Genomic DNA, 72,089 nt, shown 5'->3' on the forward strand with positions numbered 1-72,089 from the left:
TATCAAATCTCCAATACTAACTATTAGTACGATACTATCCCATTGATTACTGTACACGCAATAACCCCTATCCTCAAGTGGCTTCCGAGCCTTGATAAGTGGTGGCCACGATGGAAAAAAGGCAAATATTATTTTTTATGTGCTGAGAGGGCTTTTTTTGTTTTTAATGATTTGAAAAAAAAATGTCTTCTTCCCATTTATTTTTGCAACGGCACGTACGTACACTGAAAGGAAATGATACCTTCTTTTTTTTTCTTTCACCTGTCATTTGTTAAAACACCTTTAAAATAAACCTCTTTTCGTTGTTGGATAATTTTTTTATCGCCAGCAGAATGAGAAACTATGCTGCTCGTGCAACAATTGTTTTTGTAAAACCGTAACTGATGATATAATACAGCAAGCAGAAGAAAGAATTATCCAAATGCAAAAGAAAGCTGATGACAGACTCTTTGCATTACAAACAGAACAGAAACAAAGAACTGAATCACTACTCCAGGTTTTAATGAATGGGAATCAAGCTATAGAGAGCGATACAACGTTTCCCCGGAGTGCGGTACTGAGTACAATAAATAATTTCACCTACTGTCCTGAAGAAAAGCGAACGTCTGAAACGTATTTCAGACGGTATGAACATCTGTACAATATCGACTGTGAAAATTGGGCTGACCAAAAGTAGTATGTTTGTTACTCAGCAAATTAGGTGTTACGGAGCACGACAAATTCGTCGACAATATCTTGCCATAAAAGACTAGCGATCTGACGCTTCCAGAAACCGTTAAACAACTAACTGAACTATTCAGCTCGAAGATGTCGTTGTTCTACAGACGGTGGAAATGCTTGAGCCTTACGAAAAAAGACGATGTGGACTACTTCACTTTCACCTCGATTGTCAACAAACTCTGTGACGATTTCAAATTGTCAGAATTGAATGGTGATGATTTAAAGTGTTTCTTATTCGTCCAAGGTTTATGTTCGACAAGAGACTCTGAGATCCATCAAAGAGGTTTGTCAAAACTGGAAAGTGAACCAGGCTTAACTGTACAAATGCTGCCGAAAGATTGCCAAAGGATCATTAGTATCAAGAAGGACTAAAAGAACATTTAAGAAGCTGGTATTGCACACATAAAGAAGATGCAGAGAAGAACTAAGGGATACTCTCCAAAAAAACAAAAAGGAAAATGGACGTTATCTTCCACTCAAGCAGGAAAGACAAGGTAACCAGAAGCCTTCAACCCCTTGTTTTCGCTGCAGAAACTTGCATTGGTAAAAGGAGTGCCCCTTTACCACCAAAGAATGTTTCAATTGCAAAGAACTTAGAGACAAAAGCTAACATTGCAAAATGCAGAGGAAAGTAAAACTCGGTTTCAACAGACGAGAATGAATAGGAAAGACGAAAATAACAGTCGATAATACGTCTTAGAATGTTAGACAAAGAAGTTAAATTGCAATTAGACTCACGGCCGGACTTATCGATAATCAATTTAAAGACGTGGATAAATTTAAATAGGCCGACTATACATAACACTGGCAAATCAGCAAAACAGTTACTGTGGAAAAAATGAATTTTGAAGGAGAACTAACTACAAATGTCACTTTTAATTTGTGCCCAAGAACACTGAAAATTTATTTGGGACCGACTGGTTTCAGGAATTTAATCTGTAGAATGTACCGATTAATCCTTTTTGACAAAAAGTAGAATCGTTTTCTACAGTAAAACAAGAACTTACATCTGATCTAAAAAGCTTGTTCCTGAAAATTTTAAAGCGGCCTGGGTAAATGTAGGAAATCAACAGCTAAATTTGAACTGAAACCAGATGCAGAACAAGTTTTAGGGAAAAAACGTAACATTCGCTTCGCTAGTGAAAATCAATGAGGAACTCGACAGACTAGTCAAGACCGGCATCTTATCAAATGTGGAATTCAGCCAAGGGGCAGCTCCTGCCGTGTACGTCAAAAAGAAATCGAAAGAAACCCGCGTTTGCGCTGATCTTTCTTCTGGGCTAAACACCGTCTGGAAATACTACCATTACTGTAAAATGTTTTTGACTCATAATGGGGTTATATATATAATTGCTGCCCACATCAGCAATATGTTGCACAAGGCCGAAAAGTGGGAACTCCGCAGGCTCCTCTAAAGAAGGGGCACTCCTGCAATTTTAAAAATTGCCTGAATAACCCCGTCGGAATTCCCCGGTCGGGCCACCTCAGGCAGCAAGCAATGAACTTGCCCCACCGGAAAGCCCGGTGGCAAGGCCTGGGAGGGTGGACCTGCTAGGTATTACCCAGGCGGAGTACCTCAGACCAACAGGTGCTGGGCCGGTTCCCGGCCCCTCACCTGTTGGGCTGAGTGTCAAGTGACGAAAATTTGACGTGTACTACCCTGTCTCCCTGCATCCGAAGTCGCTAGGAGACCTTCCCCATCAGACGCAGTAATGGGGGTATGAGATGAATTGATTCGCCAATCATTTTTATAAGCACTGGCTGTGCTAAACAACCAATGAAAACGTTTCAAAATATTTATAAAAATTGTCGAATTTTGGATTCAATCAGTTCGCCGTTAACTCGGCCACGGACCGCATTTGATTCTTGGCCGCGATCTTGGTTACTGATCTGAACTACGCCGCCATCTTTGTTCAACACAATGTCTAAAACTTAACAATTACCCACTGCCTAGTCCCAAGGAGATTTTCGCGAAACTGAACGAAGGTTGATATTCTCTAAGGTCGATCTCAGTGAGACTTATCTTCAGATTCCGGTTGAGGAAAATAGCTCAAATTTTCGTTAGAAGAAATTAAATACCTCGGATACGTAATTGACAAAGAGTGAAGGGGACCAGATCCTGACAGGTCAACTGCTTTAAAGAACATACTAACTCCCGTCACTAACTACAAGCTTTCTAGGACTAATCAACTATTACCAGTCATTTATTCCCAATAATCTTCGGGCCTCACTTAACAGATCTTTGAAGAAAGACAGTACTTGGGAATGGACATCTGAATGCCAGGAGGTATTCAACAAAATTAAAACTGCACTGACATCCGACCTATCTCTTACACATTACAATCCAGAATTAGATATCATAGTTGCCAGCGACGTAAGCTCTCATGGCATAGGCGCTTGCATATTAAACAGAATGTCGGATGGAACAAGAAACCAGTGGCTCATGCTTCACGCACTTTACCTTCAGAAAAACATTACTCTCAGATCGAGAAAGAAAGCCCTCGCAATAATATTCGCAGTAACTACGTACTATCATTATTTGCATGGAAAATTTTACAATTTGCAAACTGGCCATAAACCGCTCCTTACTATCTTCGGATCAGAGAAAGGACGACCTGTGTATACAGTAAAATATAGCTGGAATGCGGTACGCTCTTACTTAACCATAACTTTAAGTTAGAATACCTTCCCTCACAAAAAATTGGTCATGCTGACGGATAGTCGAGGTTAATTCCAAGTCAAAGCGAACCACTAGAAGACACTGTGATTGCTTCTTTAAAACGACAGCGAGATCAAGACTCTGATGCTTAACGTATTTAAAGAACGTGCAGTTATCCTACATTAAATAAAATGCTAAGCTCAAGAAGACGAATCCATTTGCTTCACAAGACAGAATATCATTTTCTCTTTGTGTAACAATGTACTATTATATGGCAAAAAGGTGGTGATACTCAATACTTTACAGAAACGAGATTTTCACACAGATTATCCAGGAAAGAATAGGATTAAAAGCTTACTGCGGAGTTATGTTTAATGGTCAAATATGGATTTAGACATCTCAAAGTTGGTGGATTCTTGCAAGGGTTGCTCTGTACCAGCTAAAGCACCACCAATCACGTACAAACGATGACCAAAGACAGACCAACCTTAGTCGCGAATACATGTGGGTTTCGCAGGACCAGTGGAAGATGTCTACAAATTGATTGTAGTAGATAGTTATTCAAAATGGCTAGAAACACTCAGGTGCAAGAGACCCACCACAGGAGTCCCTATCTTTTTTCTCCATTAACTTTTTGACCAATTTGACGTTGCGACAGTGTTTAAATAAAACACATCATTATACCTCCTTATCATCGAAGTTCTAATCGACAGGTAGAACCTTCCATAGACACTTTGAAAAGAGCATTACAAAGAGCTTCCGGAACACTTTCAGATAAGGCCTTACAACCGTTCTTACAGATTTTCAGGGTCACACCGAACCCGAATACCCCTGCAGAGTCCATGTTTGCGCGAAAAATACGACCAGTCATTGAAAAACTACTGCCAAAACAAGCAAATCTGGGTAGGACCACTACCGTTCACACAAAAAAGTATAACCCTGGAGAAAAAGTTTTATTACATCGTTCTGGGCTCAGTGAACAATTGACAAAAGAATTGTAAAGACAACCTACATCGTTCTAGGCCATGCCACAACTCACTAGAGACACCTAAATCAAATTAGATGTCGTCGTGACGGTGGCTAAGACACACCTCAAGTCGAGGAGAAGCTAGCGATACGTCATATGATATGTTCGATATCGAGCCTCCCCAAGACAACCTAGTACAGCGCCAGCCAGCAAGGAAGAGAAAGGTTACTGAACCCTTTACCATCGACCCAAAAATGAAGAAATATTAACGTTTTTCCCCTGAACAGTCGATCATTCAATCTGTAGTCGAATGCTCTACCACGAAACTATATCTCAGATCACAATAAATCGCTTTTAAGGGCAAATGATTTGCTGAAATTTTATTATCTCCTTTGCCATTGTAACATAAAATATTACCCTGTTAAATTATACTTTTTATCTATAAGAGAGAAAAGTTATCTTTAAAATGGGATGTTTTTCTGATTTAAGATACGTATTGTATGCATTTATGTAAAAAATATATCTGAAACACTCCCAGACATAATAAATAGCTTTTTGTGAAATTTACGAAATAAATGTTTGATATATATTTAATCAGACAGCATACATATACCAATACACATTTGTTACTAAATTTAAATTTTAGTTTCATTGTAATAGATGTGTTTTTAACAAACCCTCTTTTGACTTATTAAAGAGTAAGAAGAGCAGCGTAAACATTGAATATTGTGTTTTGGCTTACAATGTTGTTTATTGTTAGTTCTTAATATGTGTATTTGTTGTGTCGTGGAACAACAGTGAAAATAAGAACAATCAAGTCGAAGTTCGGTTAAGGAACAAGTGTATAAACAATAATGTACAAAGATAGGAAAGCGTGTATATCTGCTGGCACTCAGCTAGCAGTTTAAGTGCAGTCGCATCTCTCTCAGCCGTGTTGAAATTACTAGCGCTATTTATAGTGCTAATCGGTGAAAATTCCTCTGTTCAAGGAAGGCCGGTATAACACCCCCCTTTGAAAATATCCTGTCTGGGATTAATAACGTTTTTGTTTTGGGTTCACCTCAATCAATTCTGTTGATTTCCGTTTTCTGTTTGATCTTCTGTTCTCCGGAGCTGTCTCTGGTATGAGCACCTGAAAATTATCAAACAATGTGTCCATGATGTCTTCCTCGGTCGATCTGGTCACCTCACTGTTCGAGCATCTTTTCTGAATTTGGTTAGTGTGACGTTTGTGCACTAAGTTTGGTCCCTTAATCATGTAGACCACGTTGCCTATTTGTTTCTCAACAATGCTGGACTCCCAGAAAGTCTTAATATTTTTGTGAATCTTGTAGAAGACTCTTTCGCCATCTTTATACCGTTTTTTGTTATCGTTTTTTTTTAGGTTTGGCCTAGCCTGGTTTGGTAACACATTGTGAGAAATAGATCTAACCTTGCGTCCGAACATAACATCAGCAGGTGTCTTCGACATGTCGATGTCTGAATTAGAAGTTATTCTGTAGACTTGTAAAAAAATCTGTTGGATTAACTTATCCGTCAGCGACCCACTAGCTTTTTTTCATAGCTCTCTTGAATGTGTTAACGAATTTCTCTGCTTGTCCATTACTTCTTGAGTTGTATGGCGGAATGGTTATATGCTCGATTAGATGATCCTCGCAATTTTTTTTAATCGCTAGACGTAAATTGCGTCCCATTGTCTAACAAAGAGTCTACTACTTCAAACTTAGCGAATAGTTCATACAGGAAGTTGATAGTTACCTCGGATGTGGGATTCTTAAATTTAAATACTTCCGGCCATTAAGGGTGTCTACAACAATGAGATAGTAGGACCCATCTAGCGGTCCTGCAAAATCTAAATGAATCCTAGATCAATGTCGGTCCGGTTTTGCCCACGATCCGAATTGAGTCGGAGGAGCTATCATAGTTAATGCGCATCCTCTACACTCCATGATTTTTCCTTCTATATTCATATCCATGTTTGGCCAATAAACGAAAGTGCGCATAAGGTTTTTCATTCTTGCTATACCTGGATGTCACACATGGAATTTCTTGAGCATACTTTCCTGTAATGTCTCAGGAATTACGACCCTGTCGCTATATAACAGGACGTTATCGCAAATTGAATAAATTTCTTAATCCATTTCGTTATTGTTGATCCTTTCTTTCGAGCGTATAATAAATTCGTCCATCTCTGTCTTACTCTTAATCTCATCAAGCGTTACTGGAAGTTCTCTTATTGTGTCACATAACGTATTTTTACCACAACTTCCGTTTGAATGGCTGGTATTAATATATCCTACAATGGTTCTGTCTACTTACTTTATCTAGATAACCCGTCTGCATGACAAATTCTTTTAAATGGTACATACTCCATTTGAAAATTGGAATTCAGAGGTGTGCTACCTAATCTTTGGAGTCTATTCGCCGTATAATGTGGTAGTCCGTTTTTCGATCTGAAAATCGTTAATAATGGTCTGTGGTCACTTTGTAACAGAAATTGCCTACCGTGCAGGAAACGATGGAATTTCTTTGCCGTGAATATAATGATCAGCGCCTCTTTTTCAATTTGTGAGTAGTTCTTTTCGGCAAAATTAATCGGGATGAATGTGCTATTGTTTTTACGTTTCCATCATTCATTCATGGCATACTTATAAGGTTTTCTAGGGTATTGGGAAGAACTTATACTTAAGGCAACGCTTAAACAGTTTTGTAAGTACGGGGGAAAGTTCTGGTTGAAGGTTTTTCAACACTATAATTGTAATACCGTAGGACCAGTTGCTTTACTGAAATCAAGGTTCTTGATTAGCTTGGCGACCTCACGCTCATATACTTTGTATGTTGCATAACGTGTTGTATGTTATAGGAGGAAATACGGTGAGCTGATGGCCTTCGTCGCATAGGGTAGAATTAGCTGCAAAGTGCTTGGCAAATAGTTTGGCTTTGTCTGATGCTGACGAGATGACCTCGGGTCCATTGATGATAGTTGCGATAGAACGCACGCTTCTGTTCCGGATCCTGTTTTCTATTTGCCAAAACTGGTGGGAACCAAGCTGCTGATCAGCTACTTTGGATTTAACGGACTGAGCATATAACTCTCTTCTTTGTTACCTGATCTTTCAGCAATTACCTCGGCGTGTTCAAACTCCAAAAAAGATTTCAAAGGATGACTAAAGTTATATTAAATAGCCAACCCAAAACAACTTTAATTGTCGAGGGAACCCCAATGTATGATCATGTATAATAGTTTGTAATCATAAAAACGCAACCGATAAAAAGTTTTCAAAACTACTTTGATGTCTAGTAATACGCATATATAAAATTGCTGGAATTATTTATTATTTTGATGAGTTAATATCTCTATTCCTGGCGTGTTAGCCCGTCAGTTTATCATGTGCTTTGTCTGGAGATATAATTGAAAGCAGAGACATATCAAACGATCAAACACAAATCTACTTTTGTATGAAATGTTTTTGAACATAATATTTTATTATTTTCGTTTTTATCGAAGATCCATGAACACCAAAGTGGGCGTTCAACGTTAATATATTTATACATTAAACACATTAAATCATCGATATAAACTGACGTCTGTTTAGATTAGAAGAGAATTGTGTGACTATATGTATTTATCGAATATTTTTACAGATGATTAATTTTAATCTCTAAACGAGATATGTCAATCTCTTGCATAATTTGAGGCTGGAGCCTCAGTATTCATGCCAATTTACAGAATAACATTGCAATTACATTCAAGAGACGTCATAAAACAGAAATACTTTTCCGATTAATTCTCACTGGATTCATACTCCTTGTTTTATATTAAGAAACTAACTACACTTTTTTAACTCAAAACATGCTAATATTAAATACGCTTATAATGACACCTAGAAAAATACATTCGTCAACACCACAATTCATAAATCATGTCAGTATCATTCCAGTGAAAATTATTATACATCCCAACTAATGTTTATCTATCCTTGTAATAACTGGAGCGGAATCAAATATATGAATATAGACGGGCCATTTTGTTACACAGTGCTCTTCAAAATAATACATAAACAATACAGTAAACATACAAACTCAGTTGCTATATTTTAATCGATATAGCATCGAAAATTATATCCAAAATATTACAAAAAAATCATTATTGGCGGGAAGAGGGCAATGTCTGATTATATCATTTAATTTTTTCAAGAGATTAACACGGTTTTCATGTTACCATATAGTAATACATACAAAACATATACGTCAGCATTGAAATATATAATTTATGAATCGGTGCATATTATTATCCGGTTAACTGCTTCGCCTCATAACATATATCGTAAGCACCATAATTTGTCTATATATATATATATATATATATATATATATATATATATATATGTATATATATATTTAAATATATATATACATGTATATATGTATATACATGAATATATATGTGTATATATATATATATATAGTTTGTTTAGTATACAAGAATTATCGGTTACATATATGCATGCATGTTTCATTGTAATCCCAAGTAAGAATTGATATTACAAACATTATATGCATATATGTATATATATATATATATATAGTTAGCCAGTAGAGTTTAGTTTCCTAGAAGTACATCCAATGAAACAACATGTGTCTACCAAAGAGTGCTCAATGAGTGAACAGAGCAGGTATATTAAATTCGTGTGTGTGTGTGTGTGTATTTGGATTGAAAGACACCGGCCAGTACTCAATGGCCAGAAGGAATGTTTTTAATTTACTAACTGCGAGACAAATATACCAAATTCTCAAGGACCTTATGCCGTAAAAACCAAAAGATGGGATAGATAAACTTAAAAAGGGAATATATAAAAAAAGAAGAAGATGTTGATTATCTTCAAAGACCTCACTTATCCTCTCCCGGCTCATAACCCCTACCCATATTACATTCTAACTTTGTAAACGAAATAAGAAAATTGTTTTGTTTGAAATATAAGGTATCGACGATACTTCTTGGCCTGAAGACGTAATCCCCCAACGCGGTTGATTACAGAAACATGTATGCACATATGTAGCCATCTATGTTTGTATAAATAAATTTAATATATATATATATATATATATATAGATATAGGGTTGTTTGTGTGTATGCGATGATTTTCTCGACAAACAGATGGATACTTGCTAGCATTTATTCACAATTAGTATATATTCAGTTCAAGCCATGTTTATTAGCCTGTTTTATTTATGTCTAATTAAAAGCATATAAAACTTATCGTTAATTTCTGTACTAATATATAAAGTTATATTATAAGAAGCAATTCTTCATGTGCAGAACATTCCTCGATATCATTGGGGTAAAAACTTCTATGTGAGAAAGTTGATTATTCATCATTTTATTTAAAGGAAACCTTACAAAAACGTCAAAGTTGGCGACAGATAAACATTTCTAAGTGCATTATTTGAGACGGAACGATTTTAATTCGATTCCAGAAATAGAAGATTGGCATAAAGTATACAACGAACACAATTGTATGTTTTTTTCTTCTAAACAGATGATGCATTTAAAAAGTTTTTTTTTTAAATAATCAAGGAAAACGATACTCTTATTACAGACTACGCAAATAAACTAAATTATTATCAGCTTTCCGTAAAGGTTAGGAATTAATAATGGCCTCTGAAAACTTTAAAAAAAAAGTATATTACAGGTTAATTTCTATTTCATTCATGAGAAGTCTTCTATATATATATATAAAAGCGAAATGTATGTATGTATGTTTGTGTGTCTGCTAAACACTTTTGACCGACGGAACAAAGATTCACAAACTTGGAATCCTATTAAAGCCCCACCCTTCGGACGACAAATATCGAAAAATTAGCCTAAAAGGATCATCAGAAGTGCGTCAACTGATCAATTTTCTGCAGGTGGGGGCCAAAAAAAGTGGCATTTTAATGTTAAACATTACATATTTTAAATCGATTTATAACTACCCCCAAAAATACGGGCACCAACTCTTCTACATAAAGTATACAGGGGGCCATTTATTTTTGGGTCAACTTGTATTTAAAACCCGCTGAGTCATGTCACGTGATCTAGACGTCAGCAAGCTCTAATGGCAGTCTGAATTTAAAATTTAAAAATGTTGTTATCGGTAAAAAAAAATTTAACCCTCACACAAGCTAAACTATGAACTTCTACGCTATGACAACGTTATCAAAGTTATTAGCACATTAAAAATAGTTAGATACGATAGTTAAACGAAAAATAACAAGCCAAAAATGTGAAGTAAAAAAATACGCTTACAAAAAATATTAACGATCGAAGTTTTTACAAAAAAAAAACAGCAAGACGCCATTTTCTTTTTTAGTAACAGTCTTTAGAGTAAGGAAGACGAAGTGAGAGAGAGAGAGAGACAGACAGACACATACACAAACGCAAACAGAGAGAAAGAGAAAGAGACAAATAGAGAGAGAAGTCTAGACAGGAAACGAAATACGTAATTTAATAAACGCTAATGTGAAGTAAAACACAAAAAATAAAATACTGCTACTTCATCTCGTAACGCTCGCGTGATGACCTCATTTAGTGGCTATCTGTCAATCAAACCTCTCTCACTCGCTTTATAAGCCTTATTTTAACACTATAATCAATTCCTATTACTCTTGGCCTACACGGTTAAGTAGTTGGAGTTTGTTTCACCTCCGCGTCAAGGCTCTTGGGTTCAATCGAGCCTCACGACCAAAACTACTTTTTTTCTTTTACATCTTTAGACACACGGGCAACGGTTCTTTAGTTTTTTTACTTCGCTTATTCTTTAGTTTACTCCCCCCCTATCACACAACGGTTTTTTTTTCGCTGTTTTTTTTTGGGGGGGGGGGTTCCGATCTTTTTAACATCGTTTCAGGGTTATTATTTATCCCGCCATACACACAGCTACAAACACCCGGACAACGCCGGGTACCCCCCGCTAGTTAGATTTAAATTGGTAAACATTCTCTTTAGATCATTTTGAGTGGGTAAGCACACAACACAACTATAAGCAAACGCATGTGTTAACTAAATCGGCCACACATAGTGAATTAAAACTTTCAAATCTATTTATTTGATTACAGTATTATCATAATATACCTAAATATATATATTCAATTATATGCTTGAATTATTTAGATGAATATTTATAATTTCTATCATGTTAATTATTTTGTCTACTTGTTGACTGGGTATGTTGATTGCTATTCTAAGAACGTTTTGCCTGATTCAAATGTGGTCATGTTCAAGTATAATTGTTCAACTTGTAAATAGCAAGTGTATTCTTAGTATCGTTCCCACTGAGAATGAACGTCCAATCTCCAGAAAAGTCTCACGTAATAATGGATATTATTTCATCTCTTACGCGACAGTCTTAGCGATATTCTTCTGAAAGTTAGATGCTAAAGAAAACAATTGCGAATTATTTCAACCTAGATATAATTGACCGAACGAGAACATGTAAATACGTTACCGCATTAATCATGAAATAAATTAAACACGTAATAAATTTATTGAATGTTTTCGCCGATAGAATTTTGTATACAGATTAGAGATATAACAACATAATTCAGTTTATTACATTAGATGACAAATACTGCACGACAAAAACAACAACGTTGTTGCATTTATCAGATTTTAGCTACCCATCGGTAGGGTTTAAAAGATATTTAATTCCCACTTTTGTAAAAAAAAAAAAAAATATTAGCCGTTGCCTACCCTTACTAATGGTTTATAACCATCGTATACACACACATGTATATACATAAAAATACACATATGTGTGTGCGTGTGTGTATATGCGCATGTGTGTGTGTGCGCTCCTCGCTATCTGACAACAGTATCAAAAGCAATAACTCGAATTAGACAAAAACGTTTTATTCATGTAATGATATATATATATATATTTATATACACACACATATATATATATAAATGAGTACATATACACTGATACATATTAACTAACGCATAAAACTATATATACGCATATGTGTATGTGTATATGTAGGTATGCATATATATATATATATATACATATATGCATATATATATGTATATATATATATGTATATATATATATATATATATATATATATATGAGGGGAAATTTAATGGTGTTTTGATGGAACTCTTTACCAATAAAATGTCTCTAAAATCTACAATAAATTACGACCGAGAAAATAAATTGATGAAAATGTCGAAAATTTTCCCTGTGGAATTGATAGCAAAGATTCTTTAGCCAGACATTCAATTGATTTTTCCCAAATGGTAAAGAAAAGGGAAATTAAAAGAGCAGAAATTGGTATTCCCAGACATAAATGAATTCGTATATATATATATATATATATATATATATATATATATATATATATATATATATATATGTATATATATATATATATATATATATATATATATATTCGTACATATATATATAAATATACTTATTTTTAAAGTAATAAAATAAATAGTGAAAACTATACAGAGGTTAAATTTATAGGTACGGAATTCATAAGAAAATACGTATTGATTACATTTTCGAAGAGCATATATAGTTTATACACATAAATGTTAATAACAGTATACATGGCTACGTACTTTTATATAAACGTAGGGGTCGATACTTACATTAAAAACATCTAATGTAAACGAAGAGTGATAAGAAATAGTCTAATATACAAACATCTATATGATGATTGCAACGTCTTGTCAGACGAGTGCCACTCCTTCAGGCACTTTAAGTTCATTAGCCCAAAAATGACTTCCATCACCACAGGACCATTTTAATAGACAAATACCTGAGAGAGTATCTATACACAGATGATGTTACAGAGGCTTAGCTTTGTACGACACCTAAGTCTCTCTCTCGGTTCATAATGTTGAGATCCAGCAACAAGCAAGAGCAAGATAGCCTACAACAAGTCAAACTGCAGACCAGCTTAATGCGGGTGCTGATCTCGCGCTTTGTGTTTTTTTAATCAGAAGTTTGCTTCCCTAGAAAGGTTGCCTTCACCACAACTTACGGGAGACCCTCTCCACCCCAACACACATACCTACATACATACAAACACACACGATGCTAGTTGGCTGTTGACCCCAAAAAAGGGTTCATTCGCCCTTTCGAAGGTATTGTTTTTAATGCTTCAAGGATACTAGCCACCCTCCTCACCAAACAAGTCTGGTGAGGGAACCAGTTTAGTCGCCAGTGACCCTGACCATGAGGCAAGTAGTATCGGGTTACATGGTACCAGTAGCATATGGCATGACCTGACATAACATCTATATATGCAGATATATATGTGTATATATATATATATATATATATATATATATAATAAGGTCCGTTTATATATATATATATATGCTTGTGTGTGTGGTCGTGTTTGTGTGTGCATGCGCATTAAACACTAAAACTATCGTTCGATCATTATAATTATTTTTACATATAGCTGCTTTGTGTAAAGGGACCAGATATAAGTTTGATTTAATTAATTTTCTTATGATACAATGGAAGTACATAGTGACTGATAGTCATTCAACAAATTGAATACTCTGTTTTTTTTTGTTTGTTGTTTCGAACCGTAACGAAAGTAATTAGATTTCAATTGAAAACGATCCCCTACTTAGGGTGTCTTTTAGGGTAATTATTGTACATAAAAATTAACAAAATAAGTATTATATATCCACGTTGTAATTGTATCAATAGTCCTTACATACTGATTAAGCAGAATTTCCTAGGTTTCATTTTTAGCTTACGGATCCATCGATTCGAAACGTTACATTTGATATACTTTTTGGAATAGAAAAACCCCAATGAATTTTATCATAATTAGAATTACAATTAATTTAACCTAATCTTGTATTACTATGTCCTGATTTTATCCTAATAAGTCGACAAAAACATTACTTCCGATGAGAATACTTTACTCTACCCGTTGTGCCATTGTAAACTTCTTACGTATATAAAACATCATAAAATTATGCATCCACAAACATTAAATTATGTTTTGAATAGTTTTTTTTATATTTAAAGACGAAATCATATATGGGCGTACTGTGTAAGCCTTCTAAATACGTCCATAACGGGTTTCAGGTTAATAAATATGGTGGATATATTATAACCAAACATATCCAATTCGAATTTAAGGATCATTCCAAGTAAATATTTTTTACCAGGGTATCACAGGTTTTCAACAGCCAGAAGAAATACTAGGATATTATGTTAATAGTTTTAAGTTGACGATGAGGTAGTATGATTAATAATGGTGGAATTTCAGTAGATCTTCATTATTTAAGACAACGGTTCTACAGAACTTATTTGCACTAGATTGGCACTGCAACTACATTACAAATTGTAAATTACATTATTATTATGATGGGGTGTAGAAAAGCATGTAATTTACGATTTTGAATGTAGTGGTAGTGCCAAATATGTGTGTAGAACCAACTAAAGATTCGATGGAAGAGTCCAACAACACGTACCTACCAAAATCAGAAATTGGGCATACCACACAACAGACATAATTGCCAATACATTCGGGTCTTCAATTATTGGCCCCCTTATAAAAAGCCCGTCTTGTGCAGCGTGCTTTAGCATGAATTCTTTTAAAATCTTGAGTTGTGCTCGCTCATTATTTCAGTTAAAGATCTTGGAGACTGTTCATGTTCGCTTGAGAAGGCCTTCCCTCTGCAAGCAGAAAGAATGTCTCTTAGGTTTGAGCATGAATAGTCTCTAGGATCTTCGAGTAATATAACGTTATTGTGTTTTTTTTCACATACATAACGCAACATTATCTGTACATAATCTCGATCCCATTCGTGTCTTTCCTCTTTTCTCCCTTTACCTCGTTAATTTTATTTTGAACGTGGGTTTTATTTTAACACTTTCATCATGAATGTTCGTCTTCCCATCATGATTGCATTTATATAAATGTTGTACCCCTTAAAGGATCATGAAATATATATATATATATATATATATATATATATATATATATATATATATATTAAGGACCCAGAATGCCTACACGGGAAATAACCGGACAAGTAAAGTTGAAACATAACTGGCATGCAGGATACTATATACACAAATGTACGAAACTTTGGGCATATTTTATTGGTTTGAAAATAGAGGTTCTTAATTTTAACGAGAGGATAGTATTATAATCTTCTAAAAAGCCTACAAATTCTTATGTAGTTTTATCATGTGACCCCAAATTATAAGCACTTCAATATTCAATTTGACTACAAGCATATATATATATATATATATATATATATATATATATATATATATATATATGTATGTATGTATGTATGTATATATAATACGGTTTTAGGAAATGAAATGAGGTTCAAATCTCAACGACTGTTGATAATAATTTAACATCAAATACAAGTTCGTTGAAATGGCGTGATATTAATTGTTTTGTAAGCTTATGTAACATTTGCATTAAGGCCGAACGTTAGGAGAATAATCCAACATCCACAGCCAATTATTGGCATGTTTTAACAGTCATAAAATGTTTTAATCTCAGTCATTTATTTTGTAAGCTTTGCAACTTAATTTCCAAAACGTATGGCCTATATAGATGGCAGACTAAAGTTGCTGGTCTGGGTTCTAATGATAGTAAATTCAGCAGGAGGATATTGATTGAAAATATGGTTCACATGGTATCCCTCAAATCTTTGGTTTACATATACGAAGTACATTTCACAGTGTATAAGGATAATTTTAGACTGGAGATATTCATAATCGTACACTATTCCATATATATATATATATATATATATATATATATATATATATATATATGTATATATATATATATATGTATACTAGCAAAAGTACACGTCGTTGACTGGGTTCAAAACCAGCCTACAGAAAATGGACTCTTATATATGAAAGTGTGATAGGTTATGAAAAGGAAGGGTTGTAAAGAGATAGCTGTGAATCTGGGAGTATCAACACCAAAGAAAAATATGATGAAAGTAAAAATAAAATAGATAAACCCCATAATTTATTATACTATACCTGTTCATACAGAAACAATTATCACAATATTCTGTGGATCTATATTAAAAAGCTTGTTAAACTTTGTGACATATTTCCATTCTATGGAGGTCAGTTGCGAACGAACACCCCATAATTTTATTTTACCCTATTTCTTCAAACTGACACATAATCATCCAAGTATACTTACACAGGTAGATATGAATAGTCTTTATTAATGTGTATGTCTATTTTCATTCTATGGAGGCCAGGCGCGAATGAAAACCCCATAATTTTATTATACAATCCCTATTTAAGTTAAAACATACTTATCTAAGTATTCTTATGTACATCTATATCTAACGCACTTGAAAACGTTTTTTTTATTTATTTCCATACTTTGTGGACCAGACGCGAACGCAGAACCAACAATTTTAATGATCCACCGTTCTGCCAGATCAAACATACCCATTCCTATGTCTCGATACATCTTCTATAATTATATGTCATCAGTTTTTTAAAATATTCGTAACCAGACACACACATTCAGCTTTATATATATATATATATATATATATATATATATATATATATGTCGCAACATAGAACTAGTATTTTACTAAGTTAAAAAGTGAAATGTTGTAGACTAAAACAGTGTTCCCTTCGCAAACCAAATAGATTCTGGTGATAATATTTTTGCAACAATCATTGCAGCGTGACATACTTTCGTTTTTGTAATTGACTGTTGAATAGTGAATCTTTATACTTTTTTATCTGCAGACATAGTTCTCTTAAAATAGATGTGTTTTTCTAATTGCTGAAAGTGATGTTACACTATTTTCCAACATTTAGAAACATGTGTCCTTCATCTAGGCTTCTTCGTCATTTGTTATTTAGAATTTTTGTTTTACAGAGACTCATGCAAACACATTTAATGCAGTCTTTTTTGATATCACAACTTACTGACATTTTAATTAAATATAAAGGAGTGATATGGCTGCTTTATATACAGTGCATTTTTAATATAAGATATGTTTTACTCTGTTGCAGTAAATGTTCAGTTTAAACGTTGCGTCATTTATGCAGAAAAATATGTTACTCTAATCATTTAAAAAATGAAATTATTTAATTGTCTTTGTACATTAATAGTTACATTATAATGTTTATACGCATTCATATGTTATCCTTTAGTTTGATGAATCCCCATTCTGTAACCATAATCTTTAATAATAGTCTTTAAAAGACTAGGTCGAGAAAACCTGATTGAACACATGAAACGTTTATTCGCATCGATATTGGTTCTACATAACTTGCAAGTAAAATAATTACTGTTTAATCATAGTTGGCAATCTATATGATTGTACACGTCCACGCGTTGCGTTCTCCTAAACAGACGATCTCCTTCTCTCTATAACTGTTTTTTTTAATATGAGTAATTACAGTGTCCAGTAATTCTCACCTGGAAAATCTCACCTTGATTACATCATGTTGATTCGGCTGATCTTTTATTTTCTATTTTCATAATAGATTCATTTATATACTAACGGTTACTGGATCAATATTTACCAAAATCTAAGAGAAATGTAACACAAGAAGGAAAACATGAACAATGAGATGCATGTATATTCATTGTTAAAAATAAAATCCAGATGAACGTAAACATCAAAATAACATCTTTAAATACATGCATAAGTTATAGATGTTTTACACGTTATTCATGAGACAATACCCAATCACAAGCTTTGATTTCAAGCATTAAATGGCCTATACATTTTTCGTTCAAGTAAAAATTTGACTACCCAATCGTTAATCTAAGAATAAACTTATTTCGTGACAGCGAAATCATTTTCAGTAAAGAATGAGAGAAGGCAGATACGAAGTACGAAACTAGAAGACAAATTACTAGAAAATAAAAAAGAGGCATATACAAACCATCGCAGTATAAATGAAATATCTGTTAAATGAAATAGTGAAAAGACCACGAGAAACAAGCTGAACATTTCCGATAAGAAAATAAAAAGGATGACTAAATAACATTAAGCTAGACCTTAAGGATACAAATTGGTAAAAAAGGGAAATTAACTCAAACATGAAAGCACCTGCTCACGACGTAATAGACGAATTTGGCTTCAAGAAATGTTCGATCTTACATACGCAAGATGAGCACAAAATGTAGAATATATTTACAAGATACAAACATGCCAGAATGAATGAGCAATAATGAAGGAGAATAAGAATGGAACGACCCTAAGCAACGTTTGACCAATAATCTACTAGCAATCTATGTGAAAAAGATAATGCAGACAATGGCTTTGATAATTTCAGCTTCTTACAGAAAAAAGAGTGCGGGAAATCAGATTCAGGAATAGGAAACGTGCTACATAATGATGTTGTTATAATGAAAACATAACAAAGAGATGTACTTTTTTTTATTACATTTTCACCCCAAACAAGGCAAATTGCCACTTTGGTGTAGGGAGCTACTATCAGGGGCAACAACTACTGGGTTACTATGTATGGATTTGGGCAGCAAGGTGTCGGTTCACGTTACACTTGAACTTCTGCACGTCAGTACTGTTGGGGAAGCAAGGAGCTGGAATGGAATTCCAGAGTCTAGCGGTTCTGGGGAAGAAGCTATTGGAGTAAAAAGATCTTTTTACATCTAGGGATCTCTACAGTGTGGGGGTGGGATTTAGCAGCCAGTCGGGTTTGTCGAGGGTGCTCACGTTGTGGGGGTACAAGTGATTGCAGTTCGTCAGATCATTCATCATCAAAATACTTGTAGAAAAGGCAGAGGGGTGCAACATTTCGTCGATGGGACAGAGGCTGAAGCTTAGATGCCAGTTCAAGGCCTATCAGGTTTGCGACTCTCTTTTGAACCTTGTCAAGGAGCGAGAGACTAGTAGCAGATGCACCAGTCCAGATGTGACAGCAATACTCCATACATGGGCGAATGGTGGCCTTATAGAGGTACAACATACTTTCGGGTGTTAGTAGTTTTCTAGCATGGTAGTAAGAGCCCACCTTTCTTGCAGCCGCCCTTGCAATGCCTTCAATGTAATTGTTCCAACTCATGTTTCCTGTAAACGTTAGGCCAAGGAGTTTGAAAGATGTACTCTCAGATAAAGAGTCGTTGGGCATTGCTATAGGTGGTAGAGATGGTTTCTTGTAATTATTGAATGAAACTAGTTTAGTCTTGGCAGCATTGAACGCGACCAACCACTTTTGTCCCCATTCTACCACAGATTGGAGGTCCTCCTCTAGTGTTTCTGCCGATAAAGACTGTGCTATTGTAAAGGAGGTTTATTTATTTTTTAAGTCATTATTTTGCGGGATCTGTTCAATTCACTAATTTCTACCCTTCTACTACGCATGATTGTCTTAGTTTAGCAATAACTATTTGCCTGAGGCGTCCATGCTGAAGAAATGCCGACATGTTGCTCAAGCAATATCCTTTCTAGAATACAGTAAACACTGTGACATCTTTACATAGTGAAAGGGAAATAAATATACTCCATCACTTGGCCAAATTTATGTGAAAAATTGCTTCTGTACTTTGTGACTTTATGTTCCTACCCCGCTTGTTTCATTTATATTTTTAAACTAGGAAAATCATAATGTCGCCAGCTTTGAGTGTTCAACATAGTAAAAATCTTACAAATTCATTTAACTTATTTTCTTTATTTTTCTTAGTAAAACATCAAACTAAAATGGTATCATTATATATGTACCGCATTTCCTTTCGGATATTATGAACTGAGATAGTTGTATTTTCTATCTGTAGATGTAAATTTCCTCTGGGAAAATGTCAGCTTAAATGGTTGAATCTTTTTCCCCCTCACGAGATGTTCCTTGCGGTAAACTGAAATAGATATCTTTTATTTACGCATTTACTTTTTTGGGCTAAATTTCCTCTCAGATAATGTCAAATAGAATGGTTGCATTTGTTAAACAACCTCTCCTTATATTTAGCAGACAAATCACATGAATACTATAATATTATAACGGAAATTGACATATCTGTATAATATCCTTTAAGTCCGTCTGTTATTGTCAGCGTTCAGGTTGAGATCAAATATGAATATACGCAACGCTACAGTCCTATTTATATTGATATTGCATTCAATTTTTTATATTCTTTTGCATGTTATTACACTCGTACCGTTATTCACCTGTGAATGATAAATAAATCGCAATAAAACAGGAAAAAAACGTTTTTGATTCATAATATAATCAATCTTTTGACTATGCTATGCTTTGATTCGTGTCTATTTCCTTTAAATTCGTAGCTGTCGTTTATGCCCATCATTTTCCAGGTATTTGAAATCACTTTACTCATTATGTGCTGCAATATTTTCTTGGCTATATTTCAAACTAGACACGTTATTTCATTTTCTTACTCGTGAAAATTATTTTCGTTTCCTTTGCTTTTTTAAAATAACATTTATAGCGAATGCTGTTTATATATGTTATTTATAACATTTTCACCACAAGCAAGGCACATTGCCAATTTCGTGTAGGGGGCTATTATCAGGGGCAACAACTACTGGGGTACTTGTAGAGATATAGATTAAGACTGTTTTCCTGTTACAAGTAAAACCTGGCAAACCGTTATCTTATTTACTGACTTTATAGCTTACTTTTGCTTAAGCAGTTAGGCGACTGTATTGACGAAACGTAATAATTATAAAAACTATATTCGAAAATAGTCTTAAATATGGTCCATTTATATAAATAATTATTTATTATTATTATTATTATTATTATTATTATTATTTTTATTATTATTATTATTATTATTATTATTATTATTATTATTATTATTATTATTATTATTATTATTATTTATAGGGAACTGTGTAATATTTTTATCCGGATCAATGAATTCAGATCATATTTTTTATTAGATGCCATTTTTTTACTAGGCGTAGTGATATATTCGGTAAACAGTCTTTTTTCGCCACAAAGGCTTTCATTACGAATAGTGGTTTTATAGGAAACGTAATTAAATAGTAAGTCCACTTAAAGCAACAATTACTTTTGTAGACAGTGACGCGTTTGCCATTTTTACTTTTCTGGGAGCGGGGAAGAAATACATTTTGTTTATGTTTACCAAGCTTTCTTTAATAGTATTTTCTGAGCAGCCAGTATCGTAAAAGTAGTTTGTAAAAGGCGGTCTGTAGTGGCGGATAAAGTTTCCTATGCCTTTTGACGAGTTACTTTGTATCGGATTTTAGATTTGCATACTTTTAAAAAATGACCAAGTGTTCCACATTTATGACTAGGAGTATTTCTGGCAGGGCATGCAACTCGATTTTTTGCAACTACCCTCGTAGATTGAAATTACGATGTCAATGCCCACATTACAAATTTGTGGATTGGCGACAGCAAAAATCAAGCACCGTTCCTTTTCGAAAACCTAACTGAAAACCGCAAACCCATACCAGTGAAAAGCAGGCGGTTTCCTAATAATAATACAACCTTAAATTTGCGCATAGATAAAACACGTACAGACGTTTCCTCTGTCTCGTTAAGCCGTACGAGCATTCGAGGGACGAGATATTGACAAATCAGTAATTACCTGAATAGAGCAGAATATTACTCTGGGTGTTGAACCGGATGCGTCAGGTTGATATTGTTGCTTCTTTGAGACAAGGTAATCGTCCTGTAGCCTTTATTTCAAGGACCTTTTCACAGCACCCCGCAATTGAAACGGAAGCCTACGCCATAGTCGAGGCATTCAGAAAATGGCGGCACTACTTGATCGGTCGCTGCTTTAATCTTATAACTGACCAAAAATCTTTTATGTTTTAACTCTAAGAATATAAGCAGAATAAAAAATGAGAAAATATCGAGGCGGACAATTGAACTATAATGTTTCTTTTTCGAGGTCAGCTACCGAAGCGGCAGAGAAATCTTAACAGCTGATACACTGTCAAGTGTATGCTGTACGGCATCAAGCGAGGACGAACTACGAACGCTACATAACAATCTCTGTCACCCAGGCGTTACTCGAATTATTCAACTCTGAGGTGTAGAAAATCGTCTTTCTCGGTGAAGGGGGTAAAAAGAATTACACATTGTTAGAGACTGGATCAAGAGAGAGAGAGAGGGAGGTGTGTAAATAAGATTGAGACACCTTGGCCAGAACTCAGGATCAGCTGAGCGGATTGCGTGAGTCACGTGATTAGGTTAGGTGAATCTTGGAGATTTGGTTTAGACTTGAAAGAGGGCGGACGGCTTCAACGTTGTCTCCTCCCCTTCACTGGGGGACGCTAAGGGGGTAGAAACGAGACAAGAGTACTACGCAAGCCAGAGATTCACTTTCAATCTTCCGCGAGAATCTGGAGAGTGAAATGAAAACTATAAAACAAATTCATCGTGTTGGAGTGAACGAACCTTCGCCCAAAACAGGTACCGTATCCCCTCCAAGACAAGAAATGTTTCCAGATGGACTAACATCCGAGACGAGCAGGTATGTTGAAAAATACATGTACATCACACACCCACACTGGCATATGAACATATCATTTAATAGACTGGATCACTAGACGATCACACGATATTAACCCTGACCAGACGACCACACACGATCTCGCTTATTAGAGATAACAGCGCAATATCAGAAGGTTGCGTGTGGAACATATAGAGAAAAAATTTTTTTAAAGATTTTTGTTGTTGCTTGTTAGGATTTCTTTTTCTTCGATGAAAAAAGTTATAACTGTTGATCATAGTGTTGTGTAAATCCAGTTAAATGTATTAATGGTGTACTTTGTTTTGAAAATGTTTTATGATGTTGAACAAATATTGTAAATTGTCTTAAATGTATGTGTTATTGTATTTCACATCAGGAACTCAAAGTTTTAATTATATACATTTAAATCAAAAGAAACAAGTAATGGGAAAATAAATAAAAATGAAACAAATTAAGACGAATGTTTGGCTTAGAAATCAGTTAGAGTTTTAAGGAAGTGACAAGATAAATTACGTAAGCGGGTATTTTGAGAGTTTTGAGATGTGATAAGCTGAAAGAAAGAATTTTTTTGACAATTGGTTTTTGATTTGTTTTATGATGCCCATAACATTTTTCGCAAATATAGTAACTTATTAGGTAGATGATAAGTACTAGAGGTGCCCATGATTAGAAAAATACAGATGGTAACCTGCGATATCATGTGTTTTTAAAGCATGACGCAGTTAATGGTTTCGAGCAGAGGATAAGTCTCGGCACAATAAATAAAAAAAAACAGGCGTTGGAAGGATAAGATAATCCTTATGAAAAAGGGCTATGTGAGTCCAAAGGCTAATCACATATAGCATAATGAAGTGAGAGTAAGGTAAAATATAACGTAAGTACGTAGAAAGATAAAACATTGTATTTTTTAGAGACGCATGAATGTTGTATATCTCTGATGAATAAAAAAGAAAAACCATAAAAATCGGGCCATTAGATAGAATTTAGTGCGCAAATAGGTATTTTCGCGCAAAGAAGTTAGTTAGTTAAGGATGATATTTTCTAACTCTTCATCAAGCTCCAAGGGTCCAAGCAAGGAAATCCGAGCGAAAAAGTGGATGAAAAGTATATCTTAAACTTTGGAAGCCAACCTCAAAAATAAAGGAGCTTTGAGAATGTCCCCAAAAGATAATGTAGTTAAAAAAAAACAAAGCTCTAATTAATAGAAGTACCATACGGAAGAAAGGATCAAAGACACATTTGGACCAATAGTCGTCGATTTCATAAAGAGGTAAAATGAGAACTCAGTTTACGGCATAAGGGTTGCTGGATGGAGCAGCTGGCGTGAGTTATGGAGGTACTGCCATACACCCAAATGGAATATGCCAGGGAGATCAGATAAAGACTCTGGTTAAAAAATAAAATTATGAAGTCAGTTGGAGAAGGGCTTACTTAAGAAAAAAAAGTTTCGTTTTTTGTTTTATGGTGTCTGATCTTTCTAAGCAAAGTGGTTATATAGTTATAGAAAAACATGTACTAGAATTTAAAAATGCGTACATTTTTTTCAAAAATAAAGGTGGTAGGGATGTTACAAGAACAGCAGCCTGTTCGTGTAAGTGAGTAAATATAAAATAGGATAGTGAAGCATTCGAACTTGCGAAGATAGATTTGCAATTGAGAATTCCAATCATAAAGTAAAATAAATACAGAATGTTATTTAATATAAGGAATGTAGAATTGCCATTGTTTAGCTCACACAAAATATTTAGATATCTGTTTATTGGAAAATGAATGTAATGATGAATTGTTCTTCTGTTATAAAAATAAAAATTAAAATAAGGAATTTAAAAACGGACAATGGAAAATGTTATTTGTAAATGACAGTAGATGATTGTCGGCATTGTTATCACTTGTCTTAAAGGTACAGCGCTATAAAATCTTCACAAAATCCTTCGGGACTTTTTCACACGATGCGCTTTGTGTACCCATAGTTATTAATTACAAAATCCCGATGGCAACGATTTTGAAGCATTTTCCCACATGCAAAAATAGCGCGATTTATGTAAGATGTATCTTTTTCACGGCATTCATAAGGAATGCGACGTTAAATGTGAAAAATATAAATTATTTAAAGTGAAAACGTACAATTTATCAAATTCTCTTTAATAAACGTAAATCAGATATTAAAACTTAAGATATATTAAAACAGTTCGGCTTTAATTCCGAAACAACTTATAAATACCGAAATATTTTTTTCGGTATAATGCAAGTGTGAAATTTACTTTTTTATTCAAATCTATACATTTTTAAAAATGAGAATATGTCTGGTGACATTGCGTAAACTTGATGTTCAACCAATATTTTATCTACAGACTTGAAATATAATGCATACGGTATTTAGATATGTGGAAAACTTCGTAATTTATTTCCATCCATGAATAAGTGCTGCTTAGTGGTCAAAACTAAAAAAAATATTAGTATTTGGAGATCAACGGATTTTTATCCCTGCTAAATGTTTCCCGAATGCGCATGCGTGAAAGGTTAACATTACAGAGTCTTTATTATTAAAGTAAGTTTAAGACCACTGGTTAGAGATCATGTCATGATTTAGTAATAATTATCGTAAGCGATTTATTGTCTTTTGGCTTTTTTTTCGATGTCAGCTCAATTATTTTTGTCTACTTACAAGATGTGAACTATTTAGACAAAAACAGCATTATACTCACAAGCACATGTATTAGTTTCGTTCCGTTTTTTACTGCATATTTTTTAAAAAATATATCGTTATATTTAATACCGGTCAACGCTGATAATAAACGTAACTTTATAACGGATATATGTGCTAGAATTGATTTAATGTATTTAATCAATTAATATATATGCTAGTATTTAATAAACGTGGCCAGAATTGATTTCAACTGGTGTGCTATTTTGTATGTGTGTAATATTAACTTGTGGAAGAGATTTTTTAAAGAGTTGAAAATAATAATTAATAGTGTAACTAAAAGTGTAATAACTAAACAATAACCGAAATACGCATTTGAATCAATCACAAGGTTATTTAGAACGCTGAATCAGAACACAGAATAAGACTTGCGTTTTAATAGAAAAAAAATGTAATTTTGACATCACTCGGGAAAATGTAGAACTGATTGACAATCTTCTTTCTTATTCTCAACATCAGATTACTATGTTATTCTCTTTCATTTTGTATAATTATGTATGTTTTTACATAGGCGTCCCCACTTATCAAGACCGAAGGTCCACTCAAGGATAAGGGTTAAAGAGTGTACAGTAGTCAAAAGGACAATATAGTAATCGATAGTAATGGAAGTTCGGTAAATTTGTTAACTAAAGTGTAAGGGCTTATCAGAAATTTGTTCACGTTGGACTTGAAGACAACCATATTATAGAGAGACGGAAAGCAGAAAAACGAAAGACTATTCCACAGGCGTGCGGTTCTAAGAAAAAAAGTTTGATCATGGAATTTACGTTTAGGTTTAGGCACATTTAAAGAGTGGGGGAAATTATTGATAGTGTTTTCAGTTAGACGAGTGTTTCTTGTGAAAGTTTGACGAAGGGGGACCATATATTGAAGCTCAGTCGAACACTTTCCATGAAAATAACGATAAAGCAGAGACAAACTTGCAACATTTCTTCTGCGAGGAAGAGGTTGTACTGAAGAGAAAACGAAATCTCCCACGAGGCCAAGAAGTCTATTTTGAACCATATCACGGCAGCAACAGTCCTTTCTAACAGCTCCTGACCAGATGTGGCAACAGTATTCCATCCTTAGACGTACCTGGCTTTATATAGATAAAGAATTGCATCAGCAGTGAGATATCTACTGGGTCGATAGAAGTATCCGACCATTTTTCCCAGCGGCTTTGGCAACATATTTGATGTACGTATTCACTTTAAGATCAGGAGTAAAGGTCAAGCCCAGAAGCTTGTCAAAACTTGAGGCCTCCCCAAGACGAGATCCATTCATTTTAATTGATGACAGATGGGGATCAGAACGTTGATGATGTAAATATAGAAGCTTGGTTTTAGATGCATTTAAAGTAACCAGCCACTCCTTTCCCCATTGTACAACGTGATCAAGATCAGACGAGAGAGAATCGGAGAGAACTTGGTCGTTTACTGTCTTAGATTTGCTACCATAGGTGGTAGTGTTATCAGCAAAAATGTCTACGAATGATGTAAGGATGTGATTTGGAAGATCATTAATGTAGATCAGGAAAAGAGTTGGGTCCAGGTTGGACCCCTGAGGGACTCCAGCATTAATATTGTGAGCTTCTGATGTTTGCCCATCAACTACTACTCTTATGAATCTATCAGAGAAGAAGTATTTATCAATTGAGAAGACATTTCCCGCTATACCATAGCTGAAGACTTTGGGAAGTAAACCTTCATGCAATACCCTATCAAAGGTCTTTGATATGTCAAGAGCAATTGCCCTAGAAAGGTTACCTATGTCGAGAGATTTTCAAATCCTATGAGATATAACTGTAAGCACATCTGCTGCAGATCTAGCAGAACGGAAACGATAGTGTGTGTCACTAAGAAGCTTATTTTTGATGAAAATGTTGATTACTTCTCTATTTAACACAGCTTCCAGCAACTTATTCATGACGCACAGGAGACTTATCTGCCTGTACTGAGAGGGTGATGAGCGATCACCTGAATTCTTTAATACAAGGCATACTAATGAGATTTTCCAGGGTGATGGGAAGAAATTCTCCTTAATACAACGTTTAAGCAGTTTTGTAAGTATGGGCGCTACTTCAGGTTTTGAGTACTATAATTGGAATACTATCAGGGCCGGTTGGTTTACTGGAGTCAAGTTTTTTGATTGGCTTGGCAACATCACGTACAGATATTTGCATATCACATAGCGTGTTTTCTGATACAGGAGGAAATATTGGGGGTTGACGGCTTTGGTCGTAAAGGCCTGAATTAGCTGCAAACTTCTTCGCAAAGAGTTTGGCTTTGTTTGATGCTGACGAGATTAACTCAGGTCCATTGATGATAGTTGGGATAGAGCACACGCTTCTGTTCAGGATTCTGTTTGCTGTTTGCCAAATCTCGTGGGAACCAAGCTGCTGCTCAGATACTTTGGACGTGACGGACTGAGCATATAACTCTCTTGCGTTCTTTATTACTTTCTTACAATGGTTGCTGGCAGTCTTGAAAGCGGCTTCAGTTTCCATACATCTATTATGTTGGAAGCATTGGAAAATTGTTTTCTGTACGCAATAGCAGTAGCACACTTTGGAGAAAAACATGGCTGGCTGTTAGGTTTTTGCTGGAACTTTTTCGAGGGTATGAAACGGTATATACCTACAATTAACCATTCCGTCAGTCTGATACTATAGAGGAAACATCCTTTTTAAACATGGAACGCAGAGGTAGATCCGATACAAATGTACGGAAGCTATCCCAGTCAGCCATAATGTATCCATATACTGTACGATGAAGGACTTATTACATTTCATTTTTATCTTAATTGATACAACAGAGTGGTCGGAAGATCCAAGAGGAGACAGAACGGAAACTGAACATAGTTCAGGGTAAGTTGTGAGAAAAAGGTGTAGGAGACTTGCATACTGGCCGTCATTGTCTGGCACACGGGTTGGTTCGTGAACAATCTGAGTGAGGCCATAAGCAATGGAGAAATCGTGACAGAACCTTACCTCATCCTCGGTCTTGTTTGAGTGGGTCAACTATTCCACATTGTGAACATTGAAGTTTCCACATACGTAAATTTTAGCTTAAGGATAAGCTGATAGAACTTGGTCAATTTTCTCAGATATGCTTTTAAAGATAGTACATCCGCTGTTATGTGGACGATAGAGTAAATATAAATGCAGTAGTGTGAGCTAGCGCAACTCGGAAGCACATATAGGGTAAGTTAGGATCTTCTCTGGAGATGTTACTACCACATGGAAAGCCATCTTTAATATAGGCAGACATTCCATGCCCATAGCGATCTTGGGGGTCAGATTTGGAAGTTAAGTTAGAGTATCCCTTAATTACGAACTCATTTAGGGAAATAGTCTGTCCAATGCCAGTTTCGGTTAAAAATAAAGATCTTGTTTAGTCTCCTGTAATTGGGCTTCAACATCTGGAAGGTTAAAACGTAGACCCCTGATGTTGGAGAAGGAGACGTGGTAGTGGGGGTCTACGTTGTAAGTTGAAGATCCGGTTTTAATCGTGTATTATTTCTTGAAACTTGCCATGATGGAATTTTGGAGTTTGTGTACTAGGTCGTGAGACTTCTTAGAGCAGGGCAGAGAGGGGAAACTAAGAGAGAAAAAGAAACGAAGATTTTTTTTGTAGAACATGATAAGGTAAAGCCGTAACAATTACCCACTAATATGGCATCGAGAAGCCCCACCAGAAGCTACTGCATGGTCCAGAATCCATTTACCAAATGGCAATACAGCAGTCCCAGTATTTTGCACCTGCTGATAGGATGTCCAACTAATAAATAAACTAAAGCAAAAAAGTTTCATTGAAAATCGTGACTGTTTATTGCCAACGCAGACTTCGTTATATTATTTCATAACTGTTAGTAATTTATTGTGAAATATGATTTTATAAAAAGCTGGTTTACTCAAGGTATAGAGTATATCATGTTAAAATATAACGGTTTAAAATTAAGTTGTTGCATAAGTTCCGGCCGTTTAATAAAACCATTTTTTCTAAAATATGTTTTAATATTTGGGAAAGTGCCATATATAATTGGAAAACAGATATTCTGTTCTAAAAGATAATGGTCGTCGTTTTTTGGTTATAAATTTTTTGTCTATTTTCAGAATGGTCAAATGGATTGTCATGTAGATAAAAACACATTTTTGACACCTCCTTCCTTTCAACATTAGTTGAGGACAGAAACCCAGAGAAATTACCAACGAACTGTGTGCCTTTTATAAAAAAAAATCACTGTAGTTTAGGGAACTGTTCTAGATTGGTTTACCAGATTCAAACACGGAAATTGTGACCTCGATGACACTCCTTGTTTCGAAAGACAAATCGGGATATACGAATACCAACGTAAGGTTTGTTTGAAGAAAGATGGCTTCCAGACATGTAGAAAATTGGGTGAAATGATGAAGTGCGCTTTTGCGACAATCGTCAGTCGATCTGATTCACAGAAAAAGTAGAAGATGGGTCCATCAGGAGCTTACTATGGCTGTCAAAATTCCTTGATTTTCTTTTAAAAAAACCGTCGGAAACATATGCAACATCCTTATACAAATATGTTTTCTGTATAGATGATTCTCGGCATTGTTATTACCTGCCTGAAAACACACAAGGCTATCAAATACTGACAAACTCCTACGGGACTGTTGTACACTGTAAGCTCTGTGTACGCAGATTTATTCATTACAAAATCCCGCTGCAACTGTGTATATGTTTGTCTCCCTTGCGAAATTATATTGATGCATATGATATCTTTTCTAAAGATTTATGAGAAAGATGCAAAATATTAGGAATATGCCAAGTTATTTAGAGTGAAAAGTACTACGTGTCAAATTCACTGATGAAACTTATATTAGAGAGGGAAAATTCTGTTTTATTCTGAAACTACATACAAATACCGAAATATCATTTCAATTTAATGCAATTGTCAAAGATTTTCCTGTGTTATATATTGAATAAAATTGGCCAGGGTTGATCTTAACAAGGGCGCTATTATATATATATATATATATATATATATATATATATATATATATATATATATATATATATATATATATATGGGGGGGGTGTAAATATATGTGTGTGCGTGTGTTTTTGAGGAAGAAATTATTTTATTTGTTGTGTGTACGAAAATATAGAACCATTTTCCAGGCTGATCGGCGTTGCCCGGCCGTAAACTATGCATATATATTATAGTTTAATTAGTAAAGGAACTGAAGCCTTTGCATGCGATATTATGTTATTTTCTAAACCATTCCCTTCTTATGAGTAAAAAAAGAAAATACTCGTGCTGAAATCGAAAAGAAAACCTAAAAATAGTGCGTCAAATACGATAACCATTAGATCAGCATGATATGATCTTCAAAAGGGGTTTTCAAACCACTTGTTCTTAACAAAAGTAATCTGTAATGGAAACTATTCACGCATGCGAATTCGTGAAACAGTTAACTAACAGCTCAACATCCGATGACCACTAAATACTAGTTTTTCAGTTTTGTCTTTTTGCTAGACATTTCCTCTAGATAAATAGGTATTAAAACTGTTTCCACATCTCTCACACTTTTCTATACCACATTCTATTTCAGGTTTAAGATTGATTAATTAAGAGTGATACATGTAAATAGAATAAACGCAAAAAAGTTTTTAATTTCAGTGAACGTGTAAATAAGATAACAGAAATTGTATATCACATAGTGAGTTACTAAAAAAATTAATTAAAATACTGATCAGAATTTTATACGACAATTTCAGAAAGCAGGAAAAATAAAAGGTATACCTTAAACAACGTACAATATAGCGGACCCATCCGAATCATATAATAAAGAAAATAACGTGGTAGGTACTTTCGTTTTATATCTAGTTAATACCCCTACTTTCCTAAAATAATGAGGGGTATCTCTTAATAAGTGTAATTATATTTTCTAATGAGTTATTTATTTATAATGTATATATATATATATATATATATATATATATATATATATTATACATAGCTAACTCATTAGAAAAAATATGTATAAGTTCTAAATATTATGAATATGTTTCAATGAGTTAGCTATTTTATAATACACACACATATATATATATATATATATATATATATATATATATATATATATATATATGTATATATATATATATATATATAAGTGTAAGTATTTTAAACTCTGGGAGCATTATCAACATTTAATTGACTAAATGTATCCTTAGTGGACGTTATTACTATTTAGCTTAAAAATCCATAGGTACTTTCACTTCATAAAAATATCGTGATTAAATTAACATTTTTATTCCATCATACCATGATTGAATTTAATAAGTAAACATTTCCTGATATTCTCTAAAAGACATTATTTTTGTTTGACCTTCAAACGTTAATTATCATAGCATGACTATATGTTTAAATATTACCTCTTACTTAGAATTGTTTATCGTTGTCAACATTATTTTCTATATAGAATAAAATCTAAATTTAATTAATTATTTGACTGATATTTAATAAGATCAATTTTTCAACATTTTTATCTAAGAAATATATTCCTATAGTTTTATCACCTAATGAACTTCATTTACTTACTTAATAATAGTAAATATATCAGGATTAATATTAATATTAGTTATAACAACAGTTTTTACACGTATTCTCTATTATACCTATGTTAGCGTTAGGATATGTTGTACTAAAATTGTTATAAGTTTTTTGGACTATTTTAGATGTCTACGTACACGATATATACATAAACAGCCTAACGTGATAATCCAAAATTAACACCAATTACTACACAATAAAATCCAATAATAATGATATCTGATAATTAAGACCTTTTCATAAACATTATAGATGTTAATGGTTTCTTTAATAAATAATCAATAAACCAAATAAACGACTTAATTCATTATTCATTACTACTTCTCATTATCCCTACTTTTCAGTGCAGAATGTTAAACTAAGAGATGATTTCTGAGTTTTCCCTGTGGATTTATTCAGATAGAATTGACTAAGGAGAGAGAGAGGCAAATATTATCTTAGCCTAATGTTTACGCTCTAACTTCATTTTCAACGAATATGACTGACGCTTCCAACGAGGAATAGATTGAAAATATTAGTTTTCCTACCTCGGAGACGGAAAGGCATGCATCAGAATTTCTCTGTTTTGTGTACAGTGTTTGACCTCGACCCGCTGTCTCATCTTAACGCTATCTGTGTTTGGAAACAATTTTGTTTACAGATTAAGGTAATCATTTCTGTAGTATGTATGACCATTGTAAAAATTCACACTGTTTTGCTTAATGTCAATTTATGCAGTATTTGTTACATGTAAAGATATGCATCTACCTTGTTGCATAGAAAAAAATCTCCTAATTACTATGAAAATTAATATTCTCAGAATCTACAAAGATAGGTACAATGATTTGTTTTTCTCTTATTAGGGCGTAACGACTTTTCGAGTGCCGTTTCATATGCAATTTCTTTTATTTATCCTATACAATATCAATCCAATTGGAATGATTTCATGCAGAAAAAAAAATTTCCCTATACGAATAACAGTATATATAGAGAGAAAATTCAATCCCAAACGACATGAAAGAGCTCAATACGCAATATAGAGTAGAGCTTATTATAAAAAAAAGAAAATTAAAACTGTAAGTTGAACTTTACCATCAAAACGTATTGTTCGAGTGAATACTCCAAAAACAATTTACAAAGTCCTTATTCCGCGGAGTTTCAAATAATTGTATTCTTTTTATTCTTCTCGCCAGAGGACATAAAGAAATCAGCAAATTATATCTGTACCAATGCTAGAATTTACTAGTTAAGACATTAAGTGAAACCGCAGTTTATTGTAGTTATACATTGCCAAATAAACAAGTGAAAATTGTTGAATATGTAACAAACTATATATAAAAACAAACCGCGTATAATATTTCAGCTTGGAAGAAACTCCTCTCAAGTTGATTCAAAATGCAAAATTGTACTTTAGTGAGAATGTATTCCAAAATAAGTCCAGCGTGACGATGCATATAATCCGATTATCAAGTTAAACAAACAGCTGAAAAAAGAAAATTGTTTTTTTTTCAGGCAGTGCAGTAGCCGAAATAGAAGTCTGCCACCTTTCAAATGGGGCATAATAGTAAGAAAAGAGAACTTCATCATCAGTCAATTAGGAAAAGACAATGTGACATAATGACTTTGTAAATTGTTTTTTGGAGTATTCAGTCGAACTATAAATTTTGATTGTAAATTTCAACTTACAGTTTTAATTTTCTTTCTCTTATATATGCATATATATATGTGTATATATATATATGATTATTACTATATCTGTGTTTTAATAACTACAGACAATATATATATATATATATATATATATATATATATATATATATAGGATTTAGTGACGATCATATACGTATAATGATAAGTATACTAGGCATACTAAAATAAATAAACAGTTGATATAGGCAAATGGGGTCGAATTAAATGTAAACACAGCTGCATTACTAACTTAGGTATAAAAGTTAAAAGATGAAATATGTATCTATAAAACGTTTAACATTTTTTTTTTACTTTACAATATGGTTGAATGCCGCAGAGGAATTGCACACGTTCTATATATATACGTTTCAGGATGGTCAAAACGTACGAGTTTTAAAGAATAGCTCGCGTTACGTTCAAATTAATTATGTATCACTCTATTTACTTATTCCATTCAGGTTGATTTAGACACACGCTTGCTTTGTTGTGTATAGAATACATCTCCCTAAGAAGAAGCATTATAAATTGGAATAAAAATAAAATTGCCTCAGGCTAAAATAATTTAGTTTACACTTACTGAGCGCAAAAAAGAAAAAAATGTAATATTAGAATAAATACTACATGTTCAATAATTTATTTGTTAAAAATATAACATGAAACAAAGTCATCAGAAGAATGCGGAATTAGGAATATGGAACATCTTCTACCTAACACAATCTTACACTTAGCAAGAATCATTTTACTTACGACAATAGCACAGTTACGTTACTCATATTTAAAATAGTGTCAGTATGACACTAAGAATCCATCTATAATAGAAATATCACCTGTATTTTTTAATGCATTTGTGTATATAAATTCTGAATATATATATATATATATATATATATATATATATATATATATATATATATATATATATATAGCTTTGTGCGTTAAAGGAAAAGAGTGCGCACAATTCTATAAGAGGAGAATAATCTGAACATAATAAAGCTCAACAAGTATTATTGAAGCTTATATATGAAATCAATAGGAGTGGGAAATGAAATCACAGAACTATATATTGGTGGATATAGATTGGTTCATTTATTCAATAAGGGAATACAACCGATTCGTTGGTAGAAAAAAGGTACTCTTCATGTCAAGGCATTTCGAAACCTAATCCTTCTCATCAGAATAGTAGAGAAGATGTTAGGTAACATAGTGGGGATGCGGCGTCTAGCGTTGGATTCATTAGGAACGAAATAGATCAAATAAAATTATAGATAATGTTGGGGGGTTTCGAATTCTAAATAAAAGAAGGAACGCATTATATATAATGTAATCCAGAAAGGTGTATAGAGTATTTATCATAGTCTTAAATATATGCAGTATATGTTTTAGTGTTAACGTTGGGGTATAGCGTGGGTGGGTGAGTGGTAATTCTATTTTAATGGCGTGTAAGGCGTCTATTATCTATGGAGGTGCATTGTTTTTTACATATGCAGCCGAAACAACCACATGAATTAGTGTATAATTTTGTGATGGATATTATGGTGATGATTTAAGGCGAAAAGGATGGGTTGGGTGGGTAGTTTTAAGGCTATAATACTGGATTTCAGAGTATAATATATGCTAAGTAAGATGTGGCAATATTTCTATGTTTTCTTTGTTATAAGTCAAAGGTAGAGAGATAGGGTAACAAACTCTGTGGAGGTGTCTATTAGTACAAAATAGATTTGTGGATGTGGATGATTGGCGTGGTGGGATAATAGGGGGAAATTTACTATTAACCATAATATTAATAATAACAATAGTAATAATGACGATGATACATGACAATAAACTTGATGATGAGAGGAACGATAATAATAGCAAATCCGTCAACAACAACAACAACAATAATAATAATAATAATAATAATAATAATAATAATAATAATAATAATAATAATAACTAAAAGGTGAATAAAATTCAAGGGTACAGATAAAGGCAAGGTCCAAAAAGACACATGAAATATATTTTAGGGATAGAGGGTGAAGGGTGAAGTAAACAGAACAAGAACAAGAACGAAGAAACGATAAAAAATAAAAATAAAAAATAAAATATAAAAAAAATTAAAAAAAAAAAAAGATAAAAAAAATGTTTGGTTTCGTTAAATGGAGGCAGAGTTGGATACCCAGGGTGTATGCAATACGAGAATGAGGTATAAGTAATTAGAATAGGGTATATACACACATACATATACAAAACGCATATACATACATGTATATATATATACACACACACATACACACATATATATATATATATATATATATATATATATATATATATATATATATATATATATATATATATATACCTACCCATACACATATATATTATCCTAGGGTTTTTAATATTTATAGGAGAATGTCTGCAATAGTCCACAATAAAGTCACGAATTGCCCGACTGCAATATATATATATATATATATATATATATATATATATATATATATATGTGTGTGTGTGTGTGTGTGTGTGTGTGTGTGTGTGTGAATCGGGATCGATTAATATATGGATTGAAATGGATTTATATAAAACCGTTTCAGCAAAGTGAATTACTTTATGTTGGCAAACATATTTGGCCAATATAAAATTTTGCTCAGATTTAACTTTGTGAAAGAAATTTAATCTCGTGTAAGAAACAATAAAACGCATGGCACATTTACAAATTAAATATAATCACATGTGTATCATATACCAGAAAATATATCATTAGAGTCAATTTCTTTTTTCGAAATGAAGGAGCCCCCGTAAAGATTTAAATCGAGATTCTGACACAAAATTTTGCACCTGCGCGTTGAGGTCATTTCACACAATTTAAAATGACTGCTAACATTAACGAAATTCCACACCTATTATCAAGTTTAATCGTTTCTTAATAGTTTATTCAATTGCATTCATTGCTTATTTCGCAAAGATACTTACAATGAAGCGCGCTATAAAATGACTAAGTTTGAATAAATAAATGTAACAATTAAGACGAATAATTGAACAATTTCAAGCCTATTATAAGGAAAGCGTAAAACGTGTTTAATGAATGAAAAACGGATAGAAACACGATATAAAACACATAGTTTTTTCTTATTTCTTTAATTGATCTTCTTACATTTGATTTAAGGTGTAAGGAGAAAGTTTTCAGCGGCGTAGTATATTTTCAGCTTTATTTTCCTCACTGACTGGTTTTCATGCATGGCAATATGATTGTCATATTTTTTATTTTGTTTCGCTATATGCTATTGGCACCTTCCTGCCAGTTTTTTGGTGGGCCTTGATGCCTTCTCTCAGATTAATGATGAATTGAAAGTATGTGCTTAGTTTTTGAAACCATCAGTGCAGGATCAATGCGTTCCTTCTAAGCAATTTTGTTTTTCAACAAAGCATTTATTTCCTCGATGTATTGTCTTTACAACGACATAAACTCAATATACTAATTTGTATTATAATTCTTAAAACTATTAGATGGGGGCTAACATTTGCTACATATTACAAACAGTACATTGTAACTGTGCAATGCAAAGGCGTTCATCTCTTTAAAGTATTATAGATATATTCTTACCTGAATAGTTACAGGGCGTTGTAATAACAAATAGTCATTTATATATTTATACATTTAACTAGTGGCTAGGTCTTATGTTGTGTCGCTTCGATGATCGAATGAGAACTGGTATGTGACACTGATTATGCTGTAAGCATTCTACTAACATTTTCAGTAGTCTGTTGTCGTTGCGTAATGAGGAGACACAATTTTCTTACATGTATGTGCGCCATATTGAATACAAAGGATCTTAAAGAGTAAACTCTTAATTCTGATAATAAAAGGTCTAAAGAGAATTTTAAATTTCACTCCTAAGACAACGAATAAATGAATATTTACACACATGAACATCTACATGTTACAATCGGAAGGTAAACTTTGTTAACAATCCCATAAATCTTCCGGATAGAGTATTGGCCTCTCCTACAATTACTACCCAAGTCAACAACCAACATATTTATAGCAACTTTTCTTTACCTAATTCTTATAATAGTATTCGTACAATTAACACTCAACAAACACAAACGTAAGCCCATATATTGGTTCAACCTCAACGCTAATTACACTCGCAGTTCAAACCATATCTATACATTTTACGGGGATAACATTACCAGCAATAACGGTACGATACTCTCTCATTAAGTAAGAACATATATCCTGAGCGTCTTTATTAAATGGTCAATCATAAAAAATCTAAACTCTATCAATCTGGCGCTATGTATATCTGAGGGTGTAAGCATAATCACCTTTTCTCAAAATTATAACATTATTAATTCTAAAAACGAATTAATCTGGAGTAGAAAACATAAAAAATATATAAGTAGAGCCAATTTGAAATTACATTACCCCTCCCTTCATTTACCCCACTGTTTATTCATTGCTGATGATGTTTATAATACACTAACAAGTAATTTTCTCACCCGCCTATAAACATCTTTCCTTCTTTATTGTTCATTCTTTAAATACATTAATCCACCTTTTCTTGCTGCTCCGAAAGTTATTTTTTTGATGCCTTTAAAATAGAAATTTACCATTTAGCCCAAACCTCTTTTATATACTCCTAAAGCATCCATTCCTAGCTTTTTCAACGCCTTTTAATCTTAGCAATAAAGAACTCTCGTTTTCGTGTCTTTACACTATTTGCCTCACATGCATTACATAATTCTCAATTACGCCTACATTTTATAAGGTTCTACTTTTCGACCACAATATGCTATGAAAATTATATTCCTTTATAATGGTGTCCCCTATATTTCATTTACCTCCTGCCCACTTTTATATACCTTAATCCTTAATTTTGCTTTTCCAATTATTTTCACCCTCACCATACTTTAATTTGAATTACCATCTATGCTTCTATAGCCTCATTTGTAATTATTTCCGATTTAAGACTTTCCTCATCTTCATTTGGATTTCCCTCTTCCTTATAACCAGACCAAGAATATCATATTAATTTAACCCCTTTTTTTAACTAGACACACACAAGTCTGAATGTCATACAATTTTTGCCCCCGACAAAAGGAGGGTGTACCTGTAAATTCAAGCTTGCGCGTTCTTCCGTTCGTCTGCACTTTTCTCAATAATAACGCCTTGGAATTTTTGAAATTTTGCACAAACATTAAACATTATATGAGTAAAAAAGTAATAGAACGGATTTTCCGGGAAAAATCCAGTTGCTTCCCTAGGCGTGCCTTTCGGGTTAAAATTGCTAGAATGGACACTTTCGCGCTTATTAAAAAAATTGATGCATTGAATTTTTATAAAACTTTCTGAAAAGTTGTAACTAAATGATTTCTATATAATTTTATTTGCCTATACTTCGCGATAACCCTTGTGTGTGCTTCAGGGCTCTTTATGGCTACTTTTCGGGACTATTTTACCATATCTGTCCAACATTTTCTGTGTATGTCTATTAACCAGTTTTGCGTGGGGCTGAATTCAATTTTGAATATGTTAAGACCTTGGGGACTTTTAGGGTTAATTGGTGGGATACAAATGATGGAGTTACTCATTTCTTTTTTTTTTTTTGCATGGTGCAGAACTTAAATTTACGTTTTTTATGGCACTGTGTGTTCATTTTTCCAGAATTTGACGTCCATCGGGGACGTTTGAGTTAAATGAGGGGATCAAATGCTGAACGTAGTCATCTTTTTATTCACTATGCACTTTTTTCCAATATATATATATGTATATATATATGTATATATATATGTATATGTATATATATAGATATAGATATATAGAGAGAGGTATATATATATATAATTTTCACAAAAAGAAGACAACAAAATTAGATTGATAGCAACAAGTAGTTTTTTGTATATCTACCTAATATCGCATCTCCATTTTAAAAATAGGGATGCGAAAATAGGTAGATATTAAATGTCTTTAATAAACAGAAACCGGAAAAACCCTGTAGGAAAAAATGTAGGTAAATCTTTTATCGCATATTTTTCCTTAAAAGGCAGATGGATTCAATATTGTTAATTAAAAAAGGGCTTTTTCCATACGTCGGATGAGGGTTTATTCTTGTGAATATTCTCAAACGATATAAGGTTTGAAATTGTCTGAATGGTCGCGAAACATTTGTAACACACAATGAAAATACACTATTATTAATCCAACTGTTGTTGTCTTGTTTTTGTGAAAATAATATATGAATATTCGGTCATAAAAACTGGTAATTTTGAAGCTTACAAATGAAGTCACTTTATACTGAATAAAAATGTAATGTATATGAACCATTAACAAATTCTCAATTATATTAACATAATAAAATTCGAAATATTATAAATAATATATATATATATATATGTATATATATATATATTAATTACACATCATTCTGATTGGATTTATTATTAGCCTATTTTTTATGTCTTAACCCCACCACTTAAACAATATTCATTTCCAATAAGTAACTGGACATCTATTTTACTATTCTTCATCCATCTTAACTCACTTCCCCTTACTCAAATTCTCTGCCCCACTCATTCAATTTATAAACATTTACTAACTTCGACTTTATCTATCTTCCTCCTCCATCTGACGTCATATACTTTTTTCCAAGCATTTGCAATTTTATGAATTAAACTTTCCATGGAATGACTGATCGCCAATGCAATTCACTGCCATGTCTAACTCCTTCATTCCCTTTTCTATTTGAATACTATATTTCATAAATAAGACCCGATGTGGTTTCCTTCGCTTAGCATTTAATTTCTTAGGAATGGACCTTCTCCCAATCTTCAATCCAATTCTCGTTTACAAAGACATTTCATTTTTCTTTGGATATTTTTCAAAGAGATTCCAAAGATCATACTGAACTCTTCTTGGATTTAACAATCGCCTCACTACAAACCTTTTATTCTCACTGGATATCTGCAATCAAAATTATTGGATAATTCTGAATATTTCTTTTCATTTTCCTGTCAATTTTATTTTCTTTCAAAAACTATTTTTCTACCATTTTCAAAAATTGCGCTAACCAGAAGAAATTAGTTTTTATCTGTATATTCCTTTTGCTTATTTTTTTTTCCACGGAAGAGAACAATCTATCTTAGAAAGTCATAAAAGAAGGAATTTTATCACGTATTCCTCATTTTGAATAAAATATTGTTAATTTAATTCTACAATACTGTGGCGTCTTTTACTTTGTATATATATATATATATATATATATATATATATATATATATATATATATATATATATATATATATAGTAAGTTATAAAATATATATGGCGATTAAGCTACACTGAATATTCCGCGTTTCATCGACTCTATGGCTCTTCTTGCTTTAGCTCTACCTATGTATTGGTCACTTTTGAAGTAAATATTTAAGGTTTACGCATAAATTTATACTTTCGTATATTAATTTTATGTGAGTAAATGAAGTAGTTATATATATATATATATATATATATATATATATACAGAGAGAGAGACACTCACACACACATATATATATACATATAAAATATATATATATACATATAAATTTAGTTTTTAAAATTAAATTCTGAAAATCAAAATATAGACACATATATTCGAGTTAAGAATTTATTGCTTGACAAAAGGAATATATAGAAGGGGTTATATTAATTTCCTTAATCCATGGATTTTCAATAATGGCTCCTATCATCAGAAGAAATGAAATGCGGTTAGCAAAATGTTCAGCTATGATAATCCACTACTTTGCTTTTCAGCAAAAATATTGAAAATAGTTTTTTGGCTGGTGAATGATAGGTATATGAAAATAATTATTGGAAAATGGAAGTTCATACAACCTGTGCAGTCCATTATTGGAAGGAGTATAATGTCATCCGGGGTTTTATTTCCAAGTAGGCAGAATAGTGGTTCAGGGGAGAAAGCAGTACTCCCATATAACAAAGATGTGGTTGCTCCTTATTGATATTCCGAAAGGTATACGGGGCGGCCATATTCGTATATTCGTTGGTGTGTTGCATGCGTTTTGGTATATTTATTCCAGATTATTTTTGGTGTTGGCACATTATATAATTTCATATTTCATCGGATTTTAATCTGTGTCTTATCTCCCTATATATATATATATATATATATATATATATATATATATATATATATATATATGGAACTTTGACTCTTTGTGTGAGTCCGTTCCTTATTAATAGGAGAAACGTTTGCACCTATTTTTTTTAAATTATTCACGAAGGTACTTTATATCCCTGGCAGTGTTCTTACATGAGTATTGTATAAGAACGTCTCCGATACGTATCGATAATCGATAATCGAAACAATCATTCAATATATCGTAACTTCGAGTCTCCCTGCTTGTGTATGTGTATATATATATATATATATATATATATATATATATATATATATATATACGAGTTGCCTTCAATACATTTTCAGACGTTTTGTGCTGATATTGAAGACTTTCTGTTATGCCGCTTATGAGATGACTGACCAATTTTATGAATTAAAAGTTAAATAGTCAGCTACAGAAGAAATTGGAATACACCTACCGAATTTCCAAAAAGCCTTCTGGGCGTGAAATCATTTCAAAGTACTCAATTCAATACCGTTTTTCACTTTGAAAAAATACAAGAGAAACAAATGGAATCCTGCAGACTGCATTTGGACTATCTTTCCTTAATCAGAACTCAGTTTCTTTGAGTTGCATTAGAGATTGAAGGGAGGCCGACATTTTGTGAGAGAATACGGGAGGCGTGAAATTGTAAGGAAGTAATAACACCAGACTTTATTCACCAAATAATTAATTGCATGGATAAGGAACATAGTATGTCTATAAACACAATATATGCTCAAGGTAATGTCAGTGGGAAAACTGTAAAGACTATTTTTCCAGAGGAACTGAAGATGCAACAGATTTGTACGAAGGAACCACTCTACAAGTCCATCCTTGTCATAGAATATTTGACTAAGATGGGCAGTTCCTCACCCTTACTATATTCCAGACCTTGCTCCCTGCCACTTTGATTATTCTTTAATTCAAAGAAAAACTTTTGAGGCTGTTCTTTTAACACAATTGAGGAGATAAAAGAGGCTATCATGAGTGTCATTGCTTACATTAGACGACTTCCATGTGGCATTGTTTGAATTGTACGAAAAGTGCATTGAAAGTTTCGAGGCTTACTACAGTTGTATGTGCAGATTATTATGTATGCGTATATTATCAATAAAAGTATCCGCACGAAAAAATAGGGAAAATTATGCAAGTCACCTCGTAGGTCTATACGATAATTATGTGATTAATATGCCACCTAAAAAGATTTGTACTAGGGGTATGACTACTGCTAGTGTTATTGATATCTTAACTACAAATTAAAATACTAGAAATTAAAATAATTCTGCTGCTTCCCTCAGCGCAAAAGGAGTAATGATACTGAACATCCTACAAAGTAACCAGCACGGCGAGTATTTTTTCTTACAGTTAGGTAGACTGACTATTTTGAATTACGAGTAACATAATTTTCTCGCCATCACATAATCTGCTCATCCCGGCTCAATGCATCGGAGTTACTTTTATTATCTAAAAATAACAGCTGTGGAATATGCCATAAGGCTTTTTACAGGTTTAACAACGAAAGGCATTAAAAAGAGCTTTAGATATCGTAGAATAAAAAATACGCCAGGTCTTTGTAACCTTGCCAATGTCTACCAAATCCGGATGATTATTTTCCAATTGCTGTCATTATGGTTTTCTATCATCATACCTTTAGATTGCTAGCCCCCTTTTGTTAGATTCTTAGCAAACTCCTATCTGGAGCCCTACACAAGCATGCCTTCTGTGGTGGTTCTTTTCAGTTAATTTTTATAAACCGTGGATTAAGTTGCTCAACTGATCCTGAAAACCTTCCACATATCCGACATTTTACAGCAGCAACAGTTCTTATCTTGTTCTGGTATTGACGCATAGATATTCTAATTATTTTAGTCAGATACGCAAATTTACTATATTATCCAATTGCTGCATTTACAAATAGAACACTTTTTTTCGCCCGGACAACGCCGGGTAGCCGTGATTGTTTTTAATAATAATAATAATAATAATAATAATAATAATAATAATAATAATAAAGATCTGGGTGCCATGATTGGAATGTGCTTCCTCGGTAACCGGCATGGGGGACCCGGTCGTCATCCTGCGAATGTTGGCCCACTTTCTAATAACAGAAACGCAAATAACAGGAGCACTGAACAGGTAAGCATAACTTCTAATTTAAGGGGCCAAAATGATACCGATCAAGCACAGCACGGCTAAGATAACCATAAAAATGGCAGGATTTGAAGGAAAGAATGGGCAACGAAAGAGAATAGCGTTCTAGTGGAGTGCTATTATAAATGCTATTTTAAAATATTGACATGGAAGTTATCGTAAACAAATGAAAGCGCCATGGGACTTGTCACGTGATGACCACACGATCGAATAAATAATTGCTGACCGAGCAAGAATAATACTCAAGAGAAGTTTATTTTCAAAACTTGAACTAACAGAAATATAGCAAAAAAATAAAGCAGGTAATTGAGCATGAAGCAGTCCCAACTGAAACCACACGTGTAGAAAGTTCTATCTCCACAAGTCGAAACACAACAGAAGGAGGAACTACGAAAACTGGACCCTACAAATAAGGAACTCGAAAACAATGAAACACAGTTAAAAGAGGACGAAGCAGGTTAAATAGAAAAAATGGCAGAGTTCTAGAACATGAAAAATAAAAGTCCCATCTTTAAGGAACCATAAGCAGAAGTAATTAAAAACGAAAAATGAGAACGTATATAAGCTTCTCCACAAATCACAATAGATAAAATCACTATAGATAAAATCACAAACTTAAAAAATAAAATGTATGTTGTCGCCAAGATGATAACTATGAAGGACAACTCGGAAAAAACATTCGGGGAATGAGGTACCGAGATTACCTGGATGGGAAACAAGCTTATAAATCCAAGTCAACAAACATAAAAATATACAAAACGATAACCAGAAAGAAAGCGACATGGATAAGATGGAAACTTAGAAAAGTGATTAACTGGGAAAATCTAAACAAAAAACCTGAACTGAACCACAAAATAGAAGCAAATTATCGGAGATAAAAATAATATAGATACAAGCCTAAACATTACAAGCAAAACAGGGCAGTCGAAAACAATCAAAGCCAATTCTACTAAAATGTGAACGGAGGAAAAAACTAAAAGAATGACTAAACCCGACAGAAACCAAACTCTACTAGAGTAAGTTATGGGAGGAATGACGTAATCATAACAGAAATATCAGATGACTGAAAAACATGAAAAAATAGTTACAAAAAATCAAAAGAAAGAAAGAGAAAATGAAATCAGCTAGAAACCCCTTAAGAAAACCATTAGAAAATAGCAAACTGAAGAGCACAAGGACACAGAGGGATACATGCATACTGGTTCAAATGATAAACAACTGCTGTTAAATGGGCTGGTAAACTGTATGAGTATCTTGTGTAGGAGACGGGGAGTCTCGTCGTGGGCGACGAAGCGTTTCACTGAAGAACCACGGCAGCACACAGCGAACCAACAAACAATGACAGCCACGGCGCGAAGGTAACTAACAAAGCTCAGCTGACTGCACGAATAGAACCGGAACCCAACGGTCACTGTACTGATCGCCACGAACGTCAGAACCCGACTGCCTCGCACCTCCAATGGACCGATTTTTATTCCTCAAGATGGCCTAGCTAATTTGCATCCCCGCGAGATCTCGCGCGATCCTGCGAGATTCCGTCTCTTATAAAAGCAGGCAGGCGCCATCTTGAAACTCTTTCGTCCGCTGCCCCGACCACAGGATCAGCATCCAACCCACACGCCAGGCACACACGGACCCTCTTGCGCCGAGGGCTACGGTTACTCTCACACTCCCGCCTGGTCTCCAGATCACATACGTGACACGGCGGACGTGGCCGTTTGATTCGAGCACTCCTGCGGAGGGATATTGCCGGGACTTCCTCATCGGAGCTCTCAGAAGTGTCATCGGAAGCATCAGCATCAGCATTAGAGCTCGCAGTTGAGTCATCAGGTTCGTGGGGCACAGGTTGGATCCATCGCTCATCGTCGGATGACTCGCTCCTTCCACTGCTCGCCGATTGGTCAGCGCTTAGAGCGGGCCGGACATCCCTTACGTGGCGCGGAGTATCATCGACTAGTATGGCCTGTTCACTGATGACGCCGGTGACCCGCCCCCTCCAAAAGCTGCTGGTTCACCGGCCGCCGGGTGGCTTCACCCAGACGGTGTCTCCCACTTGGTACGTCCCCTGGGGTTCTCGTCGGTCGGGTAGACACACTTCAACGTCCTTGACGCGCACGTGGTAGTGATGAATCGCATCAGCGGGCGCACTGCCGCCAGTCACGGCGTCCTTAGGCGTTGTGTTGTATCTGTAAACAGCCTCCGCGATCGTACACTTCTTCCTGGCCGCGATCCTCTTCACGGTTCGGTGGCACCGCTCCGCTATGCCGTTGCCGCTCGGCACATACGCGCATCGGTGTCGAAGGCGGATCCCCCAGTTGTCCATAAAATGCCTAAATTCCCTGCTGCAGAACGCCGTGTCGTTATCCGTGAGGATCTCCTCAGGCGGCCCCCTTTCGTAGAATATGGATTCCAATTCGTGGATGACACTGGTGGAATCCTGCCTCGCTAATTGGCACCAAATCGCGAACCTCGTTGGCCCGCAGTCTATCAGCGTGAGGAAGTGTTGGCTGCCGTAGTGGGTTATATCCATACCCAACCGACTCCAAGTCGCGTCCACTCCCAGCTGTCCTTTCCGCCATCTGGCTGGGGCGGGGTCGATGGACTGGCACGTTTGGCACTCCCTGACCACTGCTCTTACTGCGCTTTTTGGTATTGATGGTCTAGCCAACTTCACAAAGTAGTAGGTCCGTTGTACTCCGGGGTGCCCACTGTCGTGATGTATCTTCCTGATTTCGTCCTCCTCTTTCTTCATAGCCTCATACCATCTCCGTGGTACCCGAGTGAGCTTGTCGGCGAGGTTGTAGTCCGAGGTAACGAGCACTACGTCTACGGAAGGTTGTACTCCGTCACCAGTTTTTTCACAGTCTCCAGCCTCCGTCTTATCAGTATTTCGCTGGCTGCCTTGGTGCGTGACCTGGCCTTGCTCGTGAGTGTGTCCGACACCCAGTGGTGCACGCAAAGTGAGTCACTGTGTACACGCAGTTTCTTCACTTCCCATTGAAGTGCCAGGTTGATGCCCTTTATTACAGCGTCGAGTTCTGCCAGGTTGATATGGGCAGCATCATTCGCCGGTCGCAGCCAGCAGGCATCCTCAACTACGGCCCCATCTTTCTCCAAAACTACACCGATCACTAGGGAACTTGCGTCCACCCACACGCTCAGTTCGTCTCCCTGCACGCACCAGTCCCCTGTGGCGGGTCATTCTTTTTCACACTAGCGACGGTCTCCTTTAACATTCGAACCAATAGTTCGTCGGTTATCTCATCGTCCCAGCCTTTGGTGACCGCATTTGCCCTCCTTTTTATGACGCCTGTCACCGCACGAACCCATCCGCACACTGGAAGGTGCCCCACAAGTTTCCCGCACAGGGAGAACACGGCACGTCTTGTGTAAACGTCGGGTACGTCGGGAACTGCGGTTCCACGCCTCCACTTCAGGATCCCTCGCTCCTCTTGAACGCTCAAGCCCAATACGCGGGTGCCATCCTCAAGCCGCTCAGAGTCCTTGCAGTTTAGACCAAACTCGGCAAGTTTGGATCTTACGCGCGAAGATGACACGATATATTCGTTCACGTATATATCGTCAATATACGCCGATGTTCCCTTTCTGATCCATTCTTCTTGTGACAACACGGCATTGACGATAGCCTTCATTATCTGGGGTGCTACGTTTAGCCCAAATCCGAGTCGCGTAAGACAGTATCTCTTCCCGGAAAACATCACTGTCTGGAAAGGCCACATCGCCTCGCCGATCCGGACCTGCAAGTATGCTTTTCTCAAGTCCAGTAGGGACACATTGGACCCCTGCCGGCGCCACTCTCGCAGCTTGCTGGCACAGACGTCGGCGTCCGCTGTGAACGCATCAACATGCGCATTCAACTCGCGGTAGTCCTTTACCGGCCTCACCTTTGACTTGTTAGGTTGGGCAACTGCCATCAGCGGTATCAGGCCCTTGGGGGGTCCAAGTTTGTCGTAGGGGTATGGAATCAGCCAACCGTTGTTAATCCATTCACGGAGCTCGCTTTCGTATGCAGGTCTTATCTGGTCGGGCATACGGTACTCTGCCACTTTGTTTTGTAGTTTGGCCGGTTCCTTGTCTTATGACCACCTCCAAGTGGCGGTCCACGCCTTCTGTTGGTCGTCGAATTCCGCACTGAAGTCCGGCTGGTCGACTCTTAGTGCTGCGCACACCGGGGGCCTATCCTGAAACTCTACAACGCCAGCGCGCGTTATGCGCACGCCGCCCAGGGCTTTGATGGCATCGTAGCCTAGCAACAGGTCGAAAGTCAGCGGCTTTTCGCGTGTCACCAGCGCTTCGACGTTAGCCGAGTTCCCAGTTCTTGTGCGAATGTGTACCACACCCACGCCGCAACACATTCGTATTTTTCCAGTAATGGTAGTTATCCTGACGTTCTTCTTTTTCCACGCCCGACAAAAGTCCGCACACACTATGGTGCGGGAGCAACCGGAATCAAGGAGGGCTGAACATAACGTGTCATTAACTCGGACCTGAATGACAGGGAGCGCCTTGTTTATTTTCTGTTCGGGGAAGAGGTCGGCACTGGCACCTTGTCCCCGTCCCCGTTTCCCGCACAGTCTCGGGCCATGTGCCCAGTTTTGTTACAGCGGTAGCAGCGAACAGCCGTCGACCGCCTTCTACAATTTCTTGCCATGTGGCCCCGCCCGTTGCATCTGTAGGAGATGACATGACCTTGCGGGCTGGGTCCCTGAGACGGTCCTTCGCCACTTGGTGGGGCCTGTGCGACGGCGACTACCGGTTCCTGCACCGTCGAGTCAGCCTTCATTATTGTCCTGGCTCTGTCCACTAGGTCACTCAGCGATAGTGAGGACATGTTAGAGGTTGCTCGCAGGAGCTGCTTTGCTCCAGCGGCGAGTCCTGACAGGAATTTGTAGGCTAGGGCCCTCTCGGGAAGACCGCCGAACAACACCGTCAGCTTCTTAAGTTCGGCGAGATACACGTCCACAGTTTCGCCCAAGCGTATAGACCTCGTCTCAAACTGCTCCCATGCAGTGGCGGGGTCAGTGGCGAACGCCCTGTACAACGCGGCCTTGATACTCGAGTAGTCACACTTCTCCTCAGCGCTGAGTTGCTGATATACAGCGAAGGCCCCGCCGGTCAGCCGCAGAGGAATCACGCGCTCGACATTTTTCACGCCGGACAACTGACAATGTAACTCGACCTTCTCAACCCAGCTAAGTACCGGGTCGGATCCGTCGAATTCCGGTATCAACTTTAGATCGAACCTATCCGCCATTGAAGAAAAGAAAACCAAGTTCGGAGTGGGGGGGGCGAAATAGCTTGTATGAGTATCTTGTGTAGGAGACGGGGAGTCTCGTCGTGGGCGACGAAGCGTTTCACTGAAGGACCACGGCAACACACAGCGAACCAACAAACAATGACAGCCACGGCGCGAAGGTAACTAACAAAGCTCAGCTGACTGCACGAATAGAACCGGAACCCAACGGTCACTGTACTGATCGCCACGAACGTCAGAACCCGACTGCCTCGCACCTCCAATGGACCGATTTTTATTCCTAAAGATGGCCTAGCTAATTTGCATCCCCGCGAGATCTCGCGCGATCCTGCGAGATTCCGTCTCTTATAAAAGCAGGCAGGCGCCATCTTGAAACTCTTTCGTCCGCTGCCCCGACCACAGGATCAGCCACCACCCAACACGCCAGGCACACACGGACCCTCTTGCGCCGAGGGCTACGGTTAGTCTCACATAAACAGCAAAACAAAATAAACTAAATACAATAAACTAAAGTTTAGCTAGAATTCGTCACTGTCAAATTTCTCTCAACATCCAGCACATGTTCTGCCAACCACGTCTGCTAACAGGCATTTCATTAGAAAACTGACTCCATTCCAATTGCATACGTGATCAGTGGAAAATAAGAGCTCGTGAGAGTCCACGAGACTACACCTTATAAATCCATGGCTTCCATCTTTAATTTCTCTCTATCGCTCTCAGATCCCATCCGAAGATAAGTTGTATAACCGCACAATACACACACACACACGGGAAATTTCTGCTTTGATTATTACAGTAAACTCCACAACAACATTACGCATAAAGATAGATCAACATACAGACAGGAAACAAATAGGCCAGATTGGATGAAAACGGTAGACCTACTCTAATACATAAAGATACGGAGAAAGGAACCGCCTCCAGCAACTATAGGCCTATTACTTGCTTAGCAACTATGTAGAAATTACTAACAACAGAATTAAGGGAATAAATCTACCACTCTCTTAATAATCGTGGACTTCTTCTACATGAACAGAAAAGACGACAGAAACGAAAAAAGTGCACATTATTTGCTATATATAAAGATCCTGAAGTAGGTACAAAGAAACAGAAAGAATTTAGCCATGGGGCTGATCGACTACAACAACGTGTACGACAGGATTCTCCAAGCATGAATAATAGAATGCTTAAGAATATATAAAATACCAAGCAGAATACTCAACGTGATGGAAATGCAATGAGAACATAGCGACTTGAATTGACAGCTGATGGAAAACATGCGACATGTATTTACGTGCAATGAGGCAGCTTCCAAGGAGATGCACTATCATCATCCATGTTTATTATAGCTATGATGCCCCTGAACAGGATAATGGGGGGGTGCGAAGCCGGATACATAGTCTCTAATGCGGATGAAAAAATGATCTACCTTATATGCATGGGCGGCCTGAAATTTTTTGCAAGAACCCAAAAGGAACTAGAAAAATTAATAACTACTACCAGCATCATCAGTCAGAATATCCAAAAGAGTTATGTATAGAAGAATGCGCATTACTATTTATAAGAAAAGGAAACCTGGAGACGACAGAAAGCTTAGAACTACCCAACTTAAAAGAAATGAGGGCACTAAGAGAAGAAGACGCCTATAAATACCTGGGAGTCTGAAAGTAGACACTTTCAATGCCACGGAAATGAAAGAGAGAATTAGAAAAGGATACAGCTGGAGAACAAGAAAACTCTTAGAAACTAATTTATATAGCAGAAACCTATTAAAAAGTATAAGTGCATGGGTAGTAACACTCGTAAGAAACTCTGTACTGTTTATAGGCTAGACTACAAAAGAGCTGAGACAACTCAATCAGAAGACCATTACCATATATAATGCACTGCACTCAAAAGAAGGATGTTGACCGACTCCACATGAAAAGGAAAGATATCGTAATAATTAATAAGAAGGAAAAGCCGAGCCGAGTCGCAGACTTTGCTGTTTCAGCTGACCAGTGAGTTAATATCAAAGAAAATGAGAATCTGAGTAAGTACACAGAACTAGCCACAAAGCTGAAAGGGATATGGATGATGAAGAAAACCAAGATAGTAACTATAATAGTGGGAGAAATTTGGAACAGAAGAATGACTGGAAAGATACAACAAATTACAAGAGTAAAAATAAAAACAGCTGAAATATAAAGGAAAAACATTGAATGCGGATACTAATACACATGAGAAACATGCGCGGGCTAGACAAACTACTGCAGATGCAGAATATGAAGAGGCTGTTGCGATAACGCAAATTTATTAGCTAATGTTGTTGAAATAGGTGGAGAGTACTTGAAATTAGAGGAGACTTGTTGTCACTCAGCTTCCAGGGAACACCATCGGTTGTTTTCAAGGAGAGATATTTGATAACCTATGTGAAAGCTTCTTATGAGCCAATAATAATAATAATGATAAGAATAATTATTATATACAATTACATATGCGGAGTTATTCACTGTACAACAAGATATTTTTCAAAATGAAATTTTTAAATAAGCATTATAAAATCTCTATTTTAATGTTAATAATCAGAGAAAAATAACTGAGATGCACTAATATATATATATATATATATATATATATATATATATATATATAATTTGACCCATAATTTTAACAACATCAATACAACAAATATCGGAATGATAGCAACAAGTTGTGTATTTTTTATAATACGTTACAATCGTTTCATGACCGTTCGTATAATTACAAACATGTCGACATAATATTTGAAATTTTCCGAAAGGTCACGAAACGATTGTAACGTATTATGAAAATACACAACTTGTTGCAATCTCTCCGATCTTTGTTGCCTTTATTTTCTGATTATAATAAGTACACATAAAAAGTATATTTTAATTGGTGGAGAATGTGTAATTATTAATAACATAAATAATATAGGTGTAAAAATTAACGTTACATTATTTTACAAACCATTGATTAAAACAGCAGGAAGTTACTGAGACATACACATGCGAGTAATATGATTTTTTTCTGTAGAGTTCACACTTATAAGTAAAAAAAAATGCTCAAGCTGATATTAAAACCTTAGAAGAGTGAGTCAAGTACGATAACCTTTAGGCCAACTTGATATGATCTAGATTATGTGTTTTCAATCCACCTTATTCTTAACATAAGTAATCTATGACGAGAACGATTTACTCATACGCATCCGTGTACCAATTCACAAACATATAAAATATCCGATGACCACTACGTACCAATCTTTAAAGTTTAACCCCATGTAGATGCGCTTTTTCCGACTGAAAACTGATTAAAATTTTTCCACGCGTTTAAATGATTTATACGCTAAATTCCACGTCAGTAGATCAAAATGTTTGAGTATATAAGTTTAGTAGTGTCCTCGCCGACAGTCTCAGTTCATATATATATATATATATATATATATATATATATATATATAGCTTAATGTAAAAGATTTGAACACAGTTTAACTAGTCCAGCTATGGGTAATTTCCACCACAAGAACCTCCGTTGAAAGAATACAGTTTTTTTGCCGGCCAAATTAGGAGGAATAAGAATCACCAGACAAAAACATCTACGGAAGACCACCCAACAAAATATTTGGAGAAATGTGGAAATTTAAAGGACTGCTGTAAACTATACTTCTTGTATCTCTTGGGGATTAAAACTACTAGATAAAGTAGTGATGGCGAGTCGATGGACCTGTACCTCGTGTTCATAAACGAGAAAGTATGTATTCAACTTTCTAGGCCTGGCCTCTCTATATAAACATTACTTTGATGGCCTTTATAATCGAACTTCAAGAAATTTAAAGTTTTAAGGTGGACACTTGAAACTACCGTTCCTAGTGAAGCAATCCTTTAATTTAACCCAAGGGTCTTTTGTTCAACGAACTCTTACGCTTTCCCGGCTTATTATACATTTATTTTTTTATACGGATATATGTATGTGTGTGCGTATATATATATATATATATATATATATTACTTTATTTTTTACGAGTCCACTTACCCCTTACTCTTCCACAACATTTCCTGCTATTCTACCCCCCACTTGTCTGTATCCCTTTCTTTTACGCACCCCTAATAATTAGAATTAAGAGTATTTACATTATTATTATTGGTAATAGTGGTGGTGGTGATGTTGGAGGTAGTGGTAGAAGGATTGTTACTACTGCCTTTATTATTTTCATTATTATTACTGGACTGTTTTTAACGATATTACTATTGTTATTATTATTATTATTATTATTATTATTATTATTATTATTATTATTATTATTATTGTTGTTGTTTTTATCATCATTATTATTATTATAATCATCATTATAATTGATATCATTATTATTACCCCCGCCATTGCTACCATAACCGCTTCCATTATCTCCATTTTCACTGTTATAAACAGTAATTTTGTATTTAATTTTATCACAACTATTGGTAACATTATATTTTATGTTTAATTTTAATGATTACTTTTAATTTTGCCTTTATTTTCATTTTATTTATTTTATTTTATTTTTCTTAATATTCAATTTTACATCAATTTTTTTTAGTATTCAATTTTACATCTAATTTATTATCAGCTTTATTATTACTATTATGATTATAATTGTCATTACTATTATCTTCCGTACTATTATAATTACCCTACTATTATTTGGTATATATTACCACTTTCATAAGTATCTATGGTTTCCTTACTCCCCCACTTTAACATCAATATGTATACTTAATCTTTTACATCAAGTTATACGCACTCATACTCATTGCCACCCTTATCTCCGACCACCCCCTTATGATCATACTCCCTACATCATGACAGTAGAAACTTATAAATATGTTGCCGCATATAACCTTTCAGTTTTACAGCCTTACATAACCCCTCCCAAATTAATCAAAATTACCCACTCCATAGAAAATAGACACCCCATAAACCGTTAAAATAAATTACCACACAGCAACAATACACCCCCTATGTAACCATAACACATATACCCCTTAATCTCAATACTATGTTAAAGACCACATATATTCTTATATATCATACTATATATAATAAGCTTCTCCTTATTTATTTAGAATTCAATAAAGCTTTCCCCAACATTCTATAATTCCTTTTAATCTTTTTCATCCGTAATGAACCTAACGCTAGACGCCGCATTTTCCCCATACTACCTGCAACCTACTCTTCTGATAAGAAGCAATAGGCGTCGAAATGCCCTGGCATAAAGAGTCCCTTCTACCCCCCACATTTTACCTGTATTCCATTATTCAATAAATGACCCATTCTGTATCTACCAATATATAGTTTTTTGTCTTCATTTCATACTCTTCTTGTCCTAGTATATATGATAGAACATCACAGATATGAGAACATCACTTATTTCATCACTTTTATCTATTATTTAATCCTTTACTTTGTGTCTTTCAGAAAATTAATTATGGCAGATATTAATATAACTCAGGAAATGAAAAGACAGGTTGTAATAGTTGCAATAATGACAGAACACAGTGATTTGCAAATTTCACAATTTCTAAAAGTTGCCCGATTGTTTGTCTTTAAAGTTCGCAAAGAATGAGAGGACAAATATGGCCCAATTTCTCCAGTTCCTGAATGAAAAAAGCATCAACAACGCTCTAACAGCATAAGAACACCTGAATTTGTTCAAAGAGTTCAGAACATCATTGATGAGAGCTCTCAAAAGTCAATGAGGTCAATTGCAAAAGATCTTAATGTCTCAGAAGCCACACTTCGTACGACTTGTCATAAAAATCTTCGATATAAGTCGTATATGATGTAGACAGGGCAGTTTATCTCCGAGATCACCAACAAAAATCGGTTGGTAAGATCCAAGAGGCTTTTAAGCAAACTGGAACATCCTGCTGAGCAACACATTCTTTGGTATTTTTCAGACGAAAAATTGTTTGGCCAAGGCCAAAAGGTAAACCAGAGAAATGACAGATGGCTATGTGCTGACCCTTCTGACATTCCAAGACTCGTGCACACAACATTTCCAGCAACTGTTATGGTTTTGGGGTGGTTAGCAATGAGAGACCACATTTCTTTCCACAAGGACTAAAAATCAATTTTGCTGCTTACATTGAAATCCTGAGTACTGTTGCGAAGCCTTGGATTGATAGAGAAAGAAATGGAAGGCCCTATATCTTTCAACAAGGCTCTGCACCGGCACATAAGGCTCAGAGGACACAAGAATGGTCAGCAGAGAATTTCCATGATCACATTACCCCCAATTTGTGGCCTCCAAGCTCTCCAGACCTAAATTCGTTGGATTATTATGTGTGGGGCGTTGTTGAGAGAGATGTTAATAAACATCCTCATAACACTAAAGATTCTCTGAAAACATCCATAGTCAGAGTAATGCAGGATATTGACGAGGATCATCTAAAACGTGACTGCCAACAGTTTAGATCTTGAATAGAAGCTGTAATTGATAGTGAGGACGATATTTGTAATAAAGTTAAAAAAATAATATTTTAGTTTATGTACAATAAAGTAACTTTTTGTAATACCAATGATTTTGATTGTTTTTTTGATTATTTTTTTAAAAGAAAATATATATTCTCAAATTCCAGACGCATCCTGTATATATATATATATATATATATATATATATATATATTCATACACATATGTATATATATATATATATATATGTATATATAATCACTTAAATAAAATTTACACTTTAAAATTGTGTTCCCATCAAACAAAGTAGATTTCAATCAATCAAGACCAAGTGGATATTGATGTTTATTTGCATGATGTGCGGAAGTCAATAATACTGACGGTCTGATGAAGCAAAGATATTGACGGCGCCCGTCTAAGACTAACCATCCACAAGTGATTTGATTGTTTTGAACTGACCAGCGAATAAACACTGAATTGCACAGTCGAATGGAAACTTGTTTGTCTTGGACGCCGATTCTTATGTTTTGATAGCCATTTTGCTAAATATTTTTCGTCCTCTCGCCATTAGCAGAGACTGTCTTAAAGAGACGCCTGTCAGGTTGATCATTTTATCGATCAAGGGAAGCTGAGCAAACGTCAAGTCAGGGGCTTAACGCAATATTTGGATAATAACTTAAGAAGATGACGTTACATGATCGTCAAAGATGACTTTTAGCATAACACGTTTTTCGATATTTGAGGTTTCTTCATCTCAGTAATCAGACAAGCAAACACTGCCAATAGCTATATGCAACACGTATTTGTCAAATCTGCACTGCTATTTTTAAAAAAGCGGCTAATATTTCTTGAATCCAGATAAATGTGTATGTTTAAAATACAGCCTATCCTGCCTTGACAGAGTACAAAATAGACTTCGTGGCTTAGTGGGGATGCCCTTTTCTCTACCTTGCAACCTCTCTCCCACAGAAGAGACGCTGCGAGCCTATCCTTGTTTTATCTTTATTTCCATGGCAGGTGCTCCTCTGAACTCCAATCTCTGGTCCCCCCTCGCCAATCTTTCACGAAAAACACTTGTCTAGCTGAATCCACTGTGAAAAATTCCCTCCACTCTTTATCTGTGCCTAAATCAAAACGTGGATTCCATGAACAAAGCTTCCTTCTTAGAACTGCACGGCTGTGGAACTCTGTTCCGTCTGCCTGCTTCCCACCGGAATACAACTTGGATGTCTTTAAGTCCAATGTTAACAAATTCCTGATGAACCGCCAACTTAAGTAAACACTTCATCAAATCTTCACACTAACGTAATGTATTTGCAATAACCCTTATCCCTGAGTGGCTTCCGGGCCTTGATAAGTGGTGATCACTGTGTAAAAAAAAACATGACAAATTTGTGAAATCTGACTTGCAGATGTGTATTCTTTTGATAAACGTCACAATACACCAGTGTTTCCAAACTGCATGACTTCATTTATGGCAAGAAAAATTAAGTATTATTTTTTTGGGCTTTTATTCAGCCAAAACACACGTATTGTAAAATACATAAAGGGTCTTATTTGTTGGGAATATTCTAATCAAGGAGGTGGGTAGCGAGATTTACGTTTTATTTTATGAATATTTGTAGAGTCGATTAAACAAAGAACATGGATGAATTTCAAAGCAATAATTTGAGAAAACGGTAACTAAAGTATTTTTTGTAGTCTGTGGACAACTTAATAAATGGGCTTTCATTGCTAGTCGTCTGTCAAGAGTATTTATATTGATGATGTACAAACGCAAGAAAATCGTTAGAGTATATATATATTTTACATGGAGGTCACCACTTGTCAAGGCCAAAAAGTCACTCGGGTATAAGGGTTATTGTGTGTACAGTAACCAATGGGATAGTGTTATAGTATTCTTTAGTGTTGGATATTTGCTAAAGTGTCATTACTTAAGGGGGCGGTTTATCAGGAATCTGTTTATGTTGGACTTGAAGACATCCAAGTTGAAGTAAGGTGGGAAACAGGTAAGCGGTAGAGAGTTCCACGGGCGTGCAATTCTAAGAAAAAAGCTTTGTTAATAGAATCTAGCTTTGATGTAGGCACATATCTTTCGTGAACGTAATTGCAAAACTAGTAGTCAGTGTGGGAGTACTCTTATTTTGTTCTATAAATATTATTTACGCACACATACATACATATATATATATATATATACGTGTATAAATATAGGTATATATGTGTGCGGTGTGTTACGTCTATGTGTGGGAAAGATTGTGCCTCCTTAATTATATCTATGTTCATGTTTACGGCATATCAGCCCTTTTGGGGGATATAAAATAAAAAGAGAACGTACATTTTCATTCTTCTTCTTCACATCGCTTGATCTTGTCGCCTACCCTGGTAGAAGCGCTCATAACAACAACGCATGTCTCATTCTCTAGACTATTGGATTTTATTTGTTTCACGTTCGAATGTCGTGGCCCTGTATTCTGCGTACTCTTAGAATAAGAGTGGGTATTTCTCTAGTGATTCGTCTTCATTATATAGCTATCTCTCGTTACTCCACGAGAATGTTCATTTTTCGACGACGGTTTGTCGGACTCGAACCTCGAACTGGATACTCGGACAAGAGAATGTAGGCCTATCCAAGCACATGCTTTTTTTTATATATGCTATAAGGTGCGTGTGAGTAATCTCTGCCCTAACGCAACTATAACCAATCGCGTTTACAACACGTCAGAGCGGAGTCGAAGAGTTTGGTGATTCTTAAGCTTTGGACCCTCATAATACTCAACGGTATTCCGCAATGATTGCGCTATTCATTTTATGGACTCCAGAGCATGTATGTCTATAAATATATTATTTCATGAATTTTTATGCATATTTTCAGTAATTTTCTGAAGAGTGCGCAATGTGTATGTCTAACTATGTATGAAGTTTTGTAAATATATATGTCAAGTAAACGTTACAGACTTTACCGGGTGTCTTCCTCGTAAAATTGTTTTCATCATATTGTAGCTTAATTAACAATTTTTTTCATATATATATATATATATATATATATATACATATATATATATATATATATATGATTGCTACTTCTTGACAGAAGTTTGCCATCTCATCGGTTAAGAGTACTGCTTTATTCTTACACGCAAGTACACGTACGGACATAAAATCTTTCCTTCTTGTAAAGGCGACCGCATGAAAATATTGTGAATCCTCGAATGTCGTGCCAGGTCACTTTAGGATTTACAGATTAGACCACAAATATGACAACTTAATGTTGCCGGATGTGCTGTATAAGGCTCCTCATTAGATTGTCGTTCTGCCTTTGATTGTGTGATTTCAGATTTATAAAAGAAGCTCTTGGAGAAGTGCACTTCAATTTCAATTATAATCTGTCTGACATTACATTTTTTCTCCTGCTTTCTTAAAACAATCTTTAAACCTTTGTTTTGTTTTATGCTGTGGTCTTTTACATTTTACAGTTGTTTAGGGAGCATTTTACCTTCACTCTAAAACAGTGTCCAGTCCAGCGAATCTGATTTTGAATTATTTCCATTTCTATACTAGTACTATTTATCGGCCAAGAACTACAGTGTCAGGCGATTAATTCCCCCGTTAAAATTAAGTATTCTCCAAATACAACTTTGGTTAAACGTTTTCGATAACTTGAGACGCATTCTATATGCTCTTCAAGTTTTTGACCCATATAGCAGTGGAGTGATAACGCATGCTTCGTAAACGCTTATTTTTTTTTTATGTGATTTTCCGGTATGACCCCACATGTTTCGCCAGGTTGCTAAAAGCTATTCTGTGATTAATCTCAACATCAAGCGTACAATCATCACGCAGTGTACAATCCAGATATACAAAATTGTTCGTGACGTTTAATTTTTATCATCAACCAAGATGTTTGGTTTAACATATCGCATTCCTATAGTAGGGTGATAGATAATACGTTTTGCTGGGGCTGATGGTAAGTCCACAAGTTTTACAAGCCTCTGATAACTTGTCCAAAATCATCTGTGTGTCTGTTTCTGAATGGGAAAAAAGGTCTGCATCATCCGCATATAAAGTTCAAGAACAAGGTTCTGAAAAGTTTTCGACTTTGCGTTGAAGCGTCTAAGGTTAAAAAGTTTACTTTATGTGCGAAATCTAAACCTCGTCCCAATATCCCCATTGTTAAAGCCATGCACAACCATCACAGAAAAATATATGGGAAATAATGAAGGAGCAAGTATATCACCTGTTACACACCGTTTTCAACGGAAATTGGATACAATATAATCCATTAAAGTGCACTGGAACTTTCTGATAATGGTGTAACTGCCGAAGCAACTCTACAAAATTAGTAGGGCAACCTAGTTTCCTAAGAAGCTTCCAGAGTGCATTGCGATTGATAGAATCAAAAGTTTTTTTCAGATCGACAAAACTTGATATAAAGATGGTCACTGCCTTAGACAATTTTCCATTAGCTTACGCGCAGAGAAAATCGTGTTTATCGTACCGCGGCCAGATCTAACACCACATTGATTCTCTGGGATGATAGAGTCATGTCAGCAAACAATTTAGCAACACTTTTGCTAAAATCTTTCCGACAGCTCCAAGCAAGTTTATGACTCCCTAATAACCACACTCAGATGTTGACTCGTTTCCATTATAAATTTGGATCAATATTGCATCAATTCTATCTCGAGGGATAACATTACAATGCCAAACAGCAAGTATGAGAGTATGGACTGCGTTGACAACGCTATCACCTCCAAATAGCAATAATTGAACAGGTACCAGTGTTTTTTTCCTTATTAATATATGTTTATGTTCTTTTGATCTAATCAATGCTGGGATCAGACATCATCTCATTTTGAGGAAGAGTATCAATTACTCTATATAATCTACTTCAGACGGATTATCAAAGATATCCTGAAAATGGTTTGTTCATCGTTCTACAATTCCTTCAACATTGCTGATAAGGGCATAATCATCTTTGGATTTCACAGGTATAAATGTAAAAGGTTGTCCTTCAATAGCTTCTCTGATTTTGTAATGTTATGGAGAGGCAAAGTGCGAATGAACTAAAAATTCGGGCTTCCAAAAACGTAACCCGGGAATTGTGATGACCTGGTCCTATGACGCAAATCATTCTATGAGCCAGGCCGTTTTATGGAAGAATGTGCGAATGAACTCATGTCCAGGCTGACAAAAATGTAACCCGGGAATTGGGATTACCTGGAGATGACGTAATTCGGTCGGGGGTAAGACTAAACGCAAACGCCGGGCTGGTCAAATTGATGTCAATTGGCCTATGGGTTACCAAGTCAAAAGTCCATAAAAGTGAGATGGTAAACAAAAACAAGGCAGAGAGACGCGGAGACGGGGAACGAGGGACAGATGACTAGGAACTGTCCGTCACGTTCACAACCTCCACCTCTCTCCACCACCTCCACCACCGTATTTTGTATATATGACTGTTTGTTATATAAACCAAGTTTCTTTATAACGAAGTGTCTCGTTATTCATTGATAAATGAACAACGGTCATTCCATTCACTAGACGATTATATTTATAAATGTCAAACACACTATTTCTCAGTCTATCTATCGATATATTAAAAAATCTCTCATAGTTTAATTACAGGTGGTGCTTATGTAGAATGTACCCTGTCTCTAGATGAACCACTAAGACTCTTCCTAAGACGAACAACAACATCAATACAGAATATACGTCATCTTCATACAACCCAGTATATAACAGTAATACATATCTTTTGAATTTTTGGCACATGATTAGTCTGTGTGTCTGCTGATAGTTTGACCCACCACTCCTTCTTTGTTCGGTGCTGTATCTTAAATGTTGCTTCTTCATATACTTTTTCTGTAGTTGTTTTAGCTGCTCTATTAGAACATAACTATATATCATGGGTCCTTTTCTTATCTCTCAAACGATTGGTGATTGTAGAATCGTTTCCATTAAACCCCACTTCCTATGTTTGATTTTCTTAAAGCTAGGAATTTTAGCTCTTTTGCTATATACTTGTAACTTGAATTGTTCCCAAGTTCCGTTAAATCAGATATTAAAAATGAGGTCCTAAAAATGTCATACGCTTCCTATTTTTGTAACTCGGAGACATCGTTGAGTTTAGGCACTTTTATTTAATATGCTCAAACTTTTTTCCTTATACACAGCTTAAGTTTAGTATGAACAAGAGTGTGATCAGCGTCATAGTTTGCGCCCCGCATACCTCTTAGAGTACACATATCCTGAATATCACGTTTACTCATGATGGCATAACAAAGAATATGACCATGTGTAACCAAGTTACCTTGCGAATGGGTATTTTGTTAATAGAATGGGTAGCATACTGCAAGATTATGTTCTGTGCACAAATGCAAAAGAAGAATCCGTTAATCATTTTCTTACTAAGGTCATAGTTTCCTAAGACACCCCAGGGCGTGTGATCACTTCAATCCTGTGCATAAAACTCTGCTAGCCACAAATCTCCTCTGCTGTTGCTATCTTTTTGTATATAGTTTCATAGATGCTGATGAAATCCCATTTTGACATCATGCATCTACCCAAAGTAGGGGCATATACTGAGATAACTGACACATAACAATCACAAGGAAACGGTACCCCCAGTAACATGATACGATCACTAATTCCACAAAGTTGTTCTAACTGAAATGTGGTCGGTGTCCTGATAGCAAAACAAACTCCTCCATCCCTTTTTACTCCCTTGTGTTTTCCGTTCCAGAAAAACGTATACCCTGTAAAATTTAAGTAGGTTGGTCATCATCAGTAAAACGGGTTTCAGATAGAGCGGCAATATCCACGTTGTATCTAGCTAATAACTTGGCAACATAATCTGGTCTTCACTGTGGTTTAACTGACTTTTTCCTATCAAGAAGTATACTTAGATTCCATGTAGCAATATTCAGTTTAGTTTTCTTTTTGCATAAATCACGTTTTTCCCTCTGCTGAAATGAACAACTATCAGCCGCAGATAACTGACCAGCTGAAGATAGGAACGGACGATATTTAAGTCGCCTTTTCCAGACATCTACCATGAACTGGGTGAACAGCACTGTCCAATAAATCGGCTGCTCATGTGCAAAAAGCCCCACCAAATCTAGTTCCTCTCCCTTAAGTTATACAGCGATGAATAGATAAGTTTGAGCCGACTGTGTGCAGATATACGCAAACCTACTTTCAACTTGTAAGTCCTGTACATGCCACGTCGCCTCTATCTCCACAGAACGTGTAAAGAAGCGATATCTGTCAAACTGAGTTCAATGATAACTGCTTGTACAACACATGCATCACTCTTTCAGTTTCCACAATCGGACTCCAATGAGAAGCAAGTGCAAGATAGCTGGTAACTGTATCAGCTGCATGTTTACTTTATCTTTCTTCTCATAAAAGCACTGACATGTCGAAAATTACTTTCAGACACAGAGGTCAGATGCTGGACAGACGTATCATTGATTTGGAAATAAAAATATAATGTAACCTATTTGATAGATATTTATTAATGCTGATGCAATATATAATGATCTTATTGGCTGACTTGCACATGCGAATTCTTTTTTTAATTCTTGTTTGTCCTTTTCTTCTATGTTCCTTTTTCTTTTTCTTTTTTGTTTGTCCTTTACTTCCTTGTTCCTTTTTCTTTTTCTTTCTTGTTTGTCCTTTTCTTCTTTGTTCCCTTTTTTCTTGTTTGTTCTTTTCTTTTTGTTCCCTTTTTTCTTGTTTGTCTTTTTCGTCTTTGTCTCCTTTTTTCTTGTTTGTTCTTTTCTTTTTTGTTCCTTTTTTATTCTTTTATTTTTTTTTTTGCATATACTAAATAAAGACAGAATTCACTACGTCTGCTTTGTAAACAGTTGACATTTTTTAGCAATTACAAAGTTTGTTTACACCACTCACGCTGTTGCAAATGACGACGACGATGATGGCGCATCTCACAGATTATTTTTAAAAATGAATAAGCAAATAAAGTTCGAATTGAAAAGAGCGTTTTAAACGACATATTTTTTTTCAATGATCATGACGATAGGGACAATGCACACAACCGTAAAAATTAAAAAAAAAATAACGAACCAACGCATTCAATCCATAGAGAAAGAAGTCATGGGTGGTGATGTGTTGTGAAAGGTTCAAATTGAAGTAGCGTTTAAAACGATAGATTTTGTCAATGATCATGACGAGTGTAATGATAAAAAGAGTTACATTAACTTCAACATGCATTAAAAAACTTAATACGTAATCCTAAAGGCATTACTTTTAACCAGTTTTTAATATGAGTTAAAATAACCGGACTTTCCAATTTGATAAAAGTTCCATGATTGCATATTTATTATGGGGTGGAGCTTGAATGCTCGAACATTCTAGCTCCAGCTAAAAGTATCCCGCATTAACATGGGAGGGGAGACTATCTTCAAGTACTATCCTAAGCTGGGAATGGGACAAAGGGCTTAAAGTAAGTGGATAGTAATAAGTTCATCTCACCGTTTTTCCCCAGTTTTTAGTGGAGAGTAGATAATGCATGTGGATCTGTTATCGGCATCTCCAGTAACTCTCGCTTCTCCTTTCTTGCCCTTCAGTCCTCATTTCAAATGAGTGATTTTTCTGACAAAGGGTGGAGAAAAACGAGCTTTCCAGTCCGGTAGTACTTTGTGAACAGTAGCCTGAGATATCGGAACATTTCTGTTTCTATGTCTACCCCTGTGGACATGTTACTAGTAACGGTGCTGGAGGTAAACGTTTTATCTGGGCTGACGTTTTCCGCCTGATAGTTAGGAATCAAAACCTTGGATTAACCATTAAGGACGCTGTCCTATCAGCAGGTGGAAAGTACAGAGGCTGCTGTATTGTTTTTGGTGAACGGATTTTTGACCATACAATAGTTTCTGGTAGGGCATCTCGATGCCATACTAGTGTGTAATTGTTACCGCTTTACCTTATCATAAGCTACAGAAAATTATTGTCTTTTTCTCTCTAACTTATCCTGCCTTGAAAGAGTAACAAAATAGACTTCGTAGCTTAGTGGGCGATGCCCTTTTCCCTTCCCTGTAGCCTCTCTCCCAGAGAAGAGACGTTACGAGCATGTCTTTGTTTTATCGTTATTTTCATGGCAAGTGCTCGGCTAAGTTCCAATCTCTCATTCCCCATGGCAATCTTTATAGAAAAACACCCGTCTGGCTGAAACTACTGTCACTAATTTCCCCCATTCTTTATCTGTGCCTAAATCCAAACGTAGATTCCATAAGCAGAACTTCTTTCTCAGAAGTGCACGACTGTTGAACTCTCTTCCGTTTTCCTGTTTCCCACCTGACTATAACTTGTATGTCTTCAAGTCCAACATAAACAAATTCCGGACAAACAGCACTCTTAAGTAAGACACTCTATCAAATCTCCAATACTAATGATTACTACAATAATATCTCATTGATTACTGTACACGCAATAAACCTTATCCCTGAGTAGCCTCCGGGCCTTGATAAGTGGTGAGCTCTATGTAAAATATATATATATATATATATATATATATATATAAACTTTAAACTGTAAAATATATAAAACCTCTATGTATATATGTATACATATATATATATATATATATATATATATATATATTATCATTATATCTATGTTAATCGTTCTCCAAAAATGATTTGTCTTTCTCTTTTCGTCTTTGTCTTCGCCCGCCGACCTCTATATTTATATACACACATAACCTTGATTTCAGTAAAGCAACTAGCTCTGACGGTATTCCAGTTATAGTGCTGAAAAAGCTTAAACCAGAACTTGTCCCCATACTTTCAAAACTGTTTAAGCATTGCATTAAGGAGAAGTGCTTTCCACCACCCTGGAAAACCTCATCAATATATCCTGTATTTAAGTTGTTGGAATCCATATAAAATAAAGGAGTAGCCAACAACGTCAGCAGAAGCAACATTGTTAGTGGCATGCACTATAGTTTCCACTCCGCAAGATCTACAGCAGATGTGCTAATGGTTATATCTCATAGGATTAGTGAATCTCTTGACAAATGGTTCCTTTCCAGGACAATTGCTCTTGATATATCAAAGGCCTGTGATAAATTATGGCATAAGGGCCTACTTCACAAGATTTCTAGCTACGGTAGCACTAGACATGTTATCGCAAACATTAAATCATTTCTCTCCGATCCGTTCATAAGAGTAGTGCTTGATGGGCAGAAATCAGAGGAAAAGTTGTCTCGTTACCTTAAATGCATCAAAAACCAAGCTTCTATCTTTACATAATCAACGCTCTGATCCCCATTAGGGATCAATTGAAATGGGTGGTTCTCGTCTTGGGGAGGCTCCACGTTTTGACAAGTTTGACCTTTACTCTTGATCTGAAATGGATTACGTACATCAAGTCTGTTGCCAAGGACGCTTGGAAAATGGTGCGGTCCTTCTACCGCTCCAGAAGATATCTCACTGCTGATGCAATTCTCTTTCTGTATAAAACCCAAGTATGTCTAAGGATGGAGTTCTGCTGCCACATCTGGGCAGGAGCTGCTAAAAACAGGCTATTCTGCCTTAAAATAGACTGCGTCGCTTGGTGGGGATGCCCTTTTCTCTTCCATGCAGCATCTCTCTCACAGAAGAGACGTTGTGAGCCCGTCTTTGTTTTATCGCTATTTCCATGGCAAGTGCTCAGCTGAGTTTCAATCTCTCGTCCCCCGTCGCCAATCTCTCACGAGAAACACCCGTCTGGCTGACACTACTGTCAATAATTTTCCCCACTCATTCTGTGCCTAAATCCAAACGTAGATTCCATGAGCAGAGCTTCTTTCTCAGAAGGGCACGACTGTGGAACTCTCTTCCGTTTGCCTGTTTTCCACCTGACTACAACTTGGATGTCTTCAAGTCCAAATAAACAAATTCCTGACAAACAGCCCCCAAAGTAAGGCACTCTATCAAATCTACAATACTAATGATTACAACAATATTATCTCATTGATTACTGTACACGGAATAACCCTTATCCCTTAGTAGCGTCCGGGCCTTGATAAGTGGTGCCATGCATCAAAAAAAGTATATATTCTTTTTATTTTTTACCGAAAATGGGACTTTAAAGGCAGTACTTGTAAAACATAAATAAGCAACGCATAAACGTCTGTGAATTTTAGTTAACTAATGTACAGCCTTTAAGTTCAATAAACATACGTACAGTCCATGTCAAAATCAAAAGACCACTTAAGAAAGTCAACGTTCTATATTTTAAAAACATATTTTATTTTAAAAATTATACTTTAAAAACTTTATATTTTAAAAACAATGTATATATATATATATATATATATATATATATATATATATATATATATATATATATATATAGTCCTGGTCAAAATCATAAGACCACTTAAGAAAGTATAGCGTTTACGCATATTATCGAATGTTTAATTGCCAAAAGGGAAAATATGATGGAAAACAAATGAAATCTGCTTCATTCGAAATCTTAACCCTGATCTAATAATTATTTTTTAAAAGAAAAACATTTTCCTCTCGTCCAAATGATAAGACCACTTTTATAAAACCGGATAGTTTTGAAAAAAATGAATACGAAAAGCTTTCTATGTTACTTAAAGCAACTTGTTACTAGATAAAAACATCTTACTAAATTATAAATGGCAAAAGGGAAACCATTATAAGAGTTTGAGATAGGGAGGATCTTTGAGCTTAATAGGGGTTGACTCTCCCATAGATCCATTGCAAACAAAGTGAATCGTAGCAAAAGGGTCCTCACACATTTTTCAAGAAATCCAGATTAATATGGCCACCAAAATATTCAGGTCGACCAAAAAAAATAACCTCATCACTGGATCGCCGTATCAGAATTAGTTTTCAAAAAAACTCCAGTATGAGCTCAAGTCGATTGAAAAGCCAACCAGCAGTAGAATGTAGTCCTAAAACCATCAGAAAGCATCTGAAAATGACGGGTTTTAATCATTTAAAGCGACCCCAGAAACCAAGTCTTCTTGAAGAGTAAAAAACTAACCGACTTAAATATGCCGCCAAATACCAGACTTGTGATAAAGAGAAGGGGGAAAATGTAATTTTCTCCGATGAGAAAAAGTTTAATCTAGATGGTCCAGATGGATTTCAACACTATTTGGCATGATAAAAATTTGCCCAAAGAGACTTTTTTCAACTCAGAATAGTGGAGGAGGATCTTTAATGGTCTGGGGTGCTTTCTCGTCAGCTGGGACCCTAAAGTTGCAAGTAGTGAAAAGCCGGCAAACATCATTGAAGTACATTTCAATGCTTGAAAATGCTTCTATCAGGACTGAAGGTCAACATCTGTGTGGAAGAAATTGGATTTTCCAGCAAGACAACGCTGCGATACACAATTTTCGACAAGCACGAGAATACTTTTCTTCAAATAATAAAGAATTGTTAGATCATCCAGCATGTTCTCCGGACCTCAATCATATTAAAAATCTTTGGGGATGGATGGCAAAAGAAGTGTTCAAGGATGGAACCCAGTATGATTCGATAAAGGAACTTTCTGATTAAATGTTCAGTACATGGGATAAAATTCCTTCGCAACGGATAAAAAACTTAGTCGCAAGCATGCCGAAGAGAATTTTTAAGTAATTCGTAATAATGGAGGCTATACTAGATATTGGGACTCTTTTTAGTAATTTATAATTGCCTTTTGTTAGATAAATTATCAGTAGTCTTATCATTTTGACCAGGTGAAACAGTTTTTTCTCCATCATATTTTCCCTTTTAACAATGGTTCCAACCATTTGTTTGATTAAAAATTCTATATAATGATATGATGATAAAAATTGGAATACGGAATATTAAACTATATGTCAAATAAACAGAAAAGGGGTATGAATTATAATTTGTGTTGAAATATAGCAATAAACCTATTAAGGAATATATATATTTATATATATATATATATATATATTTATATATATACATGTCTGTGTGACAGCCGCTACCCACGGAAGCGACTTAGACATTAACATCTACTGCTTATTGTGTCCACTTGCAAAAGTTGGTCAGGATAGCATTATCTATGTAAAAAAGAGCAACACAATTACTCTAAATTACTTAGGTATAAAATGAATTTGAATTTACTCAGATTTATCATCGTAAAAAATAAGCCACTTACGTTGCTATCTCGCATATCCCCACAGCCCTACATCCTACCTACAGACGTTACTAAAAGTATTATACGACAAGAAGTAAAAAGAAACAAAAGGTACAAAATGGAAAAGGAAATACACCATAAATAATAACATTAATGATAATATTAAAAACATTCATTTTTACTTTTCTCTACCCCCCTCTTTTCAAACCTTCTGTCTTCTACTCCTAGTCCTTCTTTACATTTTTATATAAGAAACCTTTAAAAGTGTATAATTGGTCCGCCCTCGCAAAACTTTCACGAGAAACACTCGTCCAGCTGAAAACACTATCAATAGTTTCTCTTCACTTTTTATCTGTGCTTAAACCTAATCGTAGATTCTATGAACAACGCTTTTTCTTAGAATTGCGCACCTATTGGACTCTCTTTAGTTTGCCTACTTTCCTGTTAACTATAATATGATTGTCTTCAAGTCCAACGTAAACAAGTTCTGGATGAGCTCTTCACCTTAAATAATCCAATTTACTAAATTTACACTACTGACAGTTACTACAATATAGTCACATTGGCTACTTTACACTTTTTAAGCCTTATCCTTGAGTGGCATTTGAACCTTGATGAGTGGTAACTCCTATGTAAAAAATAAATTAATGATAATAATCTGGAAATGTATTTAATTGCTTAAACTAATCAATAATATGATCTAATTATTTAATATAATAGTGATAAAAATAATGAATAATATGAGGGAATGAGAAATTTTAAAAATATACCAAGGTTAGTAACTGCGATAGTGAACAAATTTACTAATAATAATCATATTGATTATTAGCGAGAGCTTACAATAACAACACATGGAGAGTAGATAATACAGTGGATGTGTTATCGGCAGCTCCAGTAACTCTCGCTTCTCCTATTTTGTCATTAAGTCCTCATTCAATGAGTGATGTTTCTGACAAAGGGTGAAGAAAAAGCTGCTTAAAGGTCGGTAGTACTTGGTGACTAGTAGTCTGAGATGTCGGAAATTTCTCTGTCTCTGTCTGTCCTTGTGGCCATGTAACTAGTAAGGGTGCTGGAGGTAAACGTTTTGTCTGGGCTGACGTTATCCGTCTGATAATCAGGGACCAAAACCTTGGATTAACCACTAAGGAGGCTGTCCTATCAGCAGGCGCAAAGTACTGGGACTGCTGTATTGCCATTTGATGAGTGGATCTGGATCATGCAGTAGTCTACGGTGGGGCCTCTCGATGCCATACTAGTGGGTAATTTTTACGGCTTTACCTTTTCATGTGCTACAAAAAGAAATCCTGTCTTTTTTCTCTTACTTTCCCTCTCTGTACTGCTCAAACCAATTGACCAGAGGCTATCTCGTCAGCGTCAGACAAGGCCAACCTATTTGCAAAGAACTTTGCAGCTAATTCTACCCTATGCGACGAACGTCATCAACTCCCCATATTTCCTCCTATAACACAGAACAAGCTAGGTAATATACAAATATCCGTGCATGAGGTCGCCAAGCTAATAAAAAACCTAGATTCCAGTAAAGCAACTGGCCCTGATGGCATCCCAATTATAGTGTTAAAAAAGCTTCAACCAGAACTTTCTCCCATACTTACGAAACTATTTAAGCGCTGCCTTAAGGAGAAGTGCTTTCCGACTCCCTGGAAGACCTCACAAGTTTGCCCTGTATTTAAGAATTCAGGTGATAAGTCATCTCCCTCTCAGTACAGACCTATAAGTCTCCTGTGTGTTATGAGTAAGTTACTGGAATCCATATTAAATAGAGAAATAGTCAACCACCTCAGCAGAAACAACCTTCTTAGTGACACACAATATGGTTTCCGTTCTGCAAGATCTACCGGAGATGTGCTGACGGTTATATCCCACAGGATTAGTAAATCTCTTGACAAAGGCTTCCTTTCTAGGGCAATTGCTCTTGACATATCAAAGGCCTTCGACAAGGTATGGTATAATGGTCTACTTCACAAGATTTCCAGCTACGGTATAACTGGAAATGTTATCTAAATCATTAAATCATTTCTCTCCGATAGGCTCATAAGAGTAGTGGTAGATGGACAAAAATCGGAGGCCTGCAATATAAATGCTGGAGTCCCTCAGGGGTCCACCCTGGGCCCAACTCTCTTCCTGATCTACATCAATGACCTCCCTAAATACATACTTAAATTATTCATTGACATCTATGCTGATGACATGACCATCTACGGCAACACATCAAAGGTTGTAAATGACAAAGTTCTCTCTGATTCTCTCTTCTTTGATCTCGAGCGCGTGGTTCAGTGGGGGAAGATGTGGCTGGTTACCTTTAATGCATCCAAAAGCAAACTCCTATCCTTACATCATCAACGCTCTGATCCCCAGCTGGCATCAATTGCGATGGATGGCTCTCGTCTGGGTGAGGCCCCATGTTTTGACAAGCTTCTGGGTTTGACCTTTACTCCTGATCTGAAATGGAACACGTACATCAAGTCTGTTGCCAAGGTCGCTGGAAAGATGGTGGGATCCTTCTACCGCTCCAGAAGATATCTCACTTCTGATGCAATGCTCTATCAATATAAAAGCCAAGTACGTCCAAGGATAGAATACTGTTGCCATATCTGGGCAGGAGCGGCTAAAAACATGCCTTAACAGAGTACAAAATAGACTTCGTGGCTTAGTGGGGGATGCCCTTTTCTCTACCCTGCAACCTCTCTACCACAGAAGAGACGTTGCGAGTCAATCCTTGTTTTATTATTTCCATGGCAGGTGCTCGTCTGAACTCCAGTCTCTTGTCCCCCCCTCGCCAATCTTTCACGAAAAACACCCGTCTAGCTGAATCCACTGTGAAAAATTTCCCCCACTCTATATCTGTGCCTAAATCAAAACGCGGATTCCATGAACAAACCGTATTTCTTAGAACTTCACGCCTGTGGAACTCTGTTCCGTCAGCCTGCTTCCCACCGAACTACAACTTGGATGTGTTCAAGTTCAACGTTAACAAATTCCTAAAGAACCCTGCTTTAATTAAAAACTTCAACAAATCTCCACACTAACGTAATGTACTTGCAATAACCCTTTTCCCTGAGTGGCTTCCGGGCCTTGATAAGTGGTGTCCACTGTGTAAAAAAAAAATAATTATAAAATTGTAATAAGAGGAACATAAGATAAA

Source organism: Euprymna scolopes, chromosome 10, assembly GCF_053919585.1.
Source record: "Euprymna scolopes isolate OS-2025 chromosome 10, ASM5391958v1, whole genome shotgun sequence".
Taxonomy (NCBI): domain Eukaryota; kingdom Metazoa; phylum Mollusca; class Cephalopoda; order Sepiida; family Sepiolidae; genus Euprymna; species Euprymna scolopes.